Genomic DNA, 60,948 nt, shown 5'->3' on the forward strand with positions numbered 1-60,948 from the left:
CCGAATTCAATGAGAGTAGTTGAAATGAATTCAATGCTTCGTGTCGGTTCACACTTCACTTAAGCGGAATATGACTTCTTTTAGCAAATTTTATTTTGTTTCAATTCGATTTATTTCATTTCTTGTTATTGTACAAATACAACAACATTTACATCATTGTCATTTCACTGCTGGTACGTTGAGTTGAATATATTTGCTCGATCCTAGTACATACACCCGATGGGAGCACTTACATCGGTACACACCGCAGCACAACATAAAAACTGAAGAAGTCTTCTTTACTCCTGCCTGTCTTACTCTCTGTCAATTCATAGTTTGTTTTTACTTGTTGTTGCGTTTCAGTAATATTTCTTGCAGCATCGACCAACGTTCCAAATCACTTGTGTCCAGATACATATACAAGTTTACAAATAAATACAAATCGAATGCAGGACAGACAATGACATAGAATAAAATGTATTGGATGAATTAACAGACAGGCAACTGCCAAAGGATTCCAACTGAGCATAGTTATTACGACTACTGCTCCTCTGTTGCAAGCACTATAATCTGCATGAATGAATGTTGGTGAAATGTAAAGAAAATTGCTCATCTTTGCTTTAAACACAGTCAAAAACCAACGTCAACATGATCCTGTTCTATCTTTAGTAAAACTACGCCAACTCCATCATCGTGAGCATCAGTTTTAAAGGTACATACATACAAACATTCATTCATTCATTCATGCATATTAAGAAACATTGATTTTTCAGCCTCCACAAATCTTGTTCGATGATGTTGTTGTTGCTTCTGTTTCAGTGTTTGTGTCAGTTCCTGTTGTTAGCTGTTTAAGTTTGCTCCTGCTGATGTTGTTGTTGGTGTTGCTGCCTTGTTGCGTGTGTTGCATTGTAAACATATTTCGACTTTTTTACACTTTTACACCTTTATGCAAATGTTGCCCCAGTAAGTGGCCAATGGTCATCATGTCGTTGCTGATTCTGTCTGTGTTCAATGTTCTGTGGTGTCAATGCAAACTTACCTGACTTGCATCTATATGATGCGCAAATATCTATCAATTCATACAAAATTCATACGACTACTTCAAATACAAACATGAACTACACACATTCATACATACATACGTGCATCATTTTCCAAATATATGTACATATGTATGTACATGCAAATAAAATGTATTGAATGCACCAAGCAGTAGCACATAGACATTTAATTCGCAAAATACTCTTTTCATTCTGCACTAAACGACAGTTGTAATTGTTGAATGTTGTCTGTACTTTAAACTGCAGCAAGTCTAAGACACTCACTCATTCACTCAGTGAGTCTAGAAGTCTGACAGTTGGGGGTTAAATCAACAAATGGACAACTCCTTAGGATGTAAATCTAAGAAGTGTTACAACGATATGACAATGCACTTGGAAAAACTGCAAAGTTACATAAATTTTTATCATACAAAACCAATATTTTTCAAGTTTACTTTTTATTAAACCCCTTCCCTATGTATTCCTCTAAAATATTAATTTTCACCCAGAGCTTGTTACCATGAGAGAACCACATAATATGGTACTATGGGAACTAGTAGGACTTGTCCTGGCGAGTCATTGGTTGAGGTCCTCAAACTGGCGAGAAGGGACAGTTGGTTAAAAGACTAATGCACGGTGTAATAATAATTTTACGGGATAAGTTACTGTTAGTGCTGTAATATTCTACTACTTTTGATTACTCAATACTACTCAATACTTTTCGTTTGGGTACTCGATACTTTTAACGGTTTTATTATACCCTACACCACTTTAGTGGGGAGGGTATATTGGATTTGTGCTGATGTTTGTAACATACAAATATTCGTCCTAGACCCACCTTAAAGTATACCAATCGGCTTAGAATCGTTTTCTGAGTCGATTAAGCTATGTCCGTCCGTCTGGCTGGCTGGCGGGCTGTCCATGTAAACCTTGTGCGCAAAGTACAGGTCGCAATTTTCAAGATAATTGGATGAAATTTGGCACGCACGTTTTATTTGACCCCATTTGACGAAGCCTATTGAAAATGGTTAAAATCGGTCCATTATTTCACCTAGCCCCCATAGAACAGAACCCCCCGAAAAGGGCTTCTGAGCTCATAATTATGTTAAATATACAGATATATCTATAAAATACGGCACAACTAAGTTTTATAGAAGTCTTGATGACCCTGCCAAATTTTATAAAGATCGGGCCCCATTTGACCCTAGCTCACATACAAAGTCCCCTTCAGAAAATCACTTGAATGTCCCAAATTAACTTATAAACACAAATATCGCGATGAAATTCAGCACAATAAAATATTATGTAAATATAAATATATTCACAAAATTTTATCCGGCTTGGTCCATATTTGCCCCTAGCCCCAATATAAAGCCTCTTTCAAAAAATTAGTTTTTCATCCATAAATTGCTTAAATGTATCGGAACAAGGGAATATTGAAGATAAATGCTTATCACATTTAATATTCATAACTGGTGTAGGGTATCATATGGTCGGCCAAGCCCGACTATACTTTCTTACTTGTTTTAAATTAAAAACGAGGGATTTTTCCTTTTTTTAAGTAAAGTTAGACCAGACATCACACCTCTTTTTTTTAGATTGCGTCAATAAATATTTGTGGCTTTTTAACTATTATTGCAGTTTTTAAATTATTTTTACATTGATTTGATATTGCTAAGAGTTGCATTTCTAATAATGATCTGATCTGTATTAGTTGTAGAGCTGTATATTTTCACATCATAGCCGTTAAATTTAAATAAGTTAAATCCATATACAAGTCTGAAAGTATTGAGTAACTACTTTTTAATATTGAGTACCCAAAAAAATTGGGCAAATACTCGATACCCACTACTCAATACTTTAACAGCACTAGTTACTGTTAATGCTGGGTTTCTGCATACACCGTAACCGATGCACAGTGGTATAGGAAAAAAAAAAGAGGGAAATAATTCGGTAACTTCTAAACGGTTAATCCGATTTTAATGAAATTTGGTGTGCACAAAGAGGAGGTGTTGTCGAGTTTAGGTTTTGAATTTGGACCTTATAGGCCAACCAGGGGCCCGGCGGGGGGTCATCAAATTAGGACACCTCGGCTATGTTAAATTTTTAAAACGATCCTATTTCTTCATTTGAGTTCCGATTTAAAAAAAAAATCGTATATAGAATCTCCTCATCGAGCACTATAAAAAATGTTGTCATAGCAGTAAATTATCTCTTATAGTTTAGGAGATATTCGCATTTGAAAATTAAAATTTTAAAATTTTTACCGTCCTTACTTTAGTTTTTTTTGATAATAGCAGGTCCAAATATTCCCGATTTTCGCCATTTTGTTTTATTCGCTTAACAACAAGTTTATATATCAAGCAGTGAAAGAATTATGTAAAAATCATGACTGAGTCCAAAGTTATAGGCATTTTAATTTAAAAAATTAAAAAAAGGCGATTTTTTGTCATTTTTTTGGGAAAAAAGTATCTTTTTCTTTTTAAGTTATCTAAAAAGTTTCTAAGAAGATGTATATAGAATTTATACTTTTTGGAAAGCTGACTTTACATAAAGTACGATAAATGAAACAAAACCTAAAAATTTTTGATACCGAGGGGACCAGGTCCATCCAAAAAAACCCTATTTTTTATGGAAAATTAAATTTTGAGCAAAAATTCTCAAATCGCATAGTCGATATCAAATTATAGTGACCTGTTTTATATGACCCAATATGTTCTTAATCATTTTGTAACGGGTTTCGATAACCCCGCCCCTGGTATGGATATAATAGGCAAAAAACCAAAAAATCCCATTTTTGGGATTTTTTAAAACTTTTTTGGGAATTCCGGGATTTCTAATAAGAAAATTCAAAATTTTTATTTAATTTTGGATTTTGAGTAAAAAAATCTACCTAACTGTAAAATTTCATCAAAAAATATTCATAAATAAAATTTTTATTGCAATTTGAAAAATTTGTATCTTCGCAAAAACTGAATAAAAAACATTTTTTAATTTTTTTTAAAAAAAGTATTCCGCGAATTTTTTAATTTTCAAAAATTATATACAGTTTTGAAAAATAGACAAAATTACCTTTCCATTGATATATAACATGCCTACCTAATGTTTTTTAAGTGACAAATTAATTAGGGAAAACTCAACATCTTTTAGAAAATTTGCCTAGCACTATTATTTTCATCCATAAGGTTAACTCTTAAATTTGTTACATATATGGATGAAAATAATAGTGCTAGGTAAATTTTCTAAAAGATGTTGAGTTTTCCCTAATTAATTTGTCACTTAAAAAACATTAGGTAGGCATGTTATATATCAATGGAAAGGTAATTTTGTCTATTTTTCAAAACTGTATATAATTTTTGAAAATTAAAAAATTCGCGGAATACTTTTTTTAAAAAAAATTAAAAAATGTTTTTTATTCAGTTTTTGCGAAGATACAAATTTTTCAAATTGCAATAAAAATTTTATTTATGAATATTTTTTGATGAAATTTTACAGTTAGGTAGATTTTTTTACTCAAAATCCAAAATTAAATAAAAATTTTGAATTTTCTTATTAGAAATCCCGGAATTCCCAAAAAAGTTTTAAAAAATCCCAAAAATGGGATTTTTTGGTTTTTTGCCTATTATATCCATACCAGGGGCGGGGTTATCGAAACCCGTTACAAAATGATTAAGAACATATTGGGTCATATAAAACAGGTCACTATAATTTGATATCGACTATGCGATTTGAGAATTTTTGCTCAAAATTTAATTTTCCATAAAAAATAGGGTTTTTTTGGATGGACCTGGTCCCCTCGGTATCAAAAATTTTTAGGTTTTGTTTCATTTATCGTACTTTATGTAAAGTCAGCTTTCCAAAAAGTATAAATTCTATATACATCTTCTTAGAAACTTTTTAGATAACTTAAAAAGAAAAAGATACTTTTTTCCCAAAAAAATTACAAAAAATCGCCTTTTTTTAATTTTTTAAATTAAAATGCCTATAACTTTGGACTCAGTCATGATTTTTACATAATTCTTTCACTGCTTGATATATAAACTTGTTGTTAAGCGAATAAAACAAAATGGCGAAAATCGGGAATATTTGGACCTGCTATTATCAAAAAAAACTAAAGTAAGGACGGTAAAAATTTTAAAATTTTAATTTTCAAATGCGAATATCTCCTAAACTATAAGAGATAATTTACTGCTATGACAACATTTTTTATAGTGCTCGATGAGGAGATTCTATATACGAATTTTTTTTTAAATCGGAACTCAAATGAAGAAATAGGATCGTTTTAAAAATTTAACATAGCCGAGGTGTCCTAATTTGATGACCCCCCGCCGGGCCCCTGGTTGGCCTATAAGGTCCAAATTCAAAACCTAAACTCGACAACACCTCCTCTTTGTGCACACCAAATTTCATTAAAATCGGATTAACCGTTTAGAAGTTACCGAATTATTTCCCTCTTTTTTTTTTCCTATACCACTGTGCGATGCCGATAACGTACACCAACGTACAATTTTTTTAGTTTTCATTGTAAAGTTGAAAATTGTGTACGTATTGATAAAATACTAAAATTTTGAAAATTTTCAACTTAACGATATTATGAAAAAAATTGCACCATCTGAATAACTATCTGTGGATCTTGTCTCTCAATATACTCTGCACTAGCAATGTCTATTCGAGAGGCAACGAACTTAAAAGCCTTCACGACCAAAGATTATCCATTCTTTTGTAATCCTTTCGTACCTTTCAAATCCCTTCCCTTTCCCCCAATTATCCCATTCCCCACTTGTAAGGTTAAGGTTGTTGGTAGCAGTTCAGAGAACTTGAATAGTGGTAAAAGGAGATTAGTCGCTAACAGCTCCCCTCCGCTTTTACGCTGCATGGATCGTCCTTCCCATTACGTGCATACTCGTGCGATCAAAATATGAACCCTAATAAAACCCAACAAGAAAAATAAAAAGCTGGGGATTGGTTCCTTCTCAGATGACGACCAACTAGCATCTAGCCAAGAGACCTTGGTCGTACCGATAGGTAGTAAGAGCACTGGTTACAGTGCTAACTCTAAAACCATGACAAGCTCTCCTCAATTAGAAACCAAGATTAGTAACCTATTGAGCTTTCTTCGAAGTAATGTCCTATACAAAATTGTGACAGCAAACAAGTAACTATAACTACTGAGTTACATACATATTTTTTCTACTTATGGTTCTTATTTTTCAACATCCTCCTTATGCAAAAAGTCCAATCTGTGATGTATCAAATGTCTGCAATCGTGTATTCGTTTAAACAACTTAATCGTTTAAGATAAACATCCGGTCAAGTGCATGGATACACAAAGCAATAAATGTAAGAAGATAAATAAGGAATATCATCTCATCACCTGTATCATCATCATCCACCAGAACAGAAGAAAACAAATAAAACAGAAACATCATTGTAACAAAACTACCAACGGACACACCTCGAATCATGCCAGACATTATGACGATGATAATGGTAATGTATTCTATTCTAAAAGCATTATAAAAACAATAATAATCATAATAATATAAATACAAATAAAAAATAAAAATAATAACATTAACAAACTGTGTATATCGACCACATACTATATTTACAACAGATATTATATGTATAATATAGAGATAGATGTCTTACCAATGAGATACAGATGCATGATTGTGAAGATTTTGGTTAAAAAAGAATTGTAAAGTGCAAAGTCATTAGCATACGAATATTAGAGTTTTAGATCATGCATTCAATCGTACGATCGATTCATCGATTCGATTTTATAATCTTGTATCCTACAAAGTTCTTTCAATCACGTGTACTCAACAACACAAACAACGTTAAGTACGATTCTTATTTATATAATATTAATTGAATTATAAGCCAACATTATTGTACACACAGACATCTTCTCAAGATGATGATAAAAAATTCAATAAAAAAATTTCCTGCCGTGATGCTTCTGTAGCGTGTTTATAAGAAAAACTTATACAAATAAAAGTATCATAAGACTGATACCAAAAAAAAATTTTTTTTCCAAGTTTTTGCCAGAATTTAGGATTCAACTCTTTATTACACCATTCACCTACGTAATTCTTATGTAACCAGCAAAAACGTATATGGAAGAGAAAACACAAAAGGACCTTTTTATTCTTTGATCCAGCTCACCCAATATCGACATTTTGAGAAATTGTATGTTCGAATGAACTAAATTAAAATTTTCTGTTGGAAAATCAGAAACATCCACTTATGGACCACCCTAATGTACATATACATACATATAAAAAATGCATAGAGCAACTGCTATGACTTGTTTCTCCTACTTGAGATAAAGGAAATGCTTATATCATTGATCCTCTTCTCTTTGGTTACATTTAAATAAGATGTATTCTAAAGTCACTTCTCAACATCTTGAATAAGTGATGATTATACCCTACACCACTTTAGTGGGGTGGGTATATTGGATTTGTGCTGATGTTTGTAACATACAAAAGTATTCGTCCTAGACCCACCTTAAAGTATACCAATCGGCTTAGAATCGTTTTCTGAGTCGATTAAGCTATGTCCGTCCGTCCGTCCGTCCGTCCGTCTGGCAGGCTGGCTGGCTGGCTGGCTGTCCATGTAAACCTTGTGCGCAAGGTACAGGTCGCAATTTTCAAGATAATTGGATGAAATTTGGCACGCACGTTTTATTTGACCCAAGGACGAAGCCTATTGAAAATGGTTGAAATTGGTCCATTATTTCACCTAGCCCCCATAGAACAGAACCCCCCGAAAAGGGCTTTTGAGCTCATAATTTTGTTAAATTTACAGATATATCGATAAAATGCGGCACAACTAAGTTTTATAGAAGTCTGGATGACCCTGCCAAATTTCATAAAGATCGGGCCCCATTTGACCCTAGCTCCCATACAAAGTCCCCTTCAGAAAATTACTTGAATGTCCCAAATTAACTTATAAACACAAATATCGCGATGAAATTTAGCACAATAAAATATTATGTAAATATAAATATATTCACAAAATTTTATCGGGCTTGGTCCATATTTGCCCCTAGCCCCCATATAAAGCCTCTTTCAGAAAATTAGATTTTCATCCATAAATTGCTTAAATGTATCGGAACAAGGGAATATTGAAGATAAATGCTTTATTATGAAAAATAAATCACATTTAATATTCATAACTGGTGTAGGGTATCATATGGTCGGCCACGCCCGACTATACTTTCTTACTTGTTTTTCAATATTTCTGTTCGTATTATCCTAAAGATAAAATAACAAATATGTTGTGAATTGAAATATACAACACAAATTAATTATGTATTACATTACCATAGCTCAAATTGAAATTATTATTTTTGAACTATTTTCAAAGATTTTTTTTTTTACTTGGTGTATTAGAAAAGTAAATGTGATCAAACTGATCGGTCCTGTAGTTTAGATTAAGATGTTTTAGAATTCACCAATATTTTTCCGATTCTCTCCCAAAAGGAAACTCATATAGACTTTTGTTCATTTTCGTATCTGTGATATTGTTGTTGAACTTTCGTGTTATGAATGATGAGATGATTCTTCAATTGAGATTGAGTGTTTACAGGCGCAAAAAGGCATGACATCTTTTCAATGCTTGCTATTTATCTTGTGAAATGATCTGATCGTACATTAGTTAACATCTTCATAAAAAAAACAAAAAATCCATGTATGCTTACACTGTTCTAAAAATCAAACACACATATACACAATAATGTTTTTAATATTTTTGTGATTCTGTTTTATAATTCAGAATGACTGATCAACGCTGCAGTCAGTTTTGTATTCACAAGGATAAAAATTATGTTGTTTTACTTTAGGGCAGGCGTATTTATGTATATTGAAAGAACTGATTCCTTCATCATATTTATCTTTTGTTCACAATGAAACTACTGAGGGAATTATTGGTTGATTCTTTTAAGGATCTGTTTTTTGATGGAGAACCGTATGAATGAAATGAAAATATTTGTTTTATTACATTTTCTGTTTCCTTTTTGTATCCATATTCAAAACAAAATCATTTCAATTGTTAACACAATCGTATCATTAATTTCCTTTTGTCGATCACTTTTATTTAAACATGCATAATTTTTACATTAATCATAAATGTTGCCTGACCCATAACAACCTTAAAAGAATTCTTCATATTCACCAAACAAACACATGTTCGAAGATGCAATAATACTACTCGTAAATCGATTTAAACCTTTTTTGTTGATGCAAATTTTTCACATTTATTAGGGAGTTCTTATTTAATTTATTTGAATTGCGAGATGTGCAAATTGGATAGGTAGGACATTTTGTATTAAACTGCAACACTGATAAGGTAAGTATAATCTATCTAAATAGAGTTCCATGGTCGCAGCAAAAATTTCATTTTTCGATCTTTCGACTATAAATCAACAAGTCAAACTTTCATTGTATTTTATTTAGCCTTTAACGTTTAATTTACTTTGTTGTAAATCTGTAAATGTTCTTTCGAAATAGAGTCTTTTTCAATTTTAAGTATTTAAAATTCTGTTAAAATCGCATCAAAACATTTGCAAACAAATAATTAAAAAACTCCCTAATATACACATACGTACATACACATACACATGTAAATATATTCATTTACTCCCTTGTATTCATTTGTAAAGTGTTGGCATCATTTTTCAAAATCATTCAAACACTTGTTGATTGTTTTTTTAACCAATTGATGTAAATATTTTCATACGAAAACATTGATTGAATTTGTAGCCTGCTGAACGGCACAGCATTGAAAAATAATTTCGAAGTAAATCATGATTATGTTGTTTGGAATTTTGTTTTCTGCATACAAGTTAAAATTTTAATAAAGCCAAAAGAAATATTATAATTTGTTCTTACGTTGAAGAACAGGTTTACAGAATATCGTTAGCATGACTTTAATATCACATCGGATGACTAGGAAGGAAGTGTTGGTGAATTGAAATTTTCGTCCTCATAGAACAGCATTTATCAAATTTTGTTGATCTTCTTATTTAATATTTTAGATATTGAATTGGGCAATCCACTTATATAGATCACACTTATCAAGCCTCAGTTTTAAGTAATTGTTGTTTTTATCTTACAAAATGTTTGCAAAAAATATCGAACCATGTATGTATTCTAAAGTATTTGACCATTGAGTGTTTAAAAAAACTAGTCATTATCTACGTTTCTAAAACTTCCTTTTTATAAATTTTTTATTTAATCTGTTTAATTTTGCGTTTCTAGATTCAATATTATAAAATATTTTCTGTAAGAAAATCAAAACAGTACCAACTGAATGACGGAAAAGTACAAGAAAGTCCCCTTTTATAGATTTTTATTCAATCAGAATGCTGCGTCTTTAATTTTGCGTTTCTAGGTTAAATATTATAAAAGATTCAAAAAGTTCCAGTGAAGCATAAAAAGTTCCAAAAAAAACACTTTTATAGATTTTCATTCTATCAGGATTCCATATGTCTGATAATACTACGTTTCTAAGTTCAATTTAGCAGAAAAACCAAAAAGTACCAGTTGAAGAACGAAAATGTACCAAAAATCCAAAATTCCAGATTTTCATTCACTCATGTTCATGTTTCTAGGTTCAATATTAGTTAGTTTGAAAGGAGGATGTATGTATATACATCAAATCCGAAAAAATACACCTAGGCCTCTATCGGGCCTGTTGTGCGCTTCTTAGCAAGTGCCTCAGGTGGGAATCGAACCCACCACCTCCGGTCTACCAGAATAGAACACTAACCACTAACCAATCGGAGGCCACTTCAATATTATAGAAGTTCAAAAACGAAGTGGTATCATAAAGTCCCCTCTTATAGGTTCTCATTTACCAAGAGATTCATATGCATAATTTCATATTTCTAGGTTCAATGTTTAATATGTATAAGATATTTCCTCAAGTCCAAAGGTCTTAAAAACAACATATTAAAGAAAGTCTTGAAAGAATACACTTATTCAGTCGTGTTTGGGAAGATTGGGAGATAATACATGTAGGTTAGGTTAGGCTACGTGGGTTGATCGCTAGCAAGCGAGTTCACTCGGAGGCCTTGTGGCCCATTGTGATACCCTTAGAATTACCATTCCCTAGCGATGAGACAATTGTTACCCTCCCTAATTTCGTTGACTACTTGGTTCGTTCGGTCTCCATGTAAACCAGCCGGTGCTTTTAATAAAACCGATCATGTTTATCAGTGACGCATCTCTGAGACAGTCTAGATCATGAAAAAGGGCTCTACCCAGATAGAATAGTCTGTGCTCTTGTAAGGCTGGACAGTCACATAGAAGGTGTTGTACCGATTCCACTTCCTCTTCGTCTGAGCAGCTTCTACAGTAGCTATGATTTGGGTAGTCCATACGTTCTGACATATGTCTAATCATACAGTACCCAGTAATTATAACAGTTAGAAGCCTAATCGAGTTCTTATCAAGAGATAAGAGAGTCCTGGTCCTATCTGTTGTCAGAGTGGTCCAGAAAAGTCTCGATATTCTACAAGTGTTGATATTTGACCACCTAAGTTCCGTCTCACTCAGAGCCCATTCATCTATCAGTTTTGATAGGGTCGTCAGGGGAGCGTGAATATCCTTTTGCGCAAGAGTTAAGTCCAGGGACGACCCTTTGGTTGCGCATTCAGATATTTCATTTCCCCGGATGCCCTCATGTCCTGGAACCCATATCAACTCAAAGTGATGTTGTGTCAGTTGTGCCAACTATTGAATGCAATTGAGAAGACATTCCGACTTAATGACATTGGAGTTAAGAGCCTCGATTGATGCAAGGCTGTCCAAGTATATATGTATAGTCAAATTTTCGAGATTTAATTTCCGGATTCTTCTCGCGACAGTATAGATGGCATATATCTCTGCCTGAAGGACCGTGCAGGTGTCAGGTAGTCGAAGAGACAGTAGAAGATTTAGATCATCGGAGAAGATTCCCGATCCCGTACCCCTTTCTGTCTTTGAGCCATCTGTGTAGATTGAGATCACGTCGTCCCTTAGGACAGTATTTGCGGCCCAATCTTCCCTTGTCGGTATTTTGGTCTTGAATGACCTATTAAAATTCAGTGTAAATAGAATGTAATATGTTTCCTGCCCCATGATAGGCCTGCCTATCTTTTGTTGGATGGTGCCATGACCAATGCGGTCGTGCTTCAACCCGTTCGACTGTTTAAGTCGTAGAGCAGATTTTGCAGATATGCATTTGATGTATATATCAAGGGGAGTTATGTTTAGCATCGTCTCTAGACTAGCCTGAGGGGTGGAGCTCAAACAGCAAGTGATTGCAAGACATGCTAATCTTTGTACCTTGTTTAGAATAGAGAGATGAGTCTTGGTATCCACCGCTCTTCACCAAACAAGAGCTCCGTAGGTAAAAATAGGTCTTATGACCGCTGTGTACATCCAGTGCACAATGTATGGTTTAAGACCACATCTTTTCCCAAAAGTTTTCTTACAGATATAGAAGGCACATAATGCCTTCTTCATTCGACTCTCAGCATTACGTTTCCACGTGAGTTTAGAGTCTAGGATTACGCCAAGATATTTGGCCGCGCTTGAGGTGTTTGAAATGGTACCATCCAAACGCGTAGGTCTGAATTCTGGAATTTTGTACCTCCTGGTGAAAAGAACCAGTTCAGTTTTGGCCGGGTTGACACCCAAACCGTTTTCTTTGGCCCATGATAGTAGAACGCTGAGGGCTGATTCCATGAGTTCACTTATTGTGGGAAGAAACTTCCCTTGAATAAGAAGCACGACGTCGTCAGCATATGCGACTACTTTGAAGTCCATCCTACTGAGTCTGAAAAGGATTTCATTTACGTCAAGATTCCACAGGAGTGGAGAGATGACACCACCTTGTGGTGTGCCCCTTGTCACAACTTTCCTTGTCTTGCCAATAGCCATATTAGAGTTGATGGCCCTACTCTTAAGCATGTTTTCTGTCCAGTTTCTTATCCGCTGATCAACACCTAGGTCACTCAGTGCATCGACTATTGCGGATATGTTCACGTTGTTAAACGCACCCTCAATGTCTAAGAACGATGCCATAACATATTCTTTTATGTCAAGTGCCTTCTCTATAGTTCCGACAACGTCATGTAAGGCTGTCTCCACCGACCTTCCTTTCAGGTATGCGTGTTGTGCTCTACAGAAGTTATCAGGAGAGATGATGTTCCTGACATGAATGTCGACCAATCTTTCCAATGTTTTCAATAAAAACGATGACAGACTGATCGGCCTATAGTCTTTGGCGGTATTATGGTTTACTTTTCCCGCTTTGGGGATAAATACCACTGTAACCACTCTCCATACTTTAGGAATATATCCTGTTTCCAGGCATGATCGATTTTTGGAGTAGTGCTGGCAATATGCCATCTGGCCCTGGGGATTTATAGGGCTTGAAGGATGACACCGCCCACGAAATTTTCTCCATACTAACAATGGAATTGACTAATTCACTTATGTGAATTCGAGAAGCTGCGAGGTGCTCCAAAGTGGAGCCTTCATTTTCATCATCTCTGCAACCCGGAAAGTGTCTCCATAAGCAGTTCCAGAGTTTCGGTGCTACTTTCAGTAAAGTTACCATCCGGTTTCATCAGGAATCCAGGCGTACCGGGGTCTTTGGATAGCACCTTGCGAAGACGTGATGTCTCCGTGGTACTCTCCAGCTCCTCACAGAAACGCTCCCAGGATTCCCTCTTGAAAGTATTGAAGCTTTGACGATAATCGTCCCAGCTTAACGGGTTCTGCCAAGTCTTGTGTACCATGTAGTCCATCCGTTTCCGGAGGTGGTATGGTATCAATCGGATTACCGAATTTGACCCAGTCGGTTTTCCTAGGATTTCTAAAGGGGTTTTCCCTAGCCATCGTAAGCTGTATCGTAAAGATTATTCTGTGATGATCGGAGAACGAGCACTCGAGTGATACTCTCCAATCAAGAATTCTGACTGAGTCTGGATTCTCTCTCCGGTGCTGTTGCCATCTCAACAGATGTTACTGGGTGATGTGACAAAGCAACTTATGCTGGATTCCTGAATCCGTTGAGTATATTTTACACATCGCGTAGTAGGGCGCCAGTATGGGTAGGGGCATTGTCAGGTTGACATTCGGAAGTTGCCTGTTATTCCGTAGATCGTTCTTTATGATTTGAGAATGGAACTGATGTAAATTGGTGAAATTTTGAGAAAGTCCCCTTTACACGACGGGAAACTAGTACTGATTTAGTATGCCTTTTACTTCAGAGAAATTTTCGGTGCTGTTGCCATTTCAACAGGATGCATATTGATACATGAAACGAGTACAAAAATTGCCACCTGAGTCACCCGAGGACGCGTGGTAAAACGTTTTAAGTCTACCCAGTGGAAGACAAATACTACCGTGAAAAAGCCGTCAAGGTGTTCATGTAATTAGACATACACGGACAGACAGACGGACATAGCTAAATTGACTATGCTAGCTATTAGGACTAGGACTTTTTTTAAATTAAAAGGCTACACTTGTATCTTCACATCTTTTGCTTTTAAAAACTACCCAGCAAAAACTCGGTAATGGGTTGTACTTCCATAACCACTTACTTTTCAATGACTAGTACTTATCGTCTGCATTACTTATAAGTTCTCTAGTAATGACTTTCTTATCATCTAATATAGATGTACTTTATTTACGGCATTGTCATTTTGTTTGAACATTTCATTTAATTTCATGTTAAGAATTGTGTTTTACAAAAAAGAAAACAAAATTAAATTGCAGACCATTATTTGACGCGCAATAAAATAGCTAAGTAGAACAGTTGACTAACAAACCGAAGTCTCTGGTTCGTATTCCAGCTGGTTATTTTTATTATTTAAAAATAAAACAACTTACTAAACAACATCTTTGTAAGAGAAATTGCAAGTACATGCCATCAATGACATCACCGTGTTAAAATAATGACTTAAAATGCTAATGAAGAAGTAGTGAAAAGAGGTTTTATTAGCTTTCTAACTCATTACTTTTCAATGTAAGTTTTTCCTGGGTAAGTTAACGAAGTTATAGGGGAAAACTAAAAATATATTTGTATATTTGGTCGAAGGTCTAGGTGAGATTATGATCTGGTTTTTACCAAATTCAATCATTCTTGGACCAAAATAAATGCTTATACTTACCAATTGGTATACTTAAAAGCAGTGTTTACTTTTACTAATATATTAGTCAGCATTTGCCGCAAAATACACATTTTTATCAATCGTCATACTAAAAATATTTAAACTTTTTCAGATTTAAAGAACATTGCTACTAAATATTGCCGTTCTGTTTTTATGTTTAACTAGAAAAATTTCGACGTTACACTGCAATCTCTAGCAGCACGAATGAACAGTATTAATCTCTTGTTTGTTGTACAAGAAAAAAAATATATTTTTGTGCTATAGCAGCGCACACTCAAATCTGTCAAACTAATATGGCTAGTATTAATGATATTTTTATTTGCGCTGAGTTTATCCTAGCAGCAATTAAATTTTGTTTTGCAACTGCTAGCTGCAAATTTATTTATTGTTTTCTTATATTTTATTTTATGAATAAACAGTGTTACCACAATCTCTAATTAAGGATAATTATTTTTCGCAACATAAAAAATAGTTTGTAAAATATACATAGTGGCACCTCCCATATGAATTAAATACAGAAATCGTTTTTCTCGGAAACTATTAGAGTCAGAATCTTCTAATTTTGACGAAAAACTTTAACTTCATTATGAACAATGGGAAAAAAATGGGCAGACTTTTATTAGGGGGCTTGGAACCTCCATATGTATTAAATAAATATGTATATGTTATTGAAAATATGGCTACCCCATAAAACACAACTCAAATTAAAAGCGTTCTTTAGATGTTTTTATTATTTTGTTCTAATGAATAAACATTTTTGAGCAATGTAGTTGTAAGATAATATTCTTATACTTATAACAATTTTATAACCAAATGATAGTTTTAAAAATTTTTTGTTGTAGAAATTAATAAATTTATAATCACCTTGTATAAAACAGGGTGAACACACATAATTAAAATATTTTTTGTTGAATTCTAATGAGCTTACTTTACAAATTATTCAAATCACACTGCTAAAATGTGGAAGATTATTATATAATTTTTTTTAAGAAATGTAGTTAATATTATTTTGTAAAACATTAAGGAAAAAAAAAACAAACAAATATCAAGGTAGTATTTTCTGTATTATATCATACAGAAACTATGAGTATATTTAAACTATATTTTAATAATTAATATGTCAATCAGTACAGGATATTATAGGTCGAATATCATCGATATATGGATGATAATAAATATACATATATACATACATACATACATACATACATACATACATACATACATACATACATACATACATACATACATACATACATACATACATACATACATACATACATACATACATACATACATACATACATACATACATACATACATACATACATACATACATACATACATACATACATACATACATACATACATACATACATACATACATACATACATACATACATACATACATACATACATACATACATACATACATACATACATACATACATACATACATACATACATACATACATACATACATACATACATACATACATACATACATACATACATACATACATACATACATACATACATACATACATACATACATACATACATACATACATACATACATACATACATACATACATACATACATACATACATACATACATACATACATACATACATACATACATACATACATACATACATACATACATACATACATACATACATACATACATACATACATACATACATACATACATACATACATACATACATACATACATACATACATACATACATACATACATACATACATACATACATACATACATAATACATACATACATACATACATACATACATACATACATACATACATACATACATACATACATACATACATACATACATACATACATACATACATACATACATACATACATACATACATACATACATACATACATACATACATACATACATATGTACATACATACATATGTACATACATACATACACCTACATATGTTTATTTACAAATTCCAGCATCAATATTGCCAAAAAATAATAAATAAAACTACAACTGGCAGTAGCAAAACCAAAATAAAGTTACATTGCTGCTAGGAAAAACTAAACGCAAACAAAAATAACATCAATACTCGCCATATTAGTTTAACAAATTTGAGTGTGCGCTGCTAAAGCACAAAAATATATTTGTGTTGGCCTGCAATTATGTCTGCCTGCTACTAGAAATTGCAAACACGAGTTGCAATTTTTATATTAATACGAATATATATGACTGCAATTTTTAGTAGCAAAGTGATACAAAAATGATAAAGTTTCATATTTATTTTATAGTCATATACAAGAGAGGTGGTGCTAGTGCTGCATATTTAAACGCTGCTTAAAAGTAGGTATGTGAAATTATTTCTCTGCGTTACACATACATATTCCCCCACTATAGTGATGTTTAAATCGATAAGGAACGCATTTTTTACAGTAAATTATTACGATTTCTGAGGATAGGATCAACAAGGCACATCGGTGCTGGGCGATATGTAGGAGAACCATAGGCATGAAATGGGGTCTTAGTCCTACTATGACAAATTGGCTTTATAAAAGTGTAATTAGACCAATTCTAGCTTATGCTTCAATAATCTGGTGGACTGCTTTGGACAAAAAGTGTAATATCAAACTACTACAGGGAGTTCAGCGTACATGCTGCTTGGGTATAAGTGGTGCCATGTGTACTACTTCAACCAAGGCTCTGGAAACGTTGCTAGATATTCCACCCATTGAAACATATATAAGATATGAGGCGGCGCTTACAGCCGAACGGCTCTTTACTTTAGGCGAACTGGCCAAAAACGGTTATAGGACACGTCATCAATGTATACTGGACACATTGGAAGGTTATACACATTCATCGGACGTGCCTGATCGCATACCAGACACTGAATATGTCGGAAACTTTGAAACGCTAATCCCAGATAGAATGTCTTGGTCAAGCGGAACATTAGAGCAAATACCAGTAGGAATCCGTTGCTACACGGATGGCTCTAAATTAGGGGACAAAGTGGGTCTGGGGTTCTATATTGAAGACCCAGAAACAGAAATATACCACCGTTTACCTAATCATAACACAAGCTTCCAGGCAGAAGTACGAGCAATAACGGAATGTGTAAATTGGATTAGAATAAATATGGCGCCCACAGGGCTTAATATATTTACCGACAGCCAGAAGGCAATTTGTGCGATATCAGGTGATAGAATTAAATCTAAGACCGTATTGGATTGTAAGAAAGCTTTAACTGAATACTCTCCCAGAGGTAAGGTTCACATCATATGGGTACCAGGCCACTCGGGAGTAGCCGGCAACGAAAGGGCGAATGTAATAGCTTTAAAGGGAAGGGAGCTCGATGTAGTTAACCTGACAAACGCAAAACCATTCGACGCAACAAAAGCTGAATTAAAAATATGGATGAGAGAATCCCATAAGGCCTCTTGGAATAATGAAACGGTGGGTAGAACCACAAAGATTCTATGGGGTGACCCTGATGAGAGCAAGACGAGAAATCTTCTCAAAATGAGCAAGTCTGAGGTTAGTATGATGGTACGTATTCTCAGTGGACACACAGGATTACGAGCACATCTATACAAAATTGGACGTGCGAATTCAGACGAATGTAGAGCATGTGGAGAGGACAGTGAAACTCTGGAGCACTTTCTTTGCCATTGTCAGGCATTCGTCGAAGTTAGATCCAAGTATCTTGGAAGTGATGTTATTCCAGAAATAACATTCTTAACCAACACCGATTGGAAGATTCTTAGGAATTACGTCCAGGAAACTGAGTTTCTGAACATGGAAAAATAATACATTCAGTGAACAATTTTTTTTTTTTTTTTTTTTTTTTTTTTTTTCTTGAATTGGAGCGCACAACAGGCCCGATAGTGGCCTAGGTGTATTTCTTCGGATTTGATGTAGTATACATCCTCCTATCAACCTACCTACCTACCATTACGATTTCTTGATAATTTATTTATGTATATACACACATAATTCGGGATTAAGAAATCCCGGGATACCTAATATTTTAATATCTCGAATATCGGAATATCCCGATTGGCATCTTGGGAATTTATCACATCTAAATACATCACTTAACGTCACTAAATCGTTAAATAAAACACAATTTCTGTTTAATTTGGAAAATGTTTTATTTTTTCATATTTCATTTTTTTAATATTTTTTAATAATGTATATTTTTTATTTATTAATATTTGTTATAAATACTTAAATATTTTGGCAATTACTATTTACAAAACAATATTTATTTATTAATAATTTAACTTAAAGTTAAATTGGTTTATTTCTTTATTTTACAAAATGTATATTATAGTATTTTATTTGTTATTTATACTTAAACTTAAATTTTAAATAAAAGAAAATTACAATAATAATAAAAAAACAAGGAATAAACAATAACAACTTTTATTTTTTCTCTCTCTTAAAATTATATGGAATTGTAGTCTAGTAAATTACATGAATACAAATTGTTTATCTAAATTAATTTACAGTAATATGTATGTATGTTCATGTCGGTCGGTCGGTCAGTCAGTCTGTCTATTTGTGTTTGCACATACATACATACGTAGGAAAGTATTTAGGCACATATGCAATATGTATATCCCAGCAAAATCTTGCTAATTTACTTATTCAAGAACTTACTTTTCAAGAATAATTACATATCTACATTACTAATAAGGAGTTTAGTAATGACTTAAATGTTTTTGATATATTGGTACTTATTTTCGGCTTTTCCATTTTGTTTGCGCAATTTATTTGATTCAATGTAAGTTTTTTTCTGGGATGCTAATGTATGTTTGTATCATAGTATATGATAACGTCCAATATGATTTTAAAACAAACATACATACATTATCATCCAATATATAAATTGATATAGTTAGTTTTAGTCGACTTTGAATATACATAATTATTGAGTTTCCATTTACACTCACATGTTTAGAAACAAATAATACGAATCAAAAAACTTTAAGGACCACAATCTCATTCTCCAGTTATCGTTTAACCGGTAGATATTCTGCCGGTTAAAATGTTTTTTGTATGAAAACTGTCAAAATATCGTTTCGATAAAAAATAACAAGACATTGACAAAAACAATTTAAAAAATGTTTAAAAATGCCGAATCTTTTCATTCAATTGCAAGATATCTGCAAATTTGGAATCGTTACATGCAAAAGTGCCTCGTATGTTTGTATGTGTATGTTTGTATTAGTATATGTACATAATTAATTAATTTTAATAAAAACTTAACTGAATTAATTAATATAAGAAATTTTACTAATTTTGTTTTTTAATTACTTTTCTTATTTGCAAATTTCCATTCCATAGAAAATTATATATTTTTCTTTTGCACTTTACTTTTATAATTTACATATACATACATATGTACGTATGTATCTAATCTTATCAAGAAGAAGTAAAATAAATAGAAAATTTGAGCAAGATGTTGGAGTGATTTTTGTTTTTTTTTTTTTTTCGATGAATTATAGAATTTTGTGCGATAAATTGATTTCTAGTATTCTTAAGAATTGGACGATTTTTTTTTGCAATTTTGACTAGGTTTAGGACGTTATTTATATTTTTTTGTTTTTGTCTCCTTAAAATATTTTAAATATTTAGTATTTGTTTTTGCAAACAAAAGGAAAGAAATAATTGCTCTAATGGGGTTTAAAAGAATCAATAAGTCACACTTCGCTTTGCATACAATGCACACTGGAGTCTTGTGATAATTCATCCATAGAAGATTCTGTAAAAAATAAAAATAAAAAATATGTTGTAGAATGTATACATACTATTAAAGGACATACATATAATTTCAAAAGAAAAAAACAACTATTATAAATATATTTTATGATGCAAATATTGGTATTAAGTGAAAGCTAAGAATCTGTACAATAATATTATTTATTTATCTTAATTGGACATATATTTTCTGACTCACACCATTTCGATTTTGTTAGAATTTTGAAATTGAAAACTTACCATGTGGCGGATATAATCCCGTTTTATTGCCGTTCATTTGCATGGGATTTTGACCGTTATTCTGAAATGAATACGTCAGCTGCAGGTTGATATGGCGGGCAAAAGAGTTACCTTCAGGTTCTCGCACTAAAATCAAAAATATGTTGGAGAAAATATTTCTATAAGTATCACTATTTTAAATCACAATTGAAATACAGAATAATTTAACATTTAACCAACTTTTATATACAATAAACATGCTAATTAATTTAAAAATTTAGTTTAGAAGAAATACGTATAAAGGAAATGATGTATAGAAGTGTCTACATGTGTATACTACATGTCAAAGTTCATGCAAATAATGCAGTTGCAATGACAACTAATCTACCACTACCACAACACTACTTACTTTTATTCTTACCAGCATGTATGTGTTTTTTCTGACGTGCTCGCGAATTTTGAAACCAAACTTGCGTCACACGTTTACTCAGACCCGTCACCGAAGCAATTCTTTCCAAATCCTGTCCATCTGGATTACTGTCAATTTGAAAATTGGCCTGTAACACTTGCAACTGCTCTTCTGTGAATGTAGTACGAACACGTTTCGTTTTGCTCTTGTGATAACCATCACCATCACAGCCATCTATTGGGAAATATTAAACAATAAAGAAAATATATTAATATGTTATTAATTCAACTAAACATTCATATTTTAACATAAAAAAATAAATATTTTAAATAAATACTTAATAGTCGAATAACCATTAATATATCATTCGGGATGAACTTATAAAAGTAATAGTTTCTTAATGACATATGTAGGTACTTTGCGTGTTTAAAAATTAAGCTTTGTCTTTTGACCTTCCAACAAATAAAATGTTTCGAATGCCAATATAGCAAAAATACTAAATCATATTTTTAGTTGCCAAAATCCAATAGTAAAGAAATTAAAATACAAAATTCAAAGAAATATTTCAAATTAAAGACACAAAGGTTAATACTAGTTCCATATGAATGGTTATTTATTGTCAAGTGAAGCAGTCAATAAATACGAACTACATATGTACATGTGTACGTATATTGTGGATTACAAATTAAAAATCAAATTAATGTTTTTTATCACTGATCAAAAATAAAAACAAACTACATCTACATATAGTAAACAATCTTATTTAGATGCATACTTTAAAAATACACTGCAAGAAAACATTTTAAATCTCTTCCGTTTCCATGTAAAAAACTATTTTTTAACAATGAAAGAAATTTGTTAACTTTTTATCACTTAGATGTTAACTAGTAAGGGAAAAAAACTCTACTGCGGCAGTACATTTAATTTTCTCAGTGTATACGCAGTTTTGTACAAGTTGTTCTTTTATTTCATGAATTCATGTAGAATTGTTTCCTTGATATAAAGAGTAAATTTAATATTTACTGTTGTAGAATTGTTGTGGTTTACTTGGTTTACAAGTGAAGCACGTTTGTTGTCAACTTGTTGGCTAAATGGCTGGCTGGTTGACTGACTAACTGACATGAAAACTTTAGCAGTGGCGTTGGTTGTATGGACAGACGGATGAATGGATGGCAAACTAACTGAGTGAATGACTGACTGCTTGGTTGGTTGGTTGGTTGAATGGATGGCGTCAACAATTTATTGTTCTTGGCGTTATTATTGCGCTTGTTGTTCTTATTATTACTGCTATTTTTTATACTTTCGACTTTGTTTAGTTTCGCTTTAGTTATGAATGACATGGTTTTTGTCAGATTCCGACATTTATGTATTTGTACGTGGCTAAAATAAGTTAGAATGAAATCTTGGCCAAAATAAGCGCATGTCATTCACACATAATTCGTCATTCGATAAGGTAAGCCTACAGCTACCGTAAGTATTGAAGACTTATACGTACATACATATGTGTGTGTGTGTTCAACCAAATAATATTTACAATACAAAACCGATATAGCCAACATATGGCACCCCCAGTACATGCTGGAAAACTTTTACTTACCGTCACTTGATGTAGTGCCACCTTCTACTGTTTCCAAATAGTGGGCTTTACACAGCACTCGATCTTCCATGAGTGCAAACTGTTCGCCTGTCGATAGCTGTCGACCACATTGATCACAAGCAAAGCAGGCTAAGTGGAAAACTAAATCGCGGGCTCGCCGCACCCAGTCGGAAGCTGAAATACCACGGCAGCATTTTGAACATTTTGCACCAAAGTTTCTGCAAATTGAAAACAAATAAAATGGATTAATGTTTTAGTAAATAAAAAAGTTATATATTGTAAATGTATATGTGTATTTAAAATTTCCTGTAAGATCTTGTAGCTTAAACGCGACTTATATTCTTAATATTTAAAAATGAAAATTGAGTATGTGACTTGATTTTACTGCAGACAAACGGCACTTGTCAGACACCGGAAGTGTAATTTATCATTTTACTCTATCAGCTTCTTTGTTACTTTATCGGTCTTTCAAGTGTTAAAATACGTGTGACAAATATCAAAGTTTTTCAAATGAATTGCAGTTTCGTATGTGTTTGCTTATGTATGCTGTTTTGAAAGTTTTAAAACACTTTTCAGAAAAAAAATTATAATTTAAACTTAAAATTCTTAAGTTGAAAAGTAAATATTTTTACAGCATCTCTTATAGACATTTGTTTGTGTATTTTTGTTGTTATTTTATAATTTATGTTCTTTTCATAAATGTTGATGAAAATATGGAACTAACTAACTCTCTATAGGTAGTTCTGTCGAATGTATGTCTGTCCGTTTGTATTCATTGGATACACTTATAAGGTAAAGTAATAAGTTGTTGCTGTTATTATTGTTGTTGGTGTAATGTTTATCTTTGGTTTTATGTCATTGTACACGTACGTTCAACGTACATACATACGTACATATGTATGTATGTACATACCGACCAACGGTGTGAATGTTCGTCGTCTAGTTCACTTTGTCCGTTCAATGGTTAATAAAATAAACACATTGGGGGACATGAAGCATACATCCGATGTTGACAAGTCATGCCTGGATTCAATTGAAAACAACGAATCAATGAAAAGTCATCTTTTAAGATCCAAACTAAATGACAACTAATAAAAACAACAGCAACAAAAAAAAAAACACAGCATAAAAGTGTAGCAATAAGTCTTGCAGTTTAATACCCAACAATATCAATTCCAGTCGATTTTAATATTTTTATTTTTTTTCCTTTTTTGATTGTTTATTTTATTTACGACTTTTAAATATTTTCTCTTTTTCATCAATTTATCAATTTAATCATCATCATCATCAACTGCAAGTAAGTACATAAATATTGTGACAATTGAATTGAATATTAGATTTTATATCGAATGGGTTTTATTTGCTTTACGGATTATAAAACCAACTGTTTGGAAAAATTAAACTAAATAAATGTTTGAAATATTGAGAAAATAGTGAAAAGTATTATTATTATTTTTATAATATTGTCGTTACGAGCAGCTTCCAATTCGAAATTGTAAAAATTTTCTTTTATTTTTGTTTGTCATCGAATGTGGGAAAATGTTTCAACAGACACCTGAACATACATGCTGGTTAAATGTTTTACTGTTATAGTAACTGAATTACATTTTATTTTAATTATAAATAAAAATATTATTAAGTTTTTCTTTATTTGTTTTAAAAATTATCTGTTGGCACATTATTTACATACAGTGAATCAATTAAGTAATTTGCCTATGTAAAATTTTATAAATTTTAAGAAAAAACTTTATCTGAACAATTATTTTAGGCAAAATAAAACAATTTGCTTGTTGTATTTTTTAAAGAATATCTTATATTTTAATTTTCTACCATAAAAAGTAAAATCGTGATATTAATTAACGAGATTTTTGATAAAAGGTGAACGTATTGTTAATTTTTAAGGTCAATAAAGTATTTTGCTTTTTTAGGTTTTTTGTTCATTTTTTTAATATTGCTGCATTATTTTATAAAATTTAATATTTTTATTACTCCTATATATTAGAATAACATTTTTTAGATATTTTAGTAGTGGAACGACTAAGTTTGGACATTTCTTAACCGATTTATTATCCTATATACCTATAAGAATTTTTCAATATTTGACTTAACATGAAATCTACCATTTCTTTGATTTAATTTCGAAAATAATAAGCAATTTTGAATTGGATACATGATATATTAGGAAATCAATGGATTTGGATCTAGAAAAAAATATTAGTGGGGTATAAATCTATAGATTATAACAAAAATAATCTGGGATTTTGGTCATTTTGTATTGATAAACAAAAACTACATTGTGGAACCCCATCCATTTGGGGAGTACTGTGTGAATTTTATTTAGAGTTGTATAATATTGATTCTTATTCAATAAAGCTAACACTAAGTACCATCCTAGCCACTCTAAGTATGGGGATATCACCGTATACCACTATAGAACTATTACATGCTAGAATTTTGATATTCTACCTCATATTTTGAATGCATTATTTTATGAATAAAATACAGTAGGCGTAGCTGGATTTGGATAGTTATTCTTGATTTATAAGTGTATGTATTAGCTGAAAAATATTGCTTTTGTGGATCTTAGGTGATGAGAACCGCCTCTATTTATAAATATCTAAATTAAGTATTTTTCCCGTACCACACGATAGTTCACTTTATATTGTTTCCAAGCAACCTAAGGTCTGTTTAGGGGTTTAAATTTAAACATAGTGTTCTTTTAAGTTCGTATATGGACTTTGGAGAAGATAAATGAGGACTTCAATGGTTTTAGCTTGGATACAAGTCGCTCTCCTTTGACAGTTAAAGATTTTTAAAGACAACTCAGTGCGTTTTTTTTAATAATTCTTTGTGTTATTTCATCAATTACTATATTTTTTATTTTTTAATGATTGATTAAACATCTTATAACTGAATTTCATTGATTTATACTTGTTCTAAAAATCTAAACTAATTTTTTATATTGGAATTGCCTCATTATTTCCCTTTAAACATTTTCAACGCAAATAACTACACAGTTTCATACAATAAGGATATGATTTTTGAAAATTACAATTGAAAAATACTTAACTCGTGTCCTTTTAACAATAAAACAATAAATTCCAAAAAGCAATTAAAAAATAATTTGAAAAACCCAACGAAATTAACTGGAAACTTCAATATGCAAAATACTTTATTGACGTGAAAATTCTGATGAAAAATAATAAAATGCAACAACAAATGCACTAACATTTTTATTTTAATATTTTTTTCTTGGTTTTCCCATTCTACACAATCTCTATTTTCAATTGGAAAACATAAATTTACTTTTTACCTGTTTTTTTGGATTTTATTTATGAACAAAAAACAAAATTCTCTTAAAAAAAGGTAGGCAAAAAACTTAGTTGATTCACTGTACATATATGTATGGTAGTAGTTACTTAACTGCTTACTTGTAAATATTGAAAGGTTTGATATATAATACTCAGTTTTAGTAATTGTATATCAAAATGGAACCTTTAAAGTATTTCATCCCTACTTTACTCTGGTATACTAAAGTAACCAATGACTTCCTATCTTGTTGTCAAAAATATATAAAAATAGTACTCCTTGTAAAGCTTCTAGGTATTTAAAGAAAATATTCTTAAAATTTACAAGCAAACAAATAGCTTCTTGCAAGAAAAAACTAGGATTTTGTTGACTGTTTAATTTGGGTAAAAGGAAAAAAAACATCAAAGAAATAAAATTTTCTACTCACTTGCTGTAATCAGCCTTACAATAAACTTGTCTTTCACGTATAAAACATGACTGTTGACGATCCAAGGGACACATACACATGCAACACCGAAGACAGTTAGCATGCCACGAACAGCCACCAACCTCTAGATAGAATCTATCCGAGATTGGTTCCCCACACGCTGCGCAGGAACGCAGCTCAGTCTGCAAAGAAAATTTAAAAATATAAAAACAAAAATTATAACAAAGTTTAATCGAAAAGAAATAAAAAAAATTTGGCAACAAAATGAATTCATCTACATAAATTAATCTGATAAACACACTCCCAATGAGAGAGTGTAGTAGTGGCACGAAGATACAAAGGGAATCTATATACATATTCATTTTTAAATGTTTATTATTTGTTTCAAATAAATATTTCGTAATTTTTTTCTTTTTGTCTTAAAGAAACAAACAAAACAAAATATTAAAATATTTATATTTTTTTCTTTAATTCAGCTGCAAATTTTACATAAATTAAGTAAATTTTTAGTTAAAAAAAAACAAAGTTTATCATAAATCACTTTTGAAATATTTTACATTATCAAAAGGGCATTTAAATAAAGCGATTTGAATAAAATAGAGTTTTAATAAATAAAATTAAAATTCACATTTTACCAAAAAAACTATAAATCTATTTTGTTTTTTTTTTTTTTTTGATTCGACTTGGAAATTTTAGCCGCTCTGGCTTCTGTTTGTTAATGGTAAAATTAATTTCAATTTTTTCTTTTTTTTAATTAAAATTTTTTTTCAAACTTTATTTTTGTTTTGAAAAGTTATAAAAAAAAGACAAAAAAAAAATTAAATGACAATAACACAAGATCAAAAGAAGTTTCAAAACATTCAAAAGAAATGTATTGAAATGCAAAAACCGATCATTGCTTAAAATTAATGAAATGGATGTAGGAGAAAATTTAAATACACGTTTATTTTTTTATATTTAATGTCCAAAGAATATATTCAGAACTTTTGTCTGACAATAAGAAATAGATTAAGTTTCGAATTCCATTAAAATCGAACCTAATTGATTTAAATTTACATAATTTATGTTGAATTTAGTTACAAATTAATGGACAAATTGATTTTTAACTACTATTCAACAAATTTATTTAAAAAGTTTAAGGAAAACTAAAAAGATTAACTGGTATTTATTTTTTATTATTTTTTTTTTTTTTGTTTAGTAGGTCATTGTTTATTTCTTAAAATTATGAAAAATCATTATAAATGGAATTTTATTTCAATATAGTTGAAATTAGAATATATTTTTTTCAAAATAATCCGAAATATTCTGTCAGTCTAAGATTTATAAATACAATCAGATGATCACAAAGTTGTTTCCATGATTTAATATTTTTTCTAACATATATGTATATATCCTGACGAATGACTGAATAGAACAGGGAATTACAATTTATTAAATAGTTGCCCAATTCATAATCGGTTTTGCATCGTTTTATCGTAGTTTGTCATACAAATTGTTTAAACAATAATAAAAAAAATACTACGATACAACGATACACGTCGATTGTGAATTGGGTAAATGTTTATTCAGAACCTTTTTATGTAACAATTGCAAAACTTCATTCATATCACTAAATGTTGATTAAACATTTTTTTCAGAATTTATTTGCAAATACATACATATGTACATATATGTAAATATACATACATATGTACGTATTTACATATAATATATAAATTTAAAAATGTACCCATGAATTTATGCAAAAAAAAAATCGCAATTATTGACATTTTATATAATCATGACAAATAAAACTAAATTAAGCTTAAATATTGTCGCAAAACAAATATTAATATTTGTAAAATTGTGGAAAAAATCTGAAATATTAGGAATGTAACCAAAATTTGATATTACCAATACTCAATACTGTTTAGATAGAGCCGTTTAGCAAAAATATCCAAATTTAAAGGTTATTGCCCTAATATACATACATATGTACCAGGGTTGGCAAATGGAATTTTTAAATTGTACAAAACAGCATTCTGATTGTACCAAATCAATTTTATTTTAAATTGTATATCAATAAGAAGCATTTTCAAAATTAACAGTTCATTTGTATTAGTCCATGGCCTCCCTATGGACTAGGTAATAGACTAGTCTATAGAATAGACATTAGAGTTGTATACTGACTAGTCTATGGAAAAGAATGTATATTAGCACATAGACAAATTCCTAGAGTAGATAGTAGAATAGTCTATAGACTAGGCAACGGACCACTCTAAAGACTATATAATATACTAATCTATAGAATAGTCCGAAAGTAATCCAAATGCTATTTCATATACTAGTCCCTAGACTAATTTATAAACTAGACCATAGAAAAGTCATTAGACTAGATCAAAGTATGGTAAAAAGTACTTTAAACGTCTATTATTTAAATTTTTAGCGGTATCTTTGTTAAAAGTTTTACTGCTTGTCTGGTTGTAATCTCTTCAAGAATTCTAAACAATATCAGGGAAAATACTTAAACAAGAATTGCATTTTGCCTCTTCTGAAGTTTAGTAAAAATTTTACCGAAGTTGGTAGTGCTTTGAATTTGGTGTCAGAAGTACAATTTAAGAATATTTTTTCAAATGGAAATAAATTTAAAATTGTACAAAATGGGTCAGTGGTGTACCATTGTACTTTTTAGGATTGAATTGTACCAAAAAAAGTACAATTGTACCAATTTTGCCAACCCTGATATGTACCCACACAAAGTAAATACATATGTAAATGTATAAATAACTAATTTTTTATTTGCTTTATTTTAGTTTAATTATTTACAATATTCTATTGGTCAGAAATTATATAATGCAATAATGCAGGATGAAATTTTTCATTCGACGGTAATGACTTTGAACATAAAAAATATAATTATTCTAATAAACATAATCGATATACATATGTACATATCGTCCCCTGAATTGTTAAAGAACGTAACAACTCTTTTAAAAATTTTACACTAACTAAAATGAAACTAAAATTACACAGGCCAACGAAATGAAGGTTTGTGAAAACTTTTAAAAAATTTGGACTATTTTTAATGTATTTTTATCTGCTGAAACCGAATCTGAAATCTATTTTTTTCTATCCATCCACCATTTACTCACAAAATGAGATCGAATATTTTGTTCATATATTACGCACATTTTATATAATTATAAAAATATATTTACGTTTAAGGGTTAATTTGAATATTTTCGTTGTCATCATAAATACGGGTCTTCATTATATATTTATCCTAAGTTTCATTCAAATCAGTTGAAAACAAAATAATATTTCACTATGGATTGAAGAGCATTTTCCAATATTGCATAGCTTGAGTTTGACTTTCACAGTTTATGAGTTAATACTATTCGATTTTACTAAAACTTCAGATATAAGTATGTGTCATAGGTATTATCTTAAATTGTATTATCTAAAAAATTTTATATAAAATGGACAACAGTAAAGAATAAAACCTGTTTTCGAAAAATGTTTACCAAAAAATTATTTTCTCCGTAATCTACAAAATATATCGACCTAATTTCTTTACTATTTTATTTCCTTCTTTATTGTCCATAAGTCACGTAGGAGAATTTCCCAAAATTTTAAAATTTGCTTAACAAAATTGCTAAAAGTTTGAAACTGGATTTTTGAAACAGCCGTCTGAAGGGGTTTCTATTTATGACTATACACCAAATACGGTTTACGCTATCTAATGGGGATAAAAACACACATTTAAGTTAACAGGAATGTATTTAACATAATGACATAGTTTTATAAGAATATTTCCCAGATAAGTGTTTTGGGACACTAAGGGATCGGAGGAATTTTTAAAAACTTTTACCAATTTTTGTGTTTTATATCTTATTGGAACGATAATTGAATATATATTTCAATTATTTTCTTTTCAATTCAAAAATATAAACTAAGTGGTAAAATTTTTCCAAAAACCACTTTTGACTTCAGAGCCGTGGCACCACTAGTTAACGTGGTCCTATTGCGCGAAATTTTTCCAAAATGCATTTTTATAACTTTAGGCATGGATTATTTTTTTGTTACGCCCTTTTTGCATAAATAAATATAAACATTAATTTGTTTAAATGAAATATTTTCCAATTTTCAAATTTTATAATGGAAATCTATATAATTTTTCTGAATTACTTCTATATAATTTGTTGCATTTTAATTTTATTTAATTAAATGTAAAATTTTCTATAAACAAAACTAACAAAAGAAAATACTAACATTTTTATATCGTTATAAAATCAAGTGCTAAAAATATGAAGATTTAATAGTATTTTATACGCTTCCAGCGTTATAAACTTTGAATATATTTTAGAGATACATACATATGTATGTATGTATTTATAGATGAAAATAAAACTTTATAAAGCCTTTGGCATTCTCACGGTATTTATGTGAGTATATAATATTTTGTCGTATATGATGATCATATAATTTTATATTTGAAATAACTTTATTATTATTTTTTTTTAAGATTTCAAATTTTGATAGAGATTTTTTTCTCAGTACCTTTTGTAACACTTCATGACAAATCATAATAAAATCTTAAACTTTTTACAATTCATTTCTCTTGCTACCTCTTGCCCCTCACAATAAAAAAAGATCTTATACAAATCTATGTGTATATCTTTGACAGTTGTCGCGTCAATGTTATTATTTGGTTTTGGTTATTTATGATTTATTTTGTTGTTTCTCTTTTCTGAAGATTTTATTTGTACGACAAGTTGCGGCCCAGTCATTATTGATGGGATCTCTCAATTTGCACAAACAGTCAAAGATTATAAACAAAACACTGCCTCAACTTGTAGTCTTATAAAAATCATCGATCCATCGATCAATTGATCTTATGTGTAACCAAAGATGACAGTCAGACACCATCCATGAATAATAAAAGATGATGTAGTTTTTTTTATTTATATTTTGGTTTATTGTTTTTACTTTTTCACGGTGAATTTTTACATTTTAAAAATTTTTTTCTTCATTGTCTTCGACAGTCTTTGGCTTAAATTCAAATACTATGGTTTAACAAAAAAAATCTATAAAGGAAAAAGTAGCAATACAGTAGCATAAATCTATATATCGTAGTTATTGTCATACACACATACATACATATGTAGCTACTTATGTATTTAAAAAGTCATATACCGGGAAATTGAATTGTTCGGAGTATTTGGACGATTTATTTATAAGGCCCGAAAATGGTCAAATAAAACATATGGGCAATTCCATGAAAAGGTAAACCACGACTGAAAAAATAAAACCCCTATAACTTTAGAATTTTTGAAGATAATTCAACAAAAATTGTTATATGATCTTTTGTAGCACCAAAGAAAAATCCCACCCCAAAATTTTATGAGGATCGGTCCATATTTGACCCCGGTCGCCATATAACTTCTGTTTTTTATTTTTATCTATAAATTGCTTAAATATGTATATAGGTTGGCCATGTCCGACTATACTTTCCTACTCCTTTTTATTTGTTGATGTGTGTGTGCATATTTTTCCAAAATATATATTTTATAACCTAAAAAAAAAAATATCACATACACATGTGTCACGTACGATATTCAAAAATTTTTATTATAAAATTATATTAATTTTTTTTATTTAAAAATTATGGATTACGAATGAAAAATATGTCGCATAGTGTAAGAAATTAAAACAAAAAAGATACACCTACAGAATTCGCAGATTTTCGTAAATATTTACATGTACTTTAAAAACATTTCCGATTTTTGTCACGTATGATATCGCCATATTTTAATCCATATTTTGGAAAACAAGATTCCGAATGGGATGATTCCTTTTGCAAATATAGTATTCTCAGAATGGAGCAGAATGTCAATATTGTTTTCCAATTTTTACCAAATCTATACCACTCTGAAGGCGTCACATACAACCGTATGGAATTGCCCATATGTATGTATGTATAAATGTCTAAAAATGCTTTATTTAATATAGAACAATTTTCATATTGGAAAAATTCGATATCGAATTTTACAATTATGCTGAAATTAATAAATTTCAAAATTTCTATCTACCTATTTATGTCTGAATAATTTATACGATTCGTATCTGCGGGATACCATTTACTGCAGCGTTTTCTTTGTTTTAAATTGAGACGTTGTCTTTCCGTATGTTTGTCTGTAAATTTATTGGTCAGAACATCAATAATATTTATTGTTGCAATAACGTCTATATAACAAACAAAAAATTCCTGAAACTATAAAAGTGTTGCGCAAGGTGCAAAATTCAATTTATGACCATTTACAACATGTTTATTTGAGTTTCTACTATCAACATATTTTTTAATTAAAATAAAATCCATTGTACAATTTTTCTCATTATTTCAATTTAATACTAAATGCTATTTTGTTTTAAAGTAAAAATTTTTTAGAGTTGTAAATGTATATATTTTTAAAGTAGAAGGATCGTTTGTAACACATGATGGATGGGTTAAATTTAAGGACAGTTTTATTATAAATGATAATATGGTCTAAAGGATCAACCTTAAAGAACTCGCTTTAGACATTCATTTCATAATTTACTATTTTAATTCTTAAAAGAATACATATTTAATGAAAATATGTTGTAAAAGTTATATTAGTTACAACTACATTTGAAAAAAATTATATAATAAATTTTCTATTTATTTAAATACCGTCGGCTATTGCATTTCGAGAGAAAAACCCTAAAATTTGTTTTTGCAAATTAAACAAAAAATATGCACCATTAAAAACTGACAATAACAACTAAATAAACAATTAAAAATAAATAATATTTTGCAAATACAGTCGGCAAAAGATAAAAAGATTTTCAAACATAACAGAAGAAAGAAATTACCATTTTTTGTCATTTTTTTAATTTTACAAAAAAACCTCTTTAAGTAGCAAATAAATGAAAAATTGCCGACAAATTAAGTTCAATAAATAATATTTGTTTGTCTTAAAAAAAAAAAATACTAAACACATACAACTTAACTTTAAGAACATTGAACAACGAAAAAAAGAGTAATAATATAACAAATAAAACAGCCATTAATATAAAATGAAAAACACGAAACAACTGTTTAAATAAAAATGTGATCTCTGATTAAATGTTACTAAAATTGATGTTAAAAAATGTTTAAATAAAAAAACCAAACAAAAATACATATGCAAATATTTTGAATTTAATCGCAAAAGAAATTTTAAAGTTTCTGTGCGTAATCTGGTAAGTTGCTGGCAAATTTATTCATAATGTAACAAATATACACTCAAACACTTTTAACGAGTATTTATTATTGCACTCTAGTGTCTCATGATTTAATATGAAGTTATAAATTAGTTTAATTATAAGATTTACTAAAAAATAAAAATAAATATTTATTAATATGCTAAATATATTGAAATAAAGATTATTTGAAATATAGACGATAGAAACTAGTAGTTTGTTCATATCTATTTATAAGTCTGTTTTTTTTTTTTTTTTGTAAATATGTTTAAAATCTCTATATATCTTTAGATTATGTAAATTTGTATGTTTGTTTTTTTATTTTCTTCCAATTTAAAACTGTTTGTGAAAGTTAAAAAATTTGTTTATTTCCATATTTTGTGTGTTTTATTCTTTATTTAAAAGGGATTATCGTTTGAAGGTATGAAAATATCAAACTTTTATATATCTTCTTATGACATGCTTAATAATTGTTAAACTATTTGAAAATACTGGCAGCCGTTCTAGATGCGATCGTTTGCGAAACTTACACACTCTCCGTGTGTGAACTAAAAGCTATGAAGTCGAGAGAAGCTGCAAAAATTATTGTGGGAAATAAATACGTATTTCCTACTGACGGCAGTACCGTATACCAGAGAAAATAAAGGAGTCACTCAATAAACAAAATGAAAGTGTCTATACTCTATCATCTCGACAATCATTCGAAATGATTTCTATGCACATTCATAAATGATGGCAAATAAATTTACAACAATTAAGATAACCTTGTATGTAATATCAGTTTACTAAATATGAATAAATTACATAATCCATATGTAACTAATTTATGTAAAATATTTACACTAACCATGTATATGTACATTACAGTATATGGACTCATAAATATAACATACAGTGGCAAGCATATCTGGATACATATCAATCAAGTTTATATTTAATTATCATGAATTTAATTTTGTTTTCTTTTTATATTGTTTTACTGAATATTTTAAATTAAAAACCTCATTATTTTTCTTTTATTTTATTGGTTTTATTGCATTTTTAAGTCTTATTTGCTAAACATGTATGCAGATTTGCTCGCTACTGTACATTGTATATACCATAGTTATTACATACAAACAAGAATTTGTGCGTAATATTTACAAATTATTTGTTTATTATCATGTTACAATGTAATATTTGTTTATTTGTTAGTGTATTTACGAATAGAAAGGACAAATAGAACAATATACAAACAAATAACTTTTCAATTAGACGACTTTACACTATTAAGTAGCCATATACATACATATGTATATGTATGTATGTACATATGTATGTACATATGTATGTATATAAGAATGTTTGTTTCAATGTGAATATTTCATTTGTGTACATACATACGCATTCTATTTATCTACCTTTAATTTGTACAAAGAAAGTAACACAATTTAAGTAGAAAACTACTACTAATTCTTAATTATGTTCATATGTATGTATTTATTACCAGTTCGGCGAATGTATACATACTTACATGTATAGATATCATATTGTTCATAAAACACTGAAAATGTTTACGGTGTTATGAACAGCATGTGAAAAATGTCAAAATTATTTATGACATTAAACAAACGTACATACATTTATACACTCAAATTTAGTATTAAAACAAGTCCTTGTGAATAGTTTTATGTTGGTACGTATGTAAGTATCTGTGTGTATTGTCTGTAATTGTTTTTGAATTCCTAGTTTATTATCTACAAATACCACAAAACCACTACCAGTGTCACCATCACAAAATTATTAATAAAATAGAAATAGAAGTGAATAAACGAAATAAATACAAAGACTTGAAAAGTACCCCTAAATATGCAATTCGTAATAAATACAAATTATTTGAAATGGGTACGGTACGTATACGTACATTGTATCTGTTTTGTTCACCCGTAAACTGCAAATAAAAACATGCAGACTGCAAACGAAAAAAACATTATACTATACGTGCAAGGCCCCATAAAAAGGGACTGAGGTAAAATACACTAAACATAGAGAACACATTCAATTGCTAACTAAAATATTTACTATACAACTATGTATCAGTGATGTTTAAATTATACCATTGCAACTTAAAAACTTATTGAATATTTTCTACTTAATGAAACAATTTTCGATCATTTATTAATTACGTGTAATGCAAAATTTTAAAAACTAATTTCATGAAGCGTTAACAAATGTTAAACTGTATTTTTTGTGAATTTCAAATATTTTTTACTAATTAGAATAAATTGATTAATTTTAAGTTTAAAGAAAACAATTGAAAGAGACTTTTTGAAATTGGATCGAACTGTAGTTTTTTTTTTCGGTCAATGGGTTTACTGATCTATTGAACCCGGATTATCTTAACTTTATCAATTTGATAATCTTGGGATATATAAAAGACTTTTTCAGAATTAAATCAATCTGCTCTGAACTTATTTATTTTAAAATTTTGTTGAATAATTTTTGTAACTTTTATAAAACCAAAGAAAAAATACCATGTTTTTGAATTGTACTAAAATAGGTACAATTGAATAAATATTTTCCCTGTTATATACATATAAGTACATACGTATGAATGTACCTAATACATACCCATGTTGTCTGACTTTTATAAACATGAAAAACTGACTGCAAATATAAGGACAGAATACATCCTGTACACATAGTAAGTATAAACTACTAAAGTATGAAAATATCCCTGCACTTTTGAGTAGATGTCCCGAATAAGTTATTTTATGATTAGATAAGTCGCTATGTGACTATTTACTTTAACATATTTCAGTTCTAAAGATATGTATAGATGGTTGTCAGATCTTACAACGTTGGCAGAAAAATGTTCAGAAAATGCCTAACAATCGTGTGTGCTTACAATTTTTATCTTGCAAGGTTGTTTGAAAAAGCATTGTCTGTATATAGTTAAACAATATTATTGTCAGACAATTTTTATTGTAAGATGTGCGAATTTTATGCATCTGACAATGGAACCATTGCCAGATAAATGTTTTATATTGGCAACACGGTGTATTAAAATAACATATACACGGTGTATACAATTTTTATTGGCAGATAAAATTATTGTCTGGCAATGAAATTGTAAGATTTTCTTACAATCGTCTAAACTGACAACTTACCTATTGTTAACAATTTTTCATTGACAGTGCGATGACAGAGCATTGCCATCATATTGCCAGATTTACCAACGTTGTAAGATCTGACAACCGTGTATACATAGCTTAAGATAAAATTGACAATTGACTAAATAAAAATACTAAGGAACTTTAGAAAGGATTTCCTTCTACATTACAAACAGGACATATCAAATGGTCTAATGATATAAAAATGGGACACACTAACTCCTGGTAAAACTGCTGGCATAGTACATACATATGTATGTATATGAGCAACGTTGTATTGTTTACAATATGGAAACCGTCAAAAATTTTGTTGAATGTGTAAGTGTGTGTGTGTGTCAAATTCAAAACAGTCACATCCATACATGCGCCGTATTTAAGTACATTTGAATTGTGGCAAATATTATTCAAACTTTTGTCCGTTAAACAAACAGACATGCATACATAAACATACATACATATGCAACCTCATAGAAGTGTACATTCAAATTGTCATTCATTTGAGTGTCGTTTAGTTGTAAGTTAACCACATTTTTTGGTCTAACTAAATGACTATACGCATAGAAGGTTTAGAATATACGAAAGAAACCTAAATTCTAAAATTTGAAAATAACATATTCAATTCATAGGCACATAGCCTTGACACCCTAATTTTTTCAATATTTTAAAAGTATGTATTGTATTTTTGCTATGCTTTTCGTCCTCCCATTTTCTACTATATAAATGTATATTATGTATACGTACATACATACATACATACATACATCCATATCGTATTTTTTACATATTTTTGTTATAGAAATATTGTATTCATACATATGTATGTGTATATTTGTCAGTTATGAGATTGCGCGCTGTCACTTTCATTCAACTTTTTTTTACTACATATTTTTCAAATGTCTACATATGCTACATGTACATAAATACATAGTTACACAGATGAATAGGTAGGTATGTGTATTTATTACGTCTGTTTACATGCGTTGATAAAAGGGTAAATTTTGTCTGTTGTACGATGGCTTTTAATATGAGATTTGTTGCAAAAATAAATAAGACCATTCGTCGTTATATTTGATATTTGGTGCCTTTTAAAAATCCATGTTAACTTTTACGTGACATGTAGGTAGACTTTAAATAGACACAATTTAAATTTTATTCTACTTGTTAACCGTACTCGTACATATGTGTCACAAATCGCCAAAGAAAATCAAGGTTGAACTTTAACGAATTTAATTTTAAATAGTCGAGAGTGTTTTGTTTTTTATATATGAGATTGTAGGTACGATACGTATATTTGTACATAATTAATTGTATATTTTGAAAAATAATTTATTTATTTTGGTAATTCATGTTAAAGCCTAAGTCCTAAGTGACAGCAACGTTCGAAAATTGTCGCCTGTTTTTAAATCGACAATTACAATGAAGATATTCTTTTAGTTATATAATCAGGTTCAATGCGTGTAAATTAGCCAAACCTATAAACCGACTATGTAAATTTGTTATTTAACTGTAAAACTGTTTTGCTATTGAGGCCAATCAGATGACGGAATTTAGTAAACATTTTTTAATAGTTAAAAATTTTATAAAGCAGAGTTATTGATTCTGAATGATACTGTAAACTAGTCCATTGACCTGTGGAAATATGTAAAAACCTAGCAAGTTAATTTAAATAGTTCAAAGATCTATCACAGAATGACAAAGTTTTATTTGAATCCTTCTATAACATCACCATGTTAAGATAGATAGATAACAGGTGCTGAAGAGTTAGTCACGTGTCTGAGATAGTTCCCTTAACTCTAGGGAATAAATAAACAATTTTTGCATTCAACGGACTAAATAAAGGCAGACATTAGTACTACGTCCTAATCACAATGAGTAATATGTAGTTTTATTTATTATTTCAGGAAATTCCGCAATATTTTTTTAATATTATTTGCACTTGAAAAATAATTGTAATTTCATTTCTTGAGTTGTTTCTAGTATTTTATGGTGTAATGTCCGCATTCATGCCCATAGTTTTTAAATATTTTTTATTTATTTATATAAATAGTAAATTTTATATTTTATTATGGGTAGTAATTTTTTTCTACACTGTCGTTTATCAGATTCTGTGTGTGTGTGTGAGTGTGATTGTATCTGATAAATGTGTAAATATTCTTAAAATGTATTTCGTTGGATTTTCGTTTTTTTAGATTTAAACATAAACAGAAGGTAAGATTGTACATTTTATTGACCACATAAGCCGTTCGTGTTGACAACATTTTATTGTAGTTGGCTTGTTGATGATGATGATGATTTTTTTCTTCTCTTGGTTGCTTTCGTAGTGTAGCGGGATTACAAGTAACATTGGGATGCTGATGGCTAAAAAGTTTATAGCTTTTTTTAGTTTGATTTTAAGAAGTAAAATTTATACATTTTAGAGTTGTTGATAAACAGGGTTTTGTTAAGATTCTTCTTATATTTTTTTATAAAATCTTACGTTTTATGACTTTCTTCTCTCGGACCAACTGACACAAGCGCTCAAACACTTAAATAATATGAATTGAAATGAAACAAAAATTTACATATTTTGGTTGTTGACTTTAGCGGCCTCAACATTTGAAATTTAAGTTTGTATTGTTGTTATTGATATGATGTGATGTGTGTTTCTTAAAAATTTCAGTTAACTGTTGTTCTAAATATTTTCCCACAAAGATTAAAATCAAAAACAACTTAAAAAAAAAATAAAATAAAGTTCAACTATACAAATCTGAGATACTGTGTCGTTATATTGGTATTTTATTCTAATTTATTTTAGATAGAAAGGTGCGTTTCTAAAGAAAATCTAACATAAAACAGGTGGCAACACCTAATTTGCATTTACAAAAAATGTTACAATATTAAATATCAAAGTGGCGCATACACTTGAAATCAATCCACAACAACTTCTGCAGCTAAAACAAAACAACAACACAATACTATACAGCAGGCAGCTCTTTGTTGCATGCACATGCAACTACATACATACATACATACATCTCTATAACTGGAAACAATTTTCATGTTGTAGATATCCATAAAATTAAAAAAATAGTATCTACAAACAAAGTATGTAGTAGATTTTGTATTTATATTTTTTTATTTCTTTCTGATTTATACTCCCAAGATCGTTGATACAGGCGCCCTCAAACCAGTCTTTTCCAGCAAGAATGGAAAATGGAGAAGAAAACAAATTTCAAAAATTTTATATTCAGAGACAGTAGATACAATATGTTTTTTTTTACTACTGTTTATACTATTTGGTTTGGCTATTTGAATTTAATATTGAAATGATTTCTTTTGTTTTGTATTTTGGATCTTTTAAATGGTCTCTAGTTTACCAAACTAGTTTTAATCTTTTGTTTTTGTTCAATATTATAAAATTTATAAATAATCTTAAGTTGACATTAATTTTTCTACAGCAGTTGTGCATTTGAATAACACACAATATTTGCCGCCAATAAAACAACAACTATCATCATATCATTAATATAAAATAACAACAACAGCAATGATAAAAAATAAACAAAATACATATAAATTTATAAAAAAAAAATAATATTTAAACTTTCTGTGATACATACATACTACTAGTTTGTTTATGGTTTATTTTAAACAAATAAAATTTTTATTTTAAAATTTGTTTGTCTGTCTGTCTGTCTGTACATACCTATGTATCCATATTTTGTTAATAATTTATGAAAAATTTATAAAAGTTTATTATACTTTTATATTTTTATTTATCTATAATAAAATATAAAATATTACAAAAATAAAGTAGAAATAATAAATGTGTTTTAAATAATAAAAAATCTTTATGCTTGTTCTCATTTCAAAACTCACTCCGGTTCAAGTCTGTTTGCTCACTTTTATATTTATACCCTACACCACTTTAGTGGGGTGGGTATATTAGGTTTGTGCTGATGTTTGTAACACACAATAATATTGGTCCTATACCCACCTTAAAGTATACCAATCGGCTTAGAATCATTTTCTGAGTCGATTTAGCTATGTCCGTCCGTCTGTCCGTCCATGTAAACCTTGTTATCAAACTACAGGTCACAATTTTAAAGATAATTCAATGAAATTTGGTACATGATCTTCTATTGTCACAGGGACGAAGCCTATTGAAAATGGTTAAGATCGGTCCATTATTTCAACTAGCGCTCATACAACTGAACCCCTGAATAGGGCTTGTAAATCTTGTAATCAAACTACGGGTCGCAATTTTGAAGATAATTCAATGAAATTTGACACACGATCTTCTATGGTACCGGAGACGCAGCCTGTTGAAATGGCTAACGTTCTATACTACCTTTGATGACCCTCATGAATTTTATAATTATAGGGTTTCATAGCCCCTATTCAAAGCCCCCTTCAAAATTTGACTTAAATGTCCACAATTTTATTCAACAATCAATGGCTTAAGTATATCTCAGGCAAGGTACAATTCAACTTAAATGCTTTATTATGAAAACTAAATCACATTTTTTTGTAACAGGTGTAGGATATTGTATGGTCGGCCTCGCCCGACTATAATTTCTTACTTGTTTAAATATTAATTTGTTCAATTTAAAATCTGGAATTTGTTGTTATATGAATGTATATTTTTTAATTTAAAAAAAAAACTTTAAGTCTTTCTAAATAGAATCTAGATTAAAGGGGGATGTATTTTAAATGAAGAAATACATGCATAAAACGCATTAAAACTTATTTTTTTTTTAATAATCCAGTGAGTTATTGACCTTCAAGTCATTTTCTGAAGCGGACTTTGTATGGATGCTAGGGTCAAATGAGACGCGATATAGACTTATATAAAACTAAGTTTTGCTGATTTTTGTAGATATGTATACTAGTACACTTAATATAACTATGAGCCCAAAAGACCTTTTCGGGTGTCCTATTGTAAGGAGGCTAGGTGAAACAATATGTATCAAATTATATTTAAAAATGCGACCTGTAGCGTATGCACAAGGTTTGTATGCACACACGGACGGACAAACAGACAGATGGACGGACATAGCTAAATCGGCTCAGAAAGTGATTCTATGCTTTACGATTGCTACTATACTTTAAGTTGCGTATAGTACTAATATTTTTGGGAATTACAAACATCTGCAAACACCAAACAATTAATCCCATCTGTAAGGAACTGTTCATAATAAATCTTAAAATAGTTTCAGAGTTTAAATATTAGTAGATGCTTTTATATTTTTATTTTTGACTTTGCAATAAATATGCATTTACCTCATATTTAAAAATATGCATATTTAAAAAATGGTTCTGTTCAAAATATTTCTAGTATTTTTGCTAAAAATATTTACCCATACAAACTATTGCATATTACAGCTTACAGACAAATATAAAATGTTTTCACATACAATATATTACGCAGCAACTCGCTAACATATTTATAATACCCACATATATTTCATATGGCTTGCCTATAATATTAAAATATTTTCCTACACAAATTATTCGAAGTCAACAATATTGAAGCCGTGCAAGCAGTAATATACGAACATGAAATGTACGCAAGCAGAGCATATATGTGCCGACGAAAACACGAAACAAAACGATAGTCGCGACTATCAGGTTACAATATTTTTACTATCAAACTTAAATATTATTTACTATAGGAAATGACTTATGGTCTAAAATTTAACATTTTATGTTGAACTTGAAAAATTATAAAATGTGAAAAATGTATGCAAGATATAACCAAATTTTATTTAGAAAATAATTGAAAACGTTTATATCTATGTATGTATGTTTTATGCATATTATGGGAAAAATGTATGCATAAAATAACCAAATTTTAATTAGAAAATGTTTGAATTGAATTATTGAATGTATGTATTTATTAAATTTATGTTTAATTTTTATGTGGAGTATTAAAATGTATGTATTTGTATTGATTGTAATATAATTAGAAAAAAATTATATAAATACTTAGAGGATCATATGAATGTAAAAATATACACCTATCCCTCGTTTTGCACGATTTCGATTTAACACGATTTTTTTATTTCTCGTGTAAATCGAGGGATGAAAAATATCTCGTTTTGCACGATTTTTTTATTTAAATGAAAACAAGCTTTCGACACAATTTATTGTAAATAAATAACTAAAACAACATTTATTTACTGATATTTAACTATTTTATTAAAAATACAGATAATAAATATTATTCTGGCAACATTAATAATAGCATTAGAAAGGGAATTTCCCGTTTGTGTACTTAAACAATATAAATACTAAAATTGTACAGGTTATTTAACAGTTTTTTTAAATAACGATAATAATCAACGATATTTAAAAGGGGATTCCTCGATTATGTAGGTACATATACTGAAATTGGTTGAATATAACTTATTTTTTTGCTTAACGGCTTATGTATTGATTTTTGCTCATAATATTTTTGTATGTATATTTTTGGTTTTTTCCAATTTGTATTGCATTTAATTTTTAAGTTTTATGAATTTTATAACTATTTTGGTTGTGAAATAAAATGGAATTGTTTATTTTTGTTTGCTTTGTTATGTTATTCACATTAAAACAAATAAAAGTATATTAAAAATACTATATATGTATACCAGTTTTTGTAATTTTTTCGATTTACACGATTTTCCATACAAATTTTTTTGAATTCGTTTTACACTATTTTTTCGGGAACGAATCTATCGTGCAAATCGAGGGACAGGCGTATTCAAATATGTATATATGTATGTAAAAAATTGTTTTTACAGGCTATATTTAAACATATTGTTTGTAACAGGATGATATGAATATAAAGAAGAAACACTAACAATAAGTTTGTAAACAGATAGTAATGCATTAGTAGTGTCTATGAAATGATCAATAATGAAGGAAATTATAGGTATTTTAGAAATTTGCAACAGGATGGCAAAAAATTAAGAGGGGACATAAAAACATAAAAAGTTGTTTTTGTAATTTTACATTGTGAAAGGTTAAAACAACAAAAATGTATGAGTGTATTACATACATATACATGTATGTTTTTCATATGCATGTGCATATACATATGTCACATTTCTATAAATTATTATTACATACTCTCAATTATCTTACAATAATGAATGAACAGGCGCGAAGAAAAAAATATATAGGTGTTAATAAATTTGCATATGCCATTACCAACCTTTTGAATTTGCATGAGAGAGACTAAATAATAATGATATTTCTTTCCTCTTCTCTCCACCACAAATTCAAGTAAAGCAAAAAAAAGGATCTTGCGTAAACCATCTTTAAGGAATGTGCGTAAAATGATAAAGTAGGAAAGAGAAGTTCTACTACAGGTCATTTTTATGACGAATGTATTTTTGCATCACACGTACATATCTTCTTCCCTCCACCAATTCAAAGGTAAAGCAAAAAATGACCTATCGTAATCCACCGTTATGGAATGTGCGTGAAAAGTAGGAAAGAAAAGTGCTGTTACAGGTCATTTTTATGACGAATGTGTTTTTTGTTATTGTTTCACACATACTTACATACATACATATGTATATACAAAACCAGATATAAATGGTGTTGCATATTTGAATATATTTTTACATTCATATGATCCTCTAAGTATTTATATAATTTTTTTCTAATTATATTACAATCAATACAAATACACACATTTTAATACTCCACATAAAAATTAAACATAAATTTAATAAATACATACATTCAATAATTCAATTCAAAAATTTTCTAATTAAAATTTGGTTATTTTATGCATACATTTTTCCCATAATATACATAAAACATACATAGATATAAACGTTTTCAATTATTTTCTAAATAAAATTTGGTTATATCTTGCATACATTTTTCACATTTTATAATTTTTCAAGTTCAACATGAAATGTTAAATTTTAGACCATAAGTCATTTCCTATAGTAAATAATATTTAAGTTTGATAGTAAAAATATTGTAACCTGATAGTCGCGACTATCGTTTTGTTTCGTGTTTTCGTCGGCACATATATGCTCTGCTTGCGTACATTTCATGTTCGTATATTACTGCTTGCATGGCTTCAATATTGTTGACTTCGAATAATTTGTGTAGGAAAATATTTTAATATTATAGGCAAGCCATATGAAATATATGTGGGTATTATATATATGTTAGCGAGTTGCTGCGTAATATATTGTATGTGAAAACATTTTATATTTGTCTGTAAGCTGTAATATGCAATAGTTTGTATGGGTAAATATTTTTAGCAAAAATACTAGAAATATTTCGAATGGGAGCAATTAAATATATTATATTCATAAAATATATTTATATGTTAATATTACATACGTATGCATAGGAGAAAATATGCATTTTGGTTACTAATATATTAGTAATTTTAATCACTGAATAGTTTACATTTTTTGGAAACTTTTGAAAATTATCTATTTTATTTTAACCAAATAAACAAATAAAAAAATAAATATTGTAATAAAGATTCAAAATGCATCAGGTTGTGTTTTCTATTCACATCAAGCCATAATTTATGACTGTCAATAAAATTTGATACAAAATCGCTGTTTTGTGTGTCTTTTGATTTTTTTTATCGCATTTAAATAATTATTATTTTAAATTAAATACTTAAACTAAAAATCGAATATTTCATATTTAATTTCTAAGTAATTTGTTGTTCTTTGATTTCTTTTGTTTTATTTGAGTTTGAAGATTTTTTTTGTTTTTTCGACAACAATAAAATTTTGTGTCATCGTGCTCGTTGGTCATTTATTTTCATGTTTATCTATTGAAATCTGTTCTTTTATTATTATTGTTATTTAAAATTTTATTATTTATTTTTTTATTTAATCGGTTAATAAATCATTATGAAATTTATGTATGTATGTAAAATATTTCTGTTCTTTGTTATTTTACCGAAAATGTTTGGTTTTATTGATTTTTTTATTATTAGAATAATATTGGAAGTTACTATTTTATGTGTAAGGCCAATGTATTGAGTGATGTCTGTTGAAGAACTTTGTTTAGTCGGTAGTTAATTTTATGTCAATTTAATTTTATGTTTACAATTTTAGTATCCACCCTTAAACGATGAAGCATTTTTAAAGATTTATATTTGGTTTCGAAAGAAATGCGTTTTTTATTTGAGATTATATAAAATATTTATATATACTATGTATGCATGTATAAGCGTAAGTGAAATGCATGTGCAATATATAAAGAATACTAGTCCGACTATTCATATCATATCAATAATTTTCGTATATTCTGAATTTACTACTGAAATAAAAAACTTTAAAAGGAGTTTTAATTTCCCACATTGATATGAAGTTAAATGTCAAATGCCACTGGTCTCTAAGTTGGTGTCAAATCCTTGTGTTACTGTTCGATACTTTATTGTTATTGGCGAAATGACATTTATTGAGGGACAAGATATAAATTTCGTTATATAAAGCACTTGTCGAAAACCAGCAAATGATCTCAACAGCCAAGCATACTCATCTCAAGTTTGAGTAGATATTCCAAAAGGATGGATACATGTATACAAATGTTCAAGATCACATTTCATGTGCAACATTAACGACAATAACCGTCTCACCACTAACTGTGTGTGAGTGACAGAACAAAGTCAAATGTACAAACTGACACTCAAAAACTTACGTGCAGAGAAAAAAAATTATTAGAACTTTGTAACATTGATAATTTTAAACTTATGATCACTTCAATCATCAACGTTTTCAACATTGCAAAAATTCGTTGTCGAAATCTAAATTTCATACACATCCGTTGTCTAAATGTTAACTAACGTGGTAAGCTCACTATTGGCAACGGATTGTTTGTCAATAGTGAGCTTACCACTTTTGTTAACATTTAGACAACGGATATGTATAAAATTTAGATTTCGGCAACGAATTGTTGCAATGTTGTCAACATTACATAGTGTTGTCGTACGTATGTATGTATATACTTTGACAACGGATGTTATTGAAAAGTTATAAACAGTTTGGTGTCAATTTGGTACCAGGCGTGTATATTTATTTTTCCCTCTATGTACGGTTAATAATGTTGAAATTCTTTTAATCACTTTCAAATGATCACTATAATCATGTTTCTTTACATTTTTTTCTCTGAGTGTATCAATGAGCCGGAGCTGGTTGGTTAAGTCTTGTCAGGACGAACGACAATCGTTACAAAACTGTCAAACACGATAAATTCAAATATAAAGTGTAAAATATTTTTATGTTTTCTGGGAAGTTTTTGTGCATTTGTTTTAATTTCCTTTTCCTAATATTACAAAAGCTCCAAAAACAAAAGCTGCACTACAATTTCAGTGTTTTGCTGTTGCTGTTGGTTCGCTGATGTTGTCGTTGGTCGCTAGTATTATTTTATTTATTTTATTCACAATCATAATATTTGCATTTGTATTTTTGCATTTCCATGTTATTTGTGCAAAAGTTTTCTCGTAAAATAAAACTAAATGTTGCAGAATGTTGTTTTTGTTGTTATTATCCATGATAATGATGTTCTTATTAATATTTTTCTCTGCCATGAGTTTTTTTTTTTTATTCGAATGCCTGAGACTTTGTCAGTCAGAGTCATTCAGTTGGTTAATTCCGCTTTGAGCCATTCGTGGAGTTTGAGTTTTGTGCGCTTTTTACTGCTGTTAAATACTTTATACATACATACATTCACACACAGACATGCTTGTATACATTTTTACATAGATTCATACAGAACGCAGTTAACCACAACTTTAAAAATTAATATTGCAAATAAATTTTGTGAAAACATGTTGCATGAATTGACATTAAGTGTTAATGAAGTTTTTTATACTTTTTTTCATTTACATCAAGTTTCTTATTCTTCGACTCTTTTACGCTTCTACATACATATTACCCTCCCCTTCCATCCGTTCCGTATTAAATAGTTTGAATGCGTTTTTAAGGTTCTGAAAAGCTGTTCTTGCCTTTTTTATTAAACAATATACGTATTTATGTATTTTTGTTTACATACAACTACAATAACTTGGTTGGCTGAATGGCTGATTTTACAGTTGGATTCATACAAAACGAATATGTATTCTACTTCCAGGAATAAGACTCTAAAAAACTTAACAGGCAAAAACTAATAGATATGTAAATATTTTGCGTTGTGATAATTGAATTGCATCGAATATATTTTGATAGTAAAATTATTTTTCTATATCGAAATCAAATAAGAAATTTACTCGATGTCGTATGCGTTATTTTGGCCTCGTTTTAATTTTATTTGACTGTAGATATGTATATTAATATAAATGAACATTCATCCTATAAGTCCATGTACTCATATGTGCTTATTTTTTTATTATTATATTCTAGATAAAAATCATTTTGTTAATAATAAATTCAAAACTTGTTAATTTTAACATTTATATATTGCATGCCAGTATATTGTTATTTACATATACATATTTATATGTATTTACATTAGTTTATATGCACAGATTTTGTACATATTCATTCTGCAAGTTTATTTCCTAGATGTAGTACATGAATAACATTAATATTAAGGCAGTTAGTTTTAAGTTATTTTATTACAAAACAAATAACATAAAACCTTTCTCAAATAATGACTTTAGTTTTGTACCAATCGTGAACCAGTAGTTACTATAAGCTGTGATACACAATTGTTAGATCTTACAACATTGTCAGAAAAAGCATTACTAACAATGTTGCAAGACAAAATTTGTAAGTTGAAACTGTTGTTAGTCATTTACCGTACATTTTACTGACAACGTTGTAAGATCTAACAACAGTGTATACATAGCTTAAGAATCGTTGATTTCGCAGGCTGAACATTTTTTAACCCAGAGAAAGTAAGTTGACTTTCAGATGGAATACAAAATTTTATTAACATTATATATAAAGTTTTAACGTCTCAAAATGGACCAAAAATCAGGACACAATATCTCAAATCTCAAATGTGATTGAGGTTTTTAAAATTTTGTCGACTATGGTACCGTTCTCACTATTTTTGACAACTCATTCTATAGGAAACTAATAAAAAGTTGTATAGATTTTTTATACATTTTCCCGGAATTTAATTTTTAAGTTAAAAGAAATATACTTATATGTACATAGTTTAGAGTTTGGTTCATAATTGACCCAAAGCATACATTTAGGGTCCTATTTCAAAGACCACCCTTATATTCATACACAGAGGGAAAAAGAAATATACATGCCTGATACCAAACTGTTTATAATTTTTCAATACCATCCGTTGTCAAAGTATATACATACGTACGACAACACTATGTAATGTTGACAACAGTGCAACAATTCGTTATCGAAATCTAAATTTTATACACATCCGTTGTCAAATGTTAACAAGCGTAAGCTCACTATTGGCAACGGATTGTTTGTCAATAGTGAGCTTACCACGTTCGTTAACATCTAGACAAGGGATGTGTACAAAATTTAGATTTCGACAACGAATTGTTGCAATGTTGTACATATGTATGACAATACAATTCATAATATGTAAATGTAATAAATAGTTATAATATAATCCGAGTGGATCGATGCATCGTGTTTTTATTGAAATATTCTTTAGAAAAGTATAATAAAGGAGCTTACGAAGGTTAATAAATGTTTACAGTTAAATTAATTAAAATTAAATTAAATTTTTGAGCCAACGTTTTTAAATGCATTTACTATAAATATTTCGTTTAAAAAATTATTCTTAAATTTCTATGTTTTAAATTTGTATTAATCAAATCTAATCTAAATAGCATTAAACTTTATTTTTCTGTCCTGTAGTAAACTACTTATAACATTCACACATTTGTAAGCAATTGAAAAAAATTTTAATCACAAAACCCATAACAACCATAAAACAAAACAAATCGCCTAAAAATACCAACTGAAGTGTCATAAATAAGTCGGAAAACAATAAAGATAGATGGATGGATGGATGGGTTTTCAATAAACCCTCTTATTGGCTTTGTGGTGAAATGCAACATTGAATCTACATGAATTTAGGATTTTAAACACGATTGAAATTGTGCATCTGTATGTATGTGTGTGTGTATAAGTATGAGATGTCAAATTTTCGTTACGGATTGTTAAGCACGGGTTGAGTGTGAATTTAACGTAAAAATAATGAAATTTGTTTGCGCCCATCCTATTTGTACCTCTTTTGTGATTACAAAGGAATGAATAATATTACAACAAAAGTAAAAATGCATGAAAATAAATAAAGTCAGGGATTTATTGTCAAACGGAAGGAGGGAAGGAAGAACATACTTGCAATATTTGAAACATACACACACACACACTTCAATTCGCACCCATATAAAAATTGTATTTGTGGTCATAAAACATATTTATTTCTATTTCTGGTGTCGCAATTTGTATACATTTATATGAATTTTTAAACATTTTATTGTTTTATTTGGGAAGTAGCATCACTCCATCAGGGCTTAACACAACACAAAGAAAACACACAAAAAGGTAATTTTATCTATAAAATACTTATGCTCATAGACAAATATAAGTATCCTTAAAATGCTGTTGCAACAAACATTTAACACATTGTCTTTTCTTTGGTATTGCTGATGACGGAGTGACTTCTTGGTGGTTGTTGCTTAAGAGTAACTAATGGTGGTGAGTAGTGGGCATGATGTTGTCTTGACTCATTTGTTTTCAATCTAAGAGTCCTTAGAGGCTATTTTGCGGATTTTCGATGCTTGAGCAAACAATACTCACTTGAATTCTTTTGTTCCATTTTTTGTTTCTTTTCTTAAATTTCTTTAGTTATAATGTGTAGTGTAAAACATGCGAATGTGTAGTGAAAATATGTATTTTTAAAACCGCTACAACAATAACAACAAACTGTATTTACAGCAATTTCAGTTTTATTTAATACAAAATCTTTAGTTTCTAAATTTGATACAAAAACAATAAAAATGTTTTTTTTCTGTTTGTACATTCACAATTACCTGCTAAAAATCCTGCTGATTTTGTTTCATCCAATACTACTTTACCTAGGAACTTCTCGTCTGGCTGTTATTTTTGTTGTTGTCGTAAGTATTTGTTTGCCGATGCATACAAATAAACAAACTAATTTCGAATTCCGTACCAGGCGCATGCGTAACTGACCATAAAGGCAACTAAAGGTGTGATTTTTAACAGCCTCTAATTCCTTAACAATTTCAAAAACCCTTGGTCACCCCGATGTTTGTGTTCGAACATCAATTGTCACAAGTCAAGATGCTGTGTACTTTCTTTTCTTTTTTTCTCCTTTAATATATTATGTTTTCTTTTTGTAGTTTTCTTAAAAATTAAGAAAACACACTCACGCACAATGGCAGTGGCAATAAACAACAACCGAAGAAAGACAAAGAAGATTAGAAATTATAGATTATGGTCTGCCAGAGGTTTGTAAGTCAATTACGAAATCCTCTTGTTATCCTTTGTTCACAAAATCGGTTTATTAATAATAAATTGCTATGGGCCCGATAGTTAATCAATATAACAATAAGAAATATTTGTAAAACTGGACATCTGTAAAGTGTGCTCGTCATACTAATGCAATTGTCAAAAAAATCTTTGCAGTTTTCTATCTCAAAAAAGGTGTTTTTCATAGTTTTTATTTATGCACTTATTTGGCACGCGCATTTGCACAATTGGGAAACCCCGCTAAGTTAAAACTATCTGAAACTTTTTCAGCTCAAAAGAGTCAAACACATATTTAATAAAAATATAAAATTTTAATTTAGTTTCAGCTGTTTCTAAAATTCTTATTAATATGTATTTGACCGCAATATTTAAAATATTACACAGAAAATGTAAATTTTGTAAAAAAAAATAATAATGACGCCATTATTAATTTCTATCATCCCAGTTTTAAGTGATAAAAAATATCTAAAAATGAATATTTTTGTTAAACTATAATAAATTGATATTTTCATAACGATGAGGCGTAACTCAAGCAGTTTTTAACCTTAACAAAAAAAAAAAACATAAATATAAAACATTTAAAAAATAACATTAATTTTATAATTTATTTTATTATTATACAAGAAAAAATATTTAAATATTTTGTTTGGAATAAAGAGAGTATGTCAGTATAAAAAACTACCAGATTTTTCAATTTGTTTTGTTGTTGTTTTTCTTAAATTTTTATATACAAAAAAATACCAATTTTAATAAAAAGTGAGTTCATAAATTATTATAGATTTTTCTTCGTTTTAGACGTTTTTGTTTAAACAGAAAAAATAACTTCATGAATATTCAATAGAATATTTATTTATGCATATTAATTTTCTATATAAACATACATACATATGTACATACATGTACATATTGTATTTAAATACATACATATGTATAGATGTATGTATATAGATTAACCAGTGTATGTTTATAAATATATATTTAAATACTCGTGTTTACAGATGTGGCTTTTAAATTTTGATTGTCAATATAAACTTAATTTAAGTTTTGAATTTCTTAAATTTTTACTTTTCAAAATTCAAATTGGGTTTCTCTCTAAACAAAGTAAGAGACCCCATAATTCTACTTTATATGTTGGAAGCTGTGACAATGAAGTATATTTTTCTTGCAATAAATCCGTTATTAGCCAGCTGAGAAGGTGACTTTGATTTTATAATTTTATAGTGTCCGACTGATTAATTTAATTCGGTCGAATCTATGGTCCAAATTTACAAAAGGCCATCCCTATGGGCAATTACTTCTCAATCTTTCAGGCAGAGGTGTATGCAATTATCATTTGTATTACAGAATGTCTGAGAAGAAAACTGAGAGGATTAAATATATTTGTGATGGCTTTACTATCATATTAAATAAAGTCGGGTTGCGTACTTGGCCATAAAGGCCACTCTGGACTCAGAGAAGATTGTCTGGCAAACAATGTATCCCCAAAGGATACCAGCACATTCTTGGTAATAATGTGACGAGACTATGCAGATTCTGCGAAATGCATGATGAAACCTCTGAACATGTACTTTGTGACTGTCGGGCATTATGTACTCTCAGAGTGAGACTTCAGTGGTTTAATTTTGTGCGTGTAAGGGTTTGTGGAGACACAATATATACCTTACCTTTATAAACTTTTAATTTTTTAATTTTTAAAAAATTGTTAATTTGTAATCATCTTAAAATTGAAATTTTGAGTTTAGAAGTTTTGTAGTTTTTTCAATAAAAGTTTCAATAGAAGTTCTTTTAAATTTTTGATAAATAAATGTGTTTAATTATACACATTTAGATGGGTAGCAAAATTTGGTTCACCTGATATAATTCACACTGATAGAGGACGTCAATTTACATCAAATAATTTCCATTGCCTAACACAATTTTTGGGATCCAAAATCAAATTTTCAACATCATACCCCAATCGAACGGTTTAGTTGAACGATTCCATAGAACATTAAAAGCTTCAATTTCTTGTCATGAAGACTCAAAATGGACAAAAGTTTTACCATTAGTATTGTTGGGAATACGAGTATCTATAAAAGATTCAATAAATTGCTCTCCTGCGGAGATGGTTTATGGTGAAAGTCTTCATCTTCCTGGACAATTCTTTAACAATAATACCGCCATAATGAACAGCAATGACTTTGTAGCACAACTGAGAACAATAATCTCAAGAATAAAACCAATTTCCTGTTCTAGTAATAACAAGCCTTCAGTCTTCGTCAACAAAGATTTAGAACAATGTACCCATGTTTGGATAAGGAGTGATCTTATTTTGAAACCACTTCAACACTTTGAAAAATACTTCACCAAAATCGATAACGTATCGATATATCGTTTAAAGCCTGCTTTCTTAGAAATTCAATCTTCCGAAATTAAAGAAGACAAGAATGAGAAAGATTCTACACATAAAGCAAATTTAAAATCAGTATCGTTTTCAGGTTAATACATCTGATATAGTTTTTGAATTACATATATACATACATATATCCTAACATACATATTAATATTTTTATATAAGAAGAACATATGTATGTACATATCTCTAAAGTGACACTGTCAACCTTTGTAAATTTTACATAAAGTAGATATATAAATATGTATGTACACATGTGTATATATCTTTTATATGTATGTAAAAATGTGTTTATTTGTTTGTGGACTATAAATGTAACTTCTTTAACCAAATTTGGAAATTATTAGTATCAACAACACTTTAAACTGATTATCAACGCTAATGAATTTCAAGCTAAAATAAATCCAGTAAATAAAAAAATTTAAGCTGTATAAATGGCTTTTTATAAATGGAAACGTGACCAAAAGAAACCCCAAAAAAATCATTTAAAAATGCGTAAAATATTATAAGTGTGGGTGGTATTTATCATAAATATTTCCAGTCTTTTTTCATTCGTGTACGATGAGATGGATGGATATTCTTATGGATTATCTGTGAGATAACAACAACAGTTACAACAAATGCAAATCATAACTAAAGTTGGACCATGATTTAACGAAAATTTTTTTTAATAAAGGCTTAAAAACTTAACACAAAAAATGTGTTGAGGGAAATTAACAACAAATTGAAGCATTTAAAAGTTATCAAAAATACACAGCGGGATAGCGGCGTATTTGAGCGCAAAATATCTGAGCATTATCATTGCACAAAAAATCGATTAAACACACGATACGTAAATGATATGATTCATATTGAAATAAGATGATGAGAGAAAATGTTTTTTTTTTATACAAAATGAATTTCTTTCTTTTTTGTAAAAGCACAGATAGGAATTCAATCATTGTAAGACATTGAAATATATGTTAATATTTATTATTGTAAATCCATCAGATACATTGAAGTAATCATACTTTTAAATTAATTCATTGTTTCATTGAAAATATATAAATATATTTAGAACAATAAGTTAATGTTTTATAATAATATAAAGAAATTGATCTATAGGTTCTGACAATTGTCAAAAACAAATTGTGCTAAAATAAGTTAGATAAATAACAGAGTGTATAAGAAATTGGGCGATCATGAAATAACCTATTACTTTTCTAAATAAACTTATCGCTAAGCTTCAATTGCTAAAAGTTAAAGTATTATTTATTAACTAAAAAACATAATTTATGAATTTATACTTTTGTATCTCTGTTACAAGTAAATAAATAATGTTGTGAATGAATTTTACTCATACAATGTAGAGTTACGTACAATTTGTTTACGAGGCAGGGTGTAATAAAAAACATCATCTTACTTTTTGTTCTTTTTTTGCTGCATCACTTCCAAAGCGTATGGAATTGAATTTACACGAATCAATAAAATAATCGACAACATGAAGATGTTTTTGTTTAGTTAGTATTTTTTTTTTTTTTGTTTGGCTTTTTCATCGATGATGATGATTTTTAAAATCACATCAATATCAGCGTATGCACATCATCAAATCTTAACAGATTTGTTGGATTATAAAATATCCTTCCCCACACCGTTCGATCGACTGACAGACAGACAAAACCAGTCGTACAACGATTTATCCAACCATTCATTCGACAACCAACAATCTTCATAATAAACTGTATTTTTATGTGTGGGATCAATGCGCTGTTGTATGCCAATATCCAGCTGAGATTTTCAAAGCTTTGATCTGCAAGACCCGCCTGTCAATAAGATTTTTGTTTCTTTCTTTAACTTTTTTTTATTTATTTTCTTTGTTTCTGATGGGTTTGTTTTGAATAAAACTCTCATCGCTTACTTTAGTAGAAGTATTTAAGTGGTTTTCTTCTCTTACTTTAATGATTGATGCAAAAGCATCTGAACGACAGGAAAAATTTAAAGAATTTTACTTGCTTAAATAGCTCGATGAATAATAGACCGACTCGGTTTGTATGGAAATCCAATTTGTGTAAAAATATACAAGATTTGGATCGACATATACAAACATCGGTGAATTATAAACAGATTTCAGCAGTAACTTATAAGTGTAGAAGTTATCATACAACAATTGACAGCCCCTTTTGAAGCGGGTAAAATAATATGGGCTCCGCTCATATTAGTTTTAATTTAGTTTTTATATATTCATAAAATAATTTACTTTAGGAAATGTTCTCCCCTTCAAATACCGCTTATATACAATCCCTAAATGATGCAGACTTAATATTAGATGTCTGCTCTTCTTTACCCATATTGACACGTTATCGTCTCAAATACTAAGAGACTATAGCAAATTTAGCTGGCAAACCCTTGTAATGTATAAAGGAAATCAAAGCTTTTAAAGATTAACAGTTCAATTGCTTTGGAGCTGATAAGCGGGGATACATAAATTGTTATCCATGAGAGCTATTAGTTACAGTTCCCAGAGAACCGAAAGTCTATTTTATTATTTTTGATTTTACTAGAGTTTTATTATAAGCAGTTATAAAAATGTCTGATTTATCATCAGTATTTTCAACTATATAAACCACATTTATAAAAATCTTAAGAAGTCGATTGAAATTTTTTGCCGTCGCATTTCTTAATCAAATTCGCATTGACATATCTTTAGTTTGCAAAACTGGAATTCAAATATTTGTTACTACCGCCGGTAAGAAGAAAAAGCTGAAAACTGGTTAACGACGTACCTTCATTTTAAGTGCCTCCACAATTTTGGCGGTTTTTAATCCAAGTGTTAAATATAAAATTCCAATTATTTCTATTAGGGCCGTGTATTCCAACAATTAATGATGGAAACACTTTTCCGACACTCGTTAAGTATTGAACTAAGTAAATATTTTAACTTTTTTTTTGTTTTTATTATTTAATATTTTGCAAATTTTTATTAACTTTGTATGTTAATATGATGTATGATTGTATAAGTATTATTATTATTATTTCATTTTATTTTGATACATATTTTTCTTTTTTCTTATTATTTTGTACTTTTTTTAAATTATGTACACATACATATCACTTTTTTCCACAATTTTAAATATTATTTTCCGTTTACACGTTTGTTGTTTTTCACATACATTCACATGTATTTGTATTAATTATATTGGTAATAATGCGATAAATAAGTAACACGGCTACAATTACGACGATATATTCCAATACGAAAGAGTTTAAATGAATTGAAAAGAAAAAAACACGTCAAGCCGAAGAATTGAATTAGTGCCACACGCCACACAAATCCACCAACGTATAGAACGTCGTTACAACGCAAGACCACTCGTTGAACTAACCAAATGGCTGATGGAGAACACAAAAAGCAGTCAGCCGTCATTCAGTCAGTCAGTCCCACACACAAAGCCAGCATTCAGTTTTGGCTCAGTTAACAAAAAACAATAAACACTCAAACGGATGGAAACGACTACAACAACTACAACCACCACACAACAATGATATGACAAAGATGAAGGCATGCAAACAAATATTACAAACACATAACGTATGAATGTATATGTTTGTATCTGTGTGAAGTTTTTGAGTGTGGCTGACCAACAACCAACCAACCAACAAGCCAGCCAACCAACAACCGTACAATCAACGATCATCATAAACTTGGCAACAAATATACAACATACATACGTAGCCAAGTACACCCATACACTCAAAATATCCACTCCATACTTGCTCATGATGTTTTGCTCTCTTGCTCATAATTCAGAGCAATGAAAACATAGATACTATTGCCCAAAACAAAAAATAAACAAGATACAAAACTAGGAAAAATATAAAACCAGAGAACGCACACAAACGCCCATTCACACGATAAAATTACATCCAACCATTTTTTCAGTCATCCACCACCATAGAGGAAAAGGAAGCAAATTGCAAAACGTACAATAACTCAATGAATGTGTATCTTGGAGATACGTGAGTAATTCTTTATAAACTTAAGGGTGGTTTTGATTGGCTCTGACGCGAGAGTTTAAGTACTTTCACTACTGTGGCGCCGCCTTTCTTTCCTACAATTGCACTATCTATCTCTCCCTGAGTAGGATTCAAAAACGAGTTCTCAAAGTATTTATCATTCTGAGTGGACTTGAATTTTCACTCGATTTCTTCTGTAATGAGTACGCAGTCGCGTGTCATAGGTGAGTGAGTATAAACAGCAAGATTCCATAAGAAAACCTCTCACTAGTGTAACATAAAAACAAAGAATATGGGGTATCCTAATCGCACAACATTATCTTGATCGGATTTCAAAACACTTGTAGCTGTTTATTTACTTTTTTTAAGTTATTCATTTTCAACAACCACAAACAATTTCTTGCACTTTCAGAGCTCCTAAAGAATGCAATCTTTTGAAATTGCATTAAGATTAGAATTTTGATTGATGTGGGTTTATACATACATATAAGTTTGTATGATAATCGAAAGCATAGCGTTTTATATTTATATTCTAAACTAATGGTATACGCACAATTGGGACGAACGACGAATTTCGTATAGCACGACGAACTAGTCGACACAAATTCGTTGCGTAAATTCGTCGAATGGAACACAATCAAATTATTCGTACTGTGAATTCGTTTTAAAATTTGTTTGTTCGAAATTGGAAAAAGTAAGAAAAAGGAACAAAAATTATATTTTTGTGAACCTCCACGATTTTGAGATAATTTTAACAGCTTTAAAATTTATTCGAACATTATTTCGTAATTAGAAATGTAAGAAAGAACTAAAATTATATTTTTGTGAATATCCCCAATTTTGAGATTATTTTAACAGCTTCAAAATTTTTTCGAACATTACTTCGAATTTTCGAACTTAATTTTAAATATTCCAACATAGCATTGTAGTGTCATCAAGTGTACTCCAGACTGCCAAATTTCAGACAATTCGGGCCACGAGAACTGGTTTTAATGGCTTTAAAATTTTTTCGAACTTAAGTTCGAATTTTCGAAAATTTTATTTTTAGTTTTTATTTTAAGAGCATAAAAAATTTTTCGAACATAACTTCTAATTTTCGAATATTCGAACATAATATTGTATTGTCATTAGCTCTACTCACAACCGCCAAATTTCAGCAAATTCGGACTACCGGAATTGGTTTTAAAACAATTTTCCCCAATTAATTCGTCGTTCGTCTGCGTAAGAAATAGAAATAAACCTATCGCATAGTTCGTTACGTACGACGAATTTCGTCATACGCAATGATTGTGTACATTTTCATATACATACTCAAGTGTGTTTTATTTCTGACGACGAATATTTGTTCCGAAAAATTCGTCGTTCGTCCCAATTGTGCGTATACTATAATTTACCGAGCAGGGTGACGATGACCATATGCCCGTTGTAGTGTAGCAGACTAGAATCGAACCCCGAGACTGACAGGCTAGCACACTACCAGCTGTGGCACCCAGGTCTTTATAAAATATTTTGTTCGGAGGGTATTATGCGTTTGTGCTTATGAGTGTAAATCACTAAAATATAGGTCCTACACCCACCTTAAAGTATGCCAATCGACTCAGGGCCGATCTATATTAGCGATTAAATTAAAATTAATTAATTTTTAATATAAGCATTTAATTGCCAACTCAAAAACTCGCTCTCAAAATCACTTTCTGAGAAATGGTTATTGCGATACAAGCATTAGCAAAATCTCATCAAACCAAACCAATTCGTTGAATGAAATAATTCACTTAAAGTTCTGATAACGTTTACTTCTGGTTGACACAGTGGCCAAGAAGCACGCGAACAAATGAACAGCATTCTCACGCTCCAAACTTGTTATACACACGTACACTAGACTCTGCAGATGTGTTATTTTTTCCAATTTTTTTCTTTTTCTGCATCTTTTGGATGTATGTATGTATTAATAAAAGTTGTTTGTTGCTTTATCGTACTTTATATAGTAACGCCCCTTATGAGCGCCATATCATAATCAGACAACACCCCACTCATACTCATACTGATACTTACTGCGAAAATACGTGAATACTTACAAAGTAGTTACACACAAACAATACATAAAGATGTGGGTATGTGTACTACGTACTTGTAGATAGAAGAAGATTTCACATCCATTCAGTATCCATTAGATGTATTTATTTTACTTTGTAGTTGCTTAAGGTGAATAGGGGTTTTCTATATAAAATTTTATGTTTTCTTTGTGTAATAAATTTGTTGCTATAGTCGAATAATCTTGTGTCTCGCTTGCACTTGTAGACAATTACAAAATGAATGTCGTTTCTGTCTTTAGTCAAGAACGAGTATCTTATCGCTTTGTTTGCCCATCTGCAATAAGTGATTATGAAACATTAAAGCTCTCTCAAGTGTGCGATGCTGTGCTAAATATTTAAATACCTTTCAAAGTAAAGAAGAAAGATGAATAAAAAGAGGCTTTAGCTTTTCCGTAAAACAGCAAGTAAACTGCTTTCAGACACTATTAAAGGATTAAAAAAAAACACAAATTATATATCAATGTTTGAATAAGATGCCTTTGAGAGCTTTTTCTACTTTTAACAGGAATCAAAAGGAAAAATGCACTAACAAAAGCTTTGTTGTGCACACTTATAAATCGTTTGCAGAGCTGCAAATTGATTAATTCAATTTGTGTTTAATGTACAAAGAAATCTTAATTAAAAATAAAATCTATAGTACATCAAATCCGAACAAATACACCTGGGCCACTATCTGGACCTCTGACTTGCTTATTTTAAG

At 29.6% G+C, this 60,948-nt stretch overlaps 1 protein-coding gene across 2 annotated transcripts; it reads right to left on the bottom strand.

Annotated features, from left to right (window-relative positions):
• Positions 1 to 20,699: 20,699 nt before the first annotated feature.
• Positions 20,700 to 57,508, bottom strand: LOC119610211 (LIM/homeobox protein Awh). Of its 2 annotated transcripts, none has more exons than XM_037965373.1 (6): positions 56,925 to 57,508; positions 26,942 to 27,123; positions 23,206 to 23,423; positions 21,609 to 21,842; positions 21,221 to 21,346; positions 20,700 to 20,984 (listed from the first exon to the last, which is right to left on the bottom strand). In XM_037965373.1, exons 1-6 carry the CDS (start codon positions 56,928 to 56,930, stop codon positions 20,923 to 20,925), a joined length of 828 nt encoding a protein of 275 aa, XP_037821301.1. In that variant the 5' UTR covers positions 56,931 to 57,508; the 3' UTR covers positions 20,700 to 20,922. The 2 variants fall into 2 exon arrangements, with proteins under 2 accessions (XP_037821301.1, XP_037821365.1); XM_037965437.1 differs by having other exon boundaries at positions 20,724 to 20,984; positions 21,621 to 21,842.
• Between the last annotated feature and the right edge of the window lie 3,440 nt (positions 57,509 to 60,948).

This window comes from Lucilia sericata, unplaced genomic scaffold (assembly GCF_015586225.1).
Source record: "Lucilia sericata isolate MDLA Ls3-8-SP2 unplaced genomic scaffold, ASM1558622v1 Contig000000F_arrow, whole genome shotgun sequence".
NCBI lineage: Eukaryota > Metazoa > Arthropoda > Insecta > Diptera > Calliphoridae > Lucilia > Lucilia sericata.

What these genes read in the sequence shown, in the direction of transcription:
- LOC119610211 (XM_037965373.1), bottom strand. An exon ending in TGTAAGGCTGATTACAGCAA is followed by an intron (nt 23,424 to 26,941) that starts GTGAGTAGAAAA and finishes TTCAATTTGCAG; the next exon opens with AAACTTTGGTGCAAAATGTT. An exon ending in TGGCACTACATCAAGTGACG is followed by an intron (nt 21,843 to 23,205) that starts GTAAGTAAAAGT and finishes ATTTCCCAATAG; the next exon opens with ATGGCTGTGATGGTGATGGT.